The sequence below is a fragment of the Salarias fasciatus genome, chromosome 9 (assembly GCF_902148845.1).
Source record: "Salarias fasciatus chromosome 9, fSalaFa1.1, whole genome shotgun sequence".
In the NCBI taxonomy this organism is placed as follows: domain Eukaryota; kingdom Metazoa; phylum Chordata; class Actinopteri; order Blenniiformes; family Blenniidae; genus Salarias; species Salarias fasciatus.
Genome location: NC_043753.1, coordinates 6,227,628 through 6,299,716, shown reverse-complemented (window position 1 = coordinate 6,299,716; position 72,089 = coordinate 6,227,628). Strand labels below are relative to the sequence as shown.

General features: G+C 43.6%; 1 protein-coding gene across 1 annotated transcript; it reads left to right on the top strand.

Moving 5' to 3' along the window:
• Positions 1–48,995: 48,995 nt before the first annotated feature.
• Positions 48,996–68,610, top strand: inhbaa (inhibin subunit beta Aa). Its single transcript, XM_030099047.1, has 2 exons — positions 48,996–49,917; positions 67,778–68,610. Exons 1-2 carry the CDS (start codon positions 49,350–49,352, stop codon positions 68,587–68,589), a joined length of 1,380 nt encoding a protein of 459 aa, XP_029954907.1. The 5' UTR covers positions 48,996–49,349; the 3' UTR covers positions 68,590–68,610.
• The last annotated feature ends 3,479 nt before the right edge of the window (positions 68,611–72,089 follow it).

The window sequence follows — 72,089 nt, the reverse complement described above, 5'->3', positions numbered from 1 at the left end:
GGTAGACGGAGGAGGAGGTAAAGACGAGAAGAAGGAAGAGAGAGGAGGTGAAACAGCAGAAACAGATGTTCCAGAGGTGAAGGTGAGAGGGGAGAAGATGAGGGGAGCTCAGCCACTTTATTATTTACTGCCATGAATTTACAGTTTTGCTCAAGGCAACGCATGTGAAGACCGAGAAAGATGCAATTTTAGAAGAATTAATTGGTTTGGTTGCGTGAATTAAAACTTTGAATCAGTTTTTGTGTCGATTTCAGACCAGAACAGCTTCTGAACAACTGAAATTCTAAGATCGAGAGTGAACATCCACCACGTCTTAATCAGCCTGATCTGGTCGGCTGTTAAAAGTGACCTGGAAATGATTTGATCCAGCAGAAAAAGCTGAAAAACTGAGGAAACTGAACAGTGTGGATCTGAAAATGCTGTTAAATGTTCCGGGTCTTTGACTTGGAGTTTCTTTGACTTTGGTATCATGATATCGAACGTCTTCATGAAGACCTGAGACAAGTTTTCTAGAGACGACTGAGGCCCAAAACCTGGTTTCAGTGATCAGCTCATCTAATCTGAAGAATGACTCATCTGACTGGATGTTGACTAGTTTAGATCTTGAATTTAACTAGGGCTTGATTTTAACTAGTTTAGAGACAAATTTTAATGTGTTTAGGCCTTTATTTGAACTAGCTTTGGGCTTGATTTTAGCTAGTTTAGAGGTGGATTTCAGTAGTTTAGGGTTTAATTTGATCTAGCTTAGGGTTTGATTTGAACTAGTTTAGAGCTGGATGTTAACTAGTTTAAGTTTTCATTTTAACTAGTTTTGGACTTCATTTCAACTAGTTTAGAGGTGTATTTCACTAGTTTAGGACTTATTTTTGTCTAGTTTAGGGTTTGATTCGAACTAGTTTCGAGCTGGATTTTAACTAGTGTAGGACTTTAATGTTAAAGGTGCATTAAAGGAATACTCCACCCAAAAAACGATTTGGCCTCATTTTCTACTCACCCTCATGCTGAGAAACACTCTGGAGCACTTTTTTGACGTTTCAAATGCAGTTGGAGATGTTTGGGGATTTTCGTTGTCAACAAACAGGGGCCGACAGAGCCCGACAGAAAAAATGGTCCATAAAATCCACAAAACGTTCCCATTTTCCTTCATACTGCTCGTCCGCTGTAATCCAAGTGTCCTGAGCGCGTAACGTCCATAATTAATTCTTAACGAGGTCATTTAGTACATTTTAAGAGCCCAAACAGGGCACTCTCATACAGCTCCATTGCATGTCTGCGCGCGCACCCTGAACTACGGAAGCCGCGGCAGACCAAGCCAGACGCTTGAGCGCTTTCAGCGACTACTTTTCTAAATTGCAAGCGTAGAAGAAGAAGTTCCGCTGTTTATATTCTGCTGTGAGTGACCAAGCTGTGGACAATCACAAAAGTGATAGGCTACTGTTTTAAAGCTTTGAATTCGGTGTCCTGCTGAAAGGGCACAAGCGTGTTGCTTGGTCTGCCGCGGCTTCCGTAGTTCAGGGTGCGCGCGCAGACATGCAATGGAGCTGTATGAGAGTGCCCTGTTTGGGCTCTTAAAATGTACTAAATGACCTCGTTAAGAATTAATTATGGACGTTACGCGCTCAGGACACTTGGATTACAGCGGACGAGCAGTATGAAGGAAAATGGGAACGTTTTGTGGATTTTATGGACCATTTTTTCTGTCGGGCTCTGTCGGTCCCTGTTTGTTGACCACGAAAATCCCCAAACATCTCCAAATGCATTTGAATCGTCAAAAAAGTGCTCCAGAGTGTTTCTCAGCATGAGGGTGAGTAGAAAATGAGGCCAAATCGTTTTTTGGGTGGAGTATTCCTTTAAGGAGTTTGCATGTTTTATGTGAAACAATGGCCCCTGCAGGCCTTGGACGGAACTGCAGCTTAGTGAAACACTCGTGCCTGTGGATTGTGTCCGTGTACGTGCACGGAAGAGGGGAACTCCATCCTCGCTCTTTTAGTAGCGCTCAGTAAAATTTAAGTTTTTTTCACCTGGTGGGGTCTGTGCTGGAGCTGTGGCAGTGCTAGAAGCCGGTCTTTTCTTACTTTCTGGAAGGTCCATCCTCAGTACTGCTCAGTTGGAGTAATGGCAGACAAAACGAAACCTAAGGAAATCAGGTCAGCTGGAGCGCGCATTACTTCACATCATCTCAAATTCTCCCCAAAAAAAGTTCTGGTGCCGGACCGGCACTGCAATTTTCAAGTGACAATTTAGCGCTGTTAGCAGTACTTACAATGAATATATCAGGGCATATTGTACACATTATTGAATATTTGCAACATATGGTGGAAAAAAAGTATTTTTACAGTTGAAAAACTCCTTAATGCACCTTTAACTAGTTTAGAGCTTTGATGTGAACTAGCTTAGAGCTGGACTTTAACTAGTTTAAGGCCGGATAGTTAAAGTCCAGATATTGCTTTGTTCAGTGCTGCAGCTGTAATTGCAGAGTTTCAGTCATGCTTTTAACAAGTTTTGGTTTTAGACTAGAACTTATTTGCTTTTAAACTGGGAGGTTTACACTAGGTTTGGAACTGACTTCAGGCTAGTCTTGGATTCATCTTTAAAGGGGCATTAAGGAGTTTGTACGTTTCATGTGAAACAATGGCCCCTGCAGGCCTTGGGTGTAACTGCAGCTTAGTGAAACACTCGTGCCTGTGGCTTGTGTCCATGTACGTGCACGGAAAAGGGGAACCTCACTCTTTTAGTAGCGCTCGAGTAAAATTTAAGTTTCTTTTGCCTGGTGGGGCAGTGCTACAGTCGGTCTTTTCTTACTTTCTGGAAGATCCATCCTCAATACTGCTCAGTTGTTGCTCACTAAGCATCTGGCGGAGTAATGGCGGACAAAACGAAAGCCAAATAAATTAGGCCAGCGGGAGCTCGCATTACGTCACATCCTCTCAAATTCTCCCCAAGAAATACAAATTGCCGGACCGGCACTGCAACTTTCAAGTGACAATTTAACGCTGCTAGCATTAAAGCCGTTTTGGGAGCCGGCGCCATGGATGCCCCATTAGCTAACAGTATATGGAGGTCTGCAGCTGGACTATGACTCAAACTTTCTCCCGGACCACTTATCGGATCAGAAAACCCTTCTGAGTGAGTATATGGTTATACATACTTCTATAAACAACGTGAAAACTGTTTAAACCGAACTTATCCTTTAAGCTCATTTTTGAGCAATTCATTGTTGAGTTCTTTTGTTACCTGGTTGATTAGAAACGGATTGAGAGGAACTAGTTTTTACTGGTTTCAGGCTCACTGAGACCAGTTTCTTTAAACTGCACAGTTTTTAGGTAGTTCGAATGTAGCGCTGCGGTCTCAACCCACCAGAACTTGTTTAGCAGATCTAATTTTGTCCCCGCTTGTGTTAAAAACGAGTCCTCCCAGCCGCCACCTGCTGAAAGCGTTTCTCACATGTCGGCCTCCCCTTCCGCTGCATCCTACATGTTATATTGATGAGAGTAATAAGTAGAGAAGCGCGTCCTCATGCATGCCTGCAGCTGATCAAAAATTAAAGGAGAAAGTTACATGGAGACATCACATCTGCCGCAGTTTGGGTTCACATGAGCCAAAGGGAACTTGTGAAAGTTTGCGGTTACATGCGTGTCCCGACGTGACTCCCGCCTCACTTCGGCGCCGGTCCACGGGCCGTCCCAGGAGGACGGGGGTTATCCAGGGAGACGCAGGCGGAGATGTTTTCCTCCCGGCTCAGGAGACGAGCGTCGGGGGTCGGAGGAGCCGCCCAACCAATCAGATCGATGCGTTTCTGGGTTGAGTTCCTCCAGAGTTTAATGGGGTCAGGAGATGAAACATCCCGGCAGAATACAAAGAAAACACAAGGCTGAATTCACCCGAACCGGCCTCCCAACATCAAACCAGGAGGAGGAGGAGGAGGAGATAAAAGGCAGGCAGAAAGTCATTGATTCACTGGTGTCACTAGTGAAGGAGAGAAACGGGGACGTGGAGCCGGTAATGAGAGAAGAAAGCATTAAAGGTCTGGCTGCAGGGAGGAAAAACACAATGAAGCATAAAGCTCGCAGCAGGTACCTCATCAACACTCCCACCCAACAAAGATGTTTGTTCTGTGTGTGAGAAAAATCTTTTATTCACAGCAGAACTTCAGAGGACGAGGCCACGAGCAGAAAGCCCGGGCGCTGGAGGCCGGAGCTGCTGCTCAGAGGAGGGAAGAACCGAGGAAAGATGCCTGCTTATTTTCTCCATCCAGCGTCCGACAGAATGTTCAGCACCCACATGAGTCACCAATTAAGACAAACCATCGTCCTTTTTTGGATTTTTGTTAGACTAGTTTCAGATTAGTATTTCATTGGTATGAAAAATACTTTAGACCAGTTCCATTTGTGTCCTACTGGTTTTGTACTAAATGTCAGATGAGTTCAGGGCTGGATTTTAGACTAGATTAAGGCTGATTGTTGACGACATCTCAACTCACTTTAAACTGGTTTAAGGCTGGTTTCCCAAGTGGTTCAACTCAAGTTTACTATTTAGTTTTTTTTTTTTTTTGGCCTTGTTTAAGACTCAACTTCAGACGAGTTCATGGCTGATTTTAGACTACAGGTGGATTCAGGTTTGAACCAGTTTCACGCTGGTTTTCCAAGTAGTTTGAATGTAGGTTAAGGACTTAGTGTTAGATCATCTCAAGGAAGGTTTTTCAAGTAGTTCATTACAATGCTTTATTGTAGTTTAGGTCTCAATTTTAGACGAGCTTTGGAAAAGTTTTTAACTAGTGTAATCCCAAACTTTATACTAGATTATAACGCAGTTTTAGACTGAATTAGGCTCGATTTAAACGACTTTAGGAGTGGTTTTTAACCTAGTTTAATACTTACGTAGTGCTAAAGTTGGAATTTTATGCTAATTTAGGACTCAGTTGTAGGCTAGTTTAAGACTCAGTTTTGGATTGGTTTAGAGCCGTTCTTCAACTAGTTTTGGATTTAATCTTAGACGAGCTTTTGATTGTTTTTTAAACTCATTGAAGACTCAATGTTGAAACAGTTTAGGACTCAACTTTAGACGACCGTCGAGCTGTTTCGGAATTTTCTTCTCATCATTACAGATGTAAAGTGCATGAAGGTCTCACATCTAAACTCCCACAATTCAAAGTTTGTTTTATGAGTCAGACACGGACCAGCTGATCTCATGTGTGGGCCTCTTAAGATGTTTTTTTTTTTTTTTTTTTTTTTTTTTTTTAGCATCAGGGGATGAGACGAAGACCAGAGCATTGATGCTGAAGTCCAGAGGTGGAAGGTCACCAACTACAAAGACTTCATCACTGAATGTAAGTACATTTATTGGATAGCTGATCTTTATGTATTCCGTTTTCAAAACCAGGAAGTGGATGCAGCTTCAGGAAGGCCTGCAACACAGAGATGAGAAAGGGGTTGAAGTGTTGGGTCTGTGGGGTGGTTTGAGGTGTGTGACCAGTGATCAGCACTTTAATATACCTTCGTTAAGATATTAAAGCAGGAAAGGTTAACAGACACTGAAGAGATTTGGGTCTTTCAGCACTTCGGGCCCTCTTAAGGATTATCTGGAGGATTTGAACAGAATCAGGTTGAGTGGTTGCAGATAACAGAAAAACCTCTTTGGCATTAAAATGATCCAGAGGAGACCCTGGACGGCCGTGGTTTTCTTGGTGAATTGAAGGTATCGGAGTCGGATCGGACTGCACATTCAGAGCCCTGAGCATCGTGGGCGCTCCTCGGAAAAGAGTGACACGAACATCAATCAGGATCGGCGTTATCAGATTTACAAAAGCTTGTTTGCGTTATGAGTCCTTCAGAGAACTGTCACCAGTGATCTGACTGATGGATCGCCCGTGCCACGTCTCCAAATGTTTTGTTTTGATATTCTCCAGAGTGGCGCCGCCTCGGAACCCGAGCCGTTAGCTTCCACCTGATTGAAGACAGACTGAAGAATCACTTCTCTCGGGGGCTGATTGTGGGCTTCGGCGGCGGGCAGGTTTTCTCGATGACCTTGCTGAGGACACGCCGCCTGCGTTCTCACATCAGAGATCCTCCTCCCACCAGAGACTCGCCTCGCTCCCTCTCTGCAATCAGCTCAACATTTACATTCAGATGAGTGTGCCGCGGCTGCTCGGGCCGCTGGAATGTAAATTTACCCAGAGATCAGCTGGGGACTCGAGCAGATTGGAGAGGGGGCGGCGGAGGTGGGGAAGGTGATCTCGCCGCCTCACACCTGTCCTCACATGACATTTATGAGTGGCTCTGAAAGCCTAATCATCAGGATTTAATCAGAGCTGAGTTTTGCATGTTTTCCGAGCTGGAGTATTAAATATTCATGGAGCCCTCCTGCCTGAACTTGCAGAAACACACAAAAATAGATCCGAGTTTTTGACCTCCTGACCTTTTGGCTGTCGTCACCATGAGACTTCAGAAGTCTGAAGGCTGCAGAGTCGTCCTTTCAGAACTATGATGGGCATAAATCCTTTTATTACATATGAATTTCAGCAAGTATTTGCTTAAAGACCTCAAACAGCCTAAATTAACGGTGTTTAATGAGGCCTCTAGGGGGCGCTTTAACATGACTTGAAAGACAGATTCCATCTGCTTCATCTTGATTGATGCTTCGGCCAGTTTTGATGCTAAACTCTGGATTTTTCCAGTTCTTAGAACTAGTCGTATTAGTCTTATAGTGCCACCTGGTGGCTGCAGTAGGTACAACAGCAGCAAGGTAGAGAGACACAACAGCACATACAGGAAAAGTGTTTTTATGAGCTTAATGTTAAATATCCCTCAATTTGAAGAAATACACCAAACTCGATCAGAGTGGTTGACCTCCTGACCTTTCAGCTCACTGTAGAGCCAGTAACAGGTTAAATCCTCATTTGAAATGGATTTATAAAGGTTTTCTTTTCTCTCGAAATTAGTACAGAAATACATTTTAACAAAGCAAATCAAACAGCTAGTCGGAAATGTGTAAAGGAAACATTTTACTCAGACTTTCCAATAGATGGTTCTGTTTTAAGGTTTGATTTAAAAGGAGTGTTTCAGGAAGTTTCTTCCACAGGCGAGGAGGAACTAAAATCTGCTTCACCTTGTTTCTTCTGACTCTGGGAGCGCTTAGTCAACCTCTTCCTGAGCGCTGTGATTGTTTCATATATTGTACTGAATTTCGGCCCGAGACCATTCGAAGTGTCGCTAATATTATCCGAGTTTCATGCACATTGATCATCACGTGTGCGTCAAATGAAGGTCCTGGTATCCTTCCAACGACCGGATGGGAGCAGAGCGTCACGGGTTTGATGGAGAGATTTAAGAGAAACAAACGGAGGAGTCCTCATTGAGATTCAGAGGATGGAGGCTCGACTCACCCCGACGTGACTCCTCTCTGCAATCAAACCCAGCGAGCCGCCGCAGAGCCCCTTTAGCCTCCTCCCTCCCGGAGCAATGAGTCACCCGCCCGGCGGCGCTCACAAGTGGCTCTGCGGTCTGGTTCAGCCTCGGAGAAGGATCCTCAAACACCTCGCTGTCACTGCTCTCCGGAGGTGGAAGGTCAACGAGCGACCTTCTGTGGTACTGTACTCAAGTAGACTCTCGGGTACCTGTGCTCGACTGTTTTCACTGTTGATTGTAATCTGTTGTTCTTTTTTAGCGCAATACTGGATTTGGCGGAGCTACAGCTGAGTTTTAGATCGGACTGAATAACATCCATCACTGACACGTTGGTACATGATGCTTATTTGCTCTTAAATTCACCATTTGGACGAGGTGGAAGTGGACGTGTCAGTCCAGGCTGCAGTATTTCAGCTCTCACTCCGGCCGGCTGGTGGAGACGCAGCAGGTTATTATATTTCTGAACCCTCCTGAGGGTCCCGCTCTGATCCATCACTGATTCATTTCATCCTCGCAGCTGTGCAACTCTGACTGCTTCATTCCTCAATAAAAGTCGCACACAGCCACCCCTCTCAGAAATGTGAACGATGCAAATAACATCAGCTTTTTCAGTCTGCACTCCTATTTTTTTTTTTTTTATCCTTTTTTTCATTTGACTGTTTTCAAAATGAAAGATTCAAAAGGCCTCCTGCACACGATCTGCTCTGAAGGACGAGACTTTGGAGGACAAATAGAGAATTTCTGCTGTTTCTGTGAGGAGGAGGTGGTGCAGACCAAACACAGAGCTAAAAGGTTTTTCAAGCATCTTAACATTCTGAATCTTCGCATTCTTCAGAACTTAAGATGCTACAACAAACAATGTAATACAGACCAATGCTAATGCTACTCAAAGCGGGACATCTTTCATTTTACTGTCGGGAAAACTCAAGTACAGGATCAATGAGATGCTCTTTCTTCAGTAAACAGGAGATTTGTGATCTAGTGAAGGCAACAGCTTATCTGGATGCTAATGTTTAGCCAAAAACTCCTAAAATGTTCAGCTTTACGTAACTTTCATAGCATTTTTGTTGTCTGTTTACATGACATTGTTGCTCAGAGCCACTGAAAACACAGCTTTTTGAGACCAGCTCCGAGGGCAAATCTTTTCAGAAACACCCCCTCTCCATGGAATCAGGTTAAACTAGACTGTTAGACTGTATCCACCTGTGTGCTGTGGAGAAAAATAAGCAGGATCATTTTTCTTTTTAGCGGATTCAAATGTTTTCAGAGCTTTCACGTTGCTGTCGTTGGTTTGTATCAGCCTCATAGATCAGTTACTCCCATCCGTCCATGACCCCTTTCAGGGGGTGCCAGAGAACACAGGAGGGGCTTTGCCAGCTCTTGAAGTTTGTCTACATCAGAATTGCAAATTAGAAAGAAAACCTGACTAAGACCCGACCCATTGGTATTGTTTTGAACAGTCCTGACAGCGTTTGGCTTCACTCTGGTGAGTTCTGATGAAGAATCACAGCATGTTCTACAGGGTGCTCGTCTGACGGGCTGCATGGAAACAAAGAGAACCGCGATCATGATTTTTTTTTTTAATTTCAGGGTTACTGACTGTACCTCGGAGCTACAGCCAGAGTGGAAGGCCCCCTAGAGGCCGTACTTGGCATTACAGCAGCTTCGATGTTGGCTCTTCCTATCATTGTGAAACAGAATTCACCAAGGCTTGGATTGTTCACCCACTAATAGGGAACATGAGCTGGGATTAGACCGTCGTGAGACAGGTTAGTTTTACCCTACTGATGATGTGTTGTTGCAATAGTAATGCTGCTCTTCATAGCAGAATTTAATGAGGTGAATATCTATTTTTACATGAAAAAAGACCATATCGATCTCACTTTGAACTGTGAATTAAGTCTTTTGAACCAACCAACAAACCAACCAACCCAAAACCAATCAACCAACCCACCTATAGCCAATCAATCAACCAACCAACAATCAATGAAACAACTGACCTGCCAATTCAAATCTTCCCAAATCCAACCAACCAACCAACCAACCAACCAACCCACCTATAACCAATCAATCTACCAAACCAACCACCCGACTCACCTAAAACCAACCAACCAACCCAAAAATAACAAACCACCTGACACCTAAAATCAAATAACCAACACAAATCTAACCAACCAACCACCCGACTCACCTAAAACCAACCAACCAATAAAAACCAACCAACCAACCGACCAACAAATATAGTGGAGAATTAAGCCTTAAGCTTCAGTGAGTCAGACTGACTCAAGGTACACGAGTAAAGTAAACTTTAACTGTAACTCTGAGAGACAGTCACGCCCACTCATTCACACCTTCGGTCAATTTAAAAACGCAAGTCCTCTTAACATGAATGTGCTGCTTTAGACTGTGGGAAACTTCACAGGACAGACCACCAGTCTCGATTAAAAACGTAAATATTCTCATTGATTGTGTACATATAACGAATGACGTTTCTCAATCAGTATACCAAAATAATTTGAAAATGGCCCCAAACAATCTGATGGCACACCGAGGAGAAAGAAAACACAAGTGGTTTTGGTGGTAGAGTTTCACAGATTTATTATTATTTTCATCACAATAGAGACTTTTGAAATAGAGACTCTTTGCTTGGATCAGCCTTGCTTTGCCTGTTGTGGCTGATTTCAGTCGCCTTGCTGTACTGCAGTCCTCTCTCCAGTCAGCCTGTTATATTTGGACTTTAATTCACCCTGCAGCTCAGCTGAACTGATCACCTGCGGTTGTTCGGTGACACCTGTGCCGAGGTGCACCAGATGTGACCCCTCCGCCCCCCCGGCCGCCCCCGCGCTCCTCCATTAAAGCCACCGATCCACTTCAGCGAGTTCACGTGGATGCGGCGGGCGGCGGCGGCAGCCTCGGCGGGGTCGCTCCGGGACAGCGACCGGCTCTCTGTGGGGAGTGTTTGAAGTGGAGGTGTTTCGTTTCATTTCTCATTCCGGCCCTGTGTTTCCGAGGGAGGGAGCGCCTGCTCTGCTATGCATGAGGGACATTTACATTTAACACAGCGATTCGACCCACATACAAATGACTGTGGAAGGCGAGGAAGAGGATTGGATGAATGTAAAAAAGGAGGAGAAGGCGCGAGGTGCTGAAAGGAGATAAGAAGAGGGGAGCATCGGGACCAGAAGTGGCTCTGAGTGCATGGCTTTAGGCTGAATGTGGAAGCATGATGTTAATCTATACTGCAGTGTGAGGCTGCGGCATTAGCAGGGTGTCGTATAAGACCATGCTGTGAACTGGAGTGAACCTCACAGGCTCCGGTCCAGCTCAATCTCCCTTCTCGGTCTCATTTGATATGCGATATGAAGCATAAATATTTCCTCAGATTTTCTAGGATTATAGTTTTTAATTTTGCAAAGACACCTGACCTGGTTTTTTTTCTCTCTCTCTCTCCAAAAATTCAAACCTTTGCCGACTGTCATGAGGCCAGAGAGTCAGGCATGCAGAGGGAAGCCAACAAGAAGTGTTTTTGGCCAAACTTATCCTGTTATCGCATCCGTGTGTCCACACACGCGAGGAACGTTTTCAAGTGATAACCGCAAATCTTCGTTTACACGACAGAGGCATTTGGAGTCGGTGAAATAACAGCGTGTGAAAACAGCTTCCAGAGAGCAGCTTTTCTGAAATGTTCTGCTCTCCATCTCCATGTAAACAGAGAAAAAAAAACTGTTTTCCTGGAACACTGAGTGCTGTACATGCACAAAACAGTCACAAAAAGTGCTTCTTCTGCTTATGAGTGACCAGACAGACAACAGCAATGGAGGATTCAGAGTGTTTGTGAGAATTTAACAGCTCTGTTCTAACAAAGTGAACATCTACCTCCATTTACGATGCCGTCTTCTGAATGTTTACGTTGTTCTTGGTGGTTGTTTTCCAAAAAAATACAGCATCAACAAGTGGCCTGACATGCAAACTACAGCATTTCCAACTGCACAGTGTATCCTTGCAAACTGTCAGAATGAAACTCAACTCAACTCAACTCAAATCAACTTTATTTGTAAATCACTTTAAAGACGTCCACCACTGCAATAAAGCGCTCTATGTAAACAGACATTAAACACCTTCAAAACATAAGATGCAAGCAATCAAACTGTAGAAATATAATAAATCAATAAAAACAGTAGAATGTTCTCATTTATCAGGGTCCATCAACACTTTTCTTTCTTTTTTTATACTGTATTCTTCTTATAATGTTCTGTGAATGCCTGTCAGTCCTTGTCGTTGTTTGTGACCGTCTTTATTTGTCTGTGGACACGCGCTTGTCTTTTATTCTTCCTGATCTGGACACTTGGGACTTCTTAACATCTACTGTATACATGAAGTTGTCCATTTTCTTTATTGGAGTTGTGATTGTGTCTATGGACACACACATGAGCTCCTATTGTTACTGCCTTGAGTGCAATAAGTCCACTTTACTTTGCGAGACAGTTGAAAGACCTTCTCAGGAGGTCCTTCTGATCATTTGAGATCACTTTAGAGTCTTTACAGTGCCTGTAAATGAAAGAAAAATACTCTTCATGGACATCTGAGATTTAACATGTTTTGTTTTTGGACACTTGGAATCCGTTTTTGTCTTTGAATGGACGCCTGGAAGGTCTTGATCATCGCTGTGGGTTGACACCTTTAGGTGTCTCTCATCTCTTCATGGACGCTCAGAGGTTTTCATTGAATGTGGGTCGTTGTACATCTGCTTTGTTATTTCTTTAATGGTGGTTTTTCACATGGGTTTCCATTCGTGGAGCATTTATGAGCATCTTCACACAGTGTTCACGGTTTCCACTTTATTGTTTTTTTTCATTTCCTCTTTGATGTATAAGTGGACACCAGATACCCGTGAGTCCTTATGAACCGTAAAGGAGCACCTGGAGGTCTCTTTTATATCTAGATGGACACACAGGAGTTTCCATTGAGGATCTGTGTACATCTGGAGGTGTTCCTCATCTCTACATGAACATCTGGGCTGCATTCCTACCTTCATGAGACGATCCAGGTGTTGACTGTAGAGACTTTACTCCTTTATCATTATTGTTTCCGCTGTATGGTGCATTCATGAACATCTGGGATTCATTCTTGCAGTGCAGGGACACTCGGACGTCGTACCGTTCTTCCACTGTCTCCCTGGTGTTTTTATCTTTATCCTCCCCTCGTCGACTCATGACGACTTAGAAACCTTCGTGGATATCTAGACGTAGTGACGTAGTATGGGAAGTGGCGCTGTCTCTGCAAAGAGGCTCTTGGAGTTCCAGTGGAGATTGGGGTTGGTTGTCTTTGTCTTCAGAGTGTGCTTGTTCTCCATCTGCACATGTGGATTTTCTTTGTGCGCTATCATCGGGACTAGTGCTGGATCATGGAGGGAGTAGCGATAAGGAAGTGAGGAGGACGAACCCGGATGATGGAGCTCTACGTGCTGCCATACATCTGGAGCAGCGTCCTGACGAGAGGGCCTCTGGAACACCAGCTGGTGATCAGGCACCTCATTCACCACGAGGACTTCTCTGATGACGACCGGAGAATCCAGTCGAAACATGTCAAAATGGTATGTTGATAAAAGCCTCGAGAAGACAAGAGAAAATACTTCATAATGTGTTTTTGAGGTTAATCGGTGACTCCAAGGGCTCAAAGCTGTCAGTCCCTGTTTCACATTAGCTTCTTCTGTACGACCCTTGTGGGCTTATGGCTCATATTGAGATTATGAGCTGATAACAAATGATATCAGCTAAAGGATGGATATAATTCCAATCAGTCATTGGATAGCAGTGTTTTCAGCATTCGAAGTGCTCGCATCTGTTTTTGTTTAACCGTCTTGTAGTTGTGGAGGTGAGTGCATGTGATCGTCTCTCTATTTGTCCTTTGACTGATTGACTGTCGTCCATTATCAGCTGGCAGAGACGCCCTCGTCTGACAAAGCAGAGCAGAAGACGGATGAACGGAAACTTGACGGTGCAGAATCAGAGTTTGCTGAAGAAGGAGGAGGAGAAGAACTGCTCTGTAAACTCCGTCATGCTTCCAGTCACCTCAGAAGAGTTGAGCCCGAGGCGGAGCCAGACATACAGCCAGAAGAGAACATGCAAATGTATCTGCTTTTAGCCCACCCCCCCCCTTCCCCCGCCTCCCACCGCAAGCCCTCCACAGGTCGCTCTCAGTTCGACCCCGCTCCGCCTGATCGAGGTAAAAGCACATAAAAGTCACACCGCGGGAGCGCCACATCCAAAAACATTCTTCTCATCTACATAATGCATCACAGCCTTTTATGATGATAGGAAGCATGTTTAAATTAAGCTGTATGGGCCGGAGAGGCCTGGAGAGCGGCAGGCAGCTGCCTCATTTACATTATGCATCACTGTAAAAGCCACTGGACAGCTTCTGGCAAGTTTTGGGAAGATGAGGTGACTGATGAGCTGAGGACACCGAGTGAACCGGCACGCTCCGTTGCTTCTTCTTCTTCTTCTCATGTTGTGCTCGCTCACGCTGAACTCTGAGCACACGTGCAGCTGTCGGCAGTCACACTGTAAACCGACACTACAGGCCCAAAGTTATGTTACGGAAGGAAAGTTTTCTATAAAAACATAAAGCTATACAACTTTATCAGTAAATGTTTGAGTCCTAAACTTGTAAACCTCTTTAAAACACCATTAACAGCCTTGATTTTAACGTTATGCCCTTTTCACACCAGACCCGACAAAACAATATCTGCAGGTTGACAGTTTGCATGGAAACTATTACCGTATTTTCTGGACTATATATGTCACATTCGTTGAAAAGTGTCACCAAGAGGAACAAAAAAAACACACAAATCACATTAGTTACATTTATTTTTCCATGTCCAGATGAAACTGATCTTTTTAGCCGCAGAACAGCTGCGAAGACACAAATCACTAAAATCATTCATTTCAATCAGAGGTTCATGAGTTCACAGCTGTTCTCGAGGTATGAGTAGAAACATAATATGTATTGATGTGTTTGTCTGTAAATTACAGTATTTCCTGGACTATAAGTCACATCTGTTAAGAAATTCATCATGAAGAGAAAACAAAGAGATCTAGCTGTTGATAATCCTTCTCCAGCGGCTGACGTTCCAGAACCTTCTGTCAATTTGTTTGGCGTTCGTGCTTTCAGCCTCCTAAATCTATGAGAGTTTTTATGTATACTGCCTCAGAGCTTCATCATTTACTTAAGATTACACTGCAAGAGTGCTGTTGGGGGAAGTTTAAAGACTTTTAAAACTTTTCTAAGTCCCTCCATTAATGTCATTCGTATATCACCGCACTATAAAAATGCTGAAAATCACAGAGAGGTTACAATTTGTAGCTTTAGAACAACTCCAAACAGGGCATATTTCTCCTAAACGTCTGAGAGGAGTTTTACAATCCCCATCAAATTTATGACCCTCCATTATTTTTATGTGGGAATCATCAATCGGTTCATCAAGCAAAACAACAGAGCCAGAAAATGAGTGTTTCTGTGTTGTTATGAGAACTATTGTGTGTTATCGTCATTTTTTAAACTCTACGTAAGCCCGACCCTCAGAGGTCAGTCCGTCGTGAGACTGTCGTAATGTCAGCGTGGAAGAAAGTGTGGAAAGTTAGAGAAGCAGAAAGAGTAATGGAGTCCAGATAGATTCTGACAGAGTCACTGTTTTCTGACTTTTACGCAGTTTGTTAATGTAAGGACAGGATGGGTGTGTCTGAAGAATCAAAATAATGCAAAAACGAGAGAAATCAAGCTTTAAATAACTGCAAAGAGACACCTAACTTATAAAATACGCCATGAAACAAAAATAAAACAACTAAAATGACCACAGAAAAATTAAATGTCCTCATACAGGATAACATAAAACAGCCACAATGACAGAATAGAGCAAATGAGAAAGAAAACAGTTAAGAATATCATAATGAAGAAAAATCCCAGCAGCAAAATGAGTTTCAGGTCAAACTAAATGGAGCAGAAACGTTAAAAAGTGATGTCCAAAGAGTCTTGGCTGATTCCGGCTGACAGCGACTGTACACTGCCGTTTCATGTGTGAGTGCTGCTCACACCACACACACTTCCTCACAGATGTCGACAACACATACATATGAGGTCACACACACACACACACACACACACACACACACACACACACACACACACACACACCTGTACTTTCATCAGCTGCGACCACAACAAGGTGTCCACACCAGTCACTTTCTGAAACGACTCAGCAGAGATCAAACACACGCTTCCCACTACAGCATCACACACACTCACACACCGTGCTTTGATGACTCGACACACTTCAAACCTCACACACACACACACACACACACACACGTTACATGACCTCACTGCCTGTTAGATCTTCACGCAGCTCCTTTGACTCTTAACCTCTCTGGATGAGTTTTCTTTCTCTGGAAACCAGAAAGCGGGAAAGACGGTTCATGTAAGACCGAGTCTTGGGACGAACAAATCCGTCTTGATCTTGATCCTGATCCTGGTCTTGGTCCTGGTCCTGTAGAAGGCCTGCATTGTTCTGGTCTGACGAATGTCCCATTCCGGTGTAGAGGTGATCTGGACTTGGAAGGAGTGAAACTCAGCATGATGAGTCAGAAGACGTCGTCTCAGTAAAACCATGGTCTGGTTTTCCCAGAGGGACTGAGAATTCTTTGGGAGTGGACGGTCTTTCAACACAAACTCTCTGGAAGAGCTTCTTAGGCTTGTTTATCTGGAAACATGAATAGGAAAGCATATCTGGCTTGCATCGAGTAGGCCGACAGAAACTAAAGAATAAATAAACCCAGAGAGTCTGGTCCTTGTAGAGGAAGATAAATAGTTCAGTTTTAGGAGGAGAACAAAACTCTCAGGACAAGTTTTGTGAAGGCAGTGGACTGACCTCGAACTGTCACAGATCCCTGGAAGAGGACTGTCTGGTTCTGTTTTGACGAATGTCCAGTTCCGGTATGGATCTGACCTGAACCTGGTAGGAGGACAAGCTATAGCCTTATAGAAGAGTTAGACTTTGTCAGGTCCACACTGAAGGATATATGGAAGTATGATGGCCTCATTTTTCACCTGTAGACTCAGAACATTCTGGTCCTACGTTGATGGTTTCAGTACGTGGTTCTGGTCCCTGATCTGAGCCTGAGAGGAGGACAGTTTATAAGATCCCTGTAGAGGAAAGACACCGTCTTAATAACAGCACAGTGGATCTGGAGGACGGTATATCTGCTGAGTCAGATGGATTTGTCTGAATATGAAAAAGGTCTGAGTCTTCAGATGGGACGCTTCGCTTCTAGAAGCAGGTCGTCCGACGGTAACGGGCGGTGCCGGTCCTGGCTGGTTTTACCCCCTGAGCGTTCTGACCTTGTACTCAACCCTGGAAGGAGGACTCTCTGTCCAGTTCCAGCAGTGCTCCGGGTCAAGACTGCTCCCTCTCTTTTCCTATACATGCCAATAACTCCAACCCAGACAGGTTTACTTACCGCCTGCAGGTCCTGCTCTCAATCTGCAAGTCACATCTGAATCAGTCATTACTCATTTCGCAGCTTTTAGGGCGAAACAAATCAGAATAAAGACCAGGAGGATGACAATCAGCAGCGTGCAGACGCAACCAGAACAGCCAAACACACACTCAATAAAAGTAAAACAAGTATGAGAAATGTTGTGTTATTGCCCAGATTTTATCACCATAAAAAGAAGTGAGGAGGATGTTTGGACTCGATGACATGCTGGAATAAAAATGTTTCTGTTTGCCGCAGTGAAAATGAGAAACGCCGACAGGCTCAGACGGAGAGTCACCCTGACAGTCCGGACCGGGGAAGACGCAGCGGGCGTCACCGTCCGCAGGACTTTCCCCGAATAATGAGCACCAAATAAGGAGTGACACATAACCAGGAAGTGTGTGTGTGTGCTTCTTTTTCCAACACCTGTAAAACCCCGCAGCAATGATTACTCAGCACTGTGTGTGTGTGTGTGTGTTGTGTGTGTGTCTGTGTGTGTTTCAGAGGCACATATTTGACTCTTTACATAAGAAAGAATCTGAAACGAACGACCAAAATCATTAAAAAACAAAAAACAGAACACTACCCCAAAAACAAACCATAAAAAGTTTAATTAGAAGCACAACAAGGGAAGTGAAGCTACAAAAATCCTGGAAAGAACTGAAAGATACCATAAAGAACAAAGAAAAGCAAAGAAAATTAAAAAATGAGAAGTGATTAACAGTAAAATTCTTATGAAACCCTCACAGAAGAGAAACAACCAGAGAGAAAACAACAAAAACTTAATGAAAAAAGAAGAAATTGATGCAAAATGAGATGCAGAGACAGAAAATAACCACATTCTTTATTAGATTCAAAAAGGTTGAATGTAGAATTATTTCTACAACTATAAGCTAAACCTCTCTTTATGGCTTCGTCAAACTTACGAAAAAAAACCATTTCAGTTTGAAATAAAAGTCTTATTTTGAATAAACCATAACTTTATTTGAAGCTCCAAAACTAAAGATCCTCACAAAAGTGTTTCCACAGAAAATAAATGTGCCAGTAGATAAATATGATAAACAAACGTGTCAAACACTCGGCCTGTTTTCTTCTTCTTCTTCTTCTTCTGGTTTCTGGCTGCGTTTCAGCTTCTGCTTCTTTCTCCATCAGCCGACAGTCGACAACCTTTAAACAAAGCAGCCCAGTCTAAGTCCAAGAGAGACACACAGTAAACTGAACGGACAGTAAAACAAATAGGAGGAGGTAGAAAACTAGCACAATTAGCAAAAAAATTGACAAAACAAACAGAATGAAGAAGAGGACAATGAGAATGAGGCTAAAAAGGTTCACAAATAGACAAAATACAGTTTTAAAAAAGTACAAGAATTGATTAAAGAGGTATACATAGACTTATTAAAAAAACAAAGTGAAACTCCAAAAAAATCGCAAAATGCTCAAAACTAGAAGGAACGTAGCCACAAACTGGTCATATTGACAAGATAAATAAGTAAACTCAGACCCGACATCACTTTTATCAGAATCTAAATGATGTTGAGCAAACAAAACTAGGCTGAAAGTCAATACACAGTTCATGAATGGTGTATGAAACCGACCACAAAGAGACACAAAACTTTAAAAATGAGGCACAAAACAACCAGTTGAGCATTGGTACAAACATTGGAAGTGGCCATAGTGGAAATAAAAACAAAACAAAAAAAACTTTAATTAGAGATAAATGAGATACAAAACACTGCCCCTAGAACTGCCAGGGGCAGTGTTTTGTACCTCATTTATCTCTAATTAAAGTAAAAAACTTTAATTAGAGATAAATGAGGTACAAAACACTGCCCCTAGAACTGCCACCTTATCGTGGTGGGGGAGTTTGAGAGCCCGCATGATCCCAGGAGCTATGTTGCCGGGGGGCTTTATGCCCCCTAGTAGGGTCTCCCATGGCAAACAGGTCCTGGGTGACGGGCCAGACTGAGAGCAGTTCAAAACCCCCTATGATTAGAAAAAGAACAAAGGTCGTTACTTCGCCCGGTATGGCGCAGCCGGGGCCCCACCCTGGAGCCAGGCCTGGGGTTGGGGCTCGTAAGCGAGCGCCTGGTGGCCGGGTCTTTGCCCACGGGGCCCGGCCGGGCTCAGCCCGAAGGGACGACGTGGGCCTGACCTCCGGTGGGCTCACCACCCACCGAGGGAACCGTAGGGGCCGGGTGCAGTGTGGATTGGGTGGCAGCCGACGGCAGGGTGCCCGGCGACCCGATCCCCGGACGCAGAGACTGGCTCTAGGGACATGGAATGTCACCTCGTTGGCGGGGAAGGAGCCTGAGCTTGTGAGGGAGGTTGAGAGGTACCGGCTAGATATAGTCGGGCTCACCTCCACACATAGCCTGGGCTCTGGAACCCAACCTCTCGAGAAGGGCTGGACTCTCCACTTTTCTGGCGTTGCCCACGGTGAGAGGCGGCGGGCTGGTGTGGGTTTGCTTATAGCCCCACAGCTCAGCCGCCATGTGTTGGAGTTCACCCCAGTGAACAAGAGGATTGCATCCCTGCGCCTTCGGGTCGGGGATAGGTGCCTCACTGTTGTCTCGGCTTACGGGCCGAACAGCAGTGTAGAGTACCCGGCCTTCTTGGAGTCCCTGGGAGGGGTGCTGGACAGTGCTCCAACTGGGGACTCCATTGTTCTACTGGGGGACTTCAACGCCCACGTGGGCAGCGACAGTGAGACCTGGAAGGGGGTGATTGGATCACACGGCCTCCCCGATCTGAACCCGAGTGGTGTTCTGTTATTGGACTTCTGTGCTAGTCACAGTTTGTCCATAACGAACACCATGTTCGAGCACAGGGGTGTCCATAAGTGCACTTGGCACCAGGACACCCTAGGTCGGAGGTCGATGATCGACTTTGTTGTCGTGTCATCTGACTTCCGGCCGCGTGTTTTGGACACTCGGGTGAAGAGAGGGGCAGAGCTGTCGACCGATCACCACCTGGTGGTGAGTTGGATTCGCTGGCGGAGGAGGAAACCGGACAGACTTGGCAGACCCAAACGCGTTGTGAGGGTCTGCTGGGAACGTCTGGCGGAACCCTCTGTCAGCATGGCTTTCAACTCCCACCTCCGGGAGAGCTTCTCTCATGTCCCGAGGGAGGCTGGGGACATTGAGTCCGAGTGGACCATGTTCTCCACCTCCATTGTCGAAGCAGCTGCTCGGAGCTGTGGTCGTAAGGTCTCCGGTGCCTGTCGTGGCGGCAACCCCCGAACCCGGTGGTGGACACCGGAAGTAAGGGCTGCCGTCAAGCTGAAGAAGAAGTCCTATTGAGCCTTGCTGGCTCATGGGACTCCCGAAGCAGCTGACGGGTACCGGCAGGCCAAGCGAACTGCAGCCCGAGCAGTTGTGGAGGCAAAAACTCGGGTCTGGGAGGAGTTCGGGGAGGCCATGGAGGAGGACTATCGGTCGGCCTCAAAGAAATTCTGGCAAACCGTCCGGCGCCTCAGGAGGGGAAAGCAGGTCTCTGCCAACACTGTTTACAGTGGAGGTGGGGAGCTGCTGACCTCAACTGGGGATATTGTTGGACGGTGGAAGGAATACTTTGAGGACCTCCTCAATCCTGTCGCCACGTCTTCCGTGGAGGAAGCAGAGGCTGAGGTCTCAGAGGTGGACTCGTCCATCACCCAAGCTGAAGTCACTGAGGTGGTTGGCAAGCTCCTCGGTGGCAAGGCACCGGGGGTGGACGAGATTCGGCCTGAGTACCTTAAGTCTCTGGATGTGCAGGGACTGTCTTGGTTGACACGTCTCTGCAACATCGCGTGGCGGTCGGGGACGGTGCCTCTGGATTGGCAGACCGGGGTGGTGGTCCCCCTGTTTAAAAAGGGAGACCGGAGGGTATGCTCCAACTATAGGGGGATTACACTCCTCAGCCTCCCCGGGAAAGTCTATTCCAGGGTACTGGAGAGGAGGATCCGACTGATAGTCGAACCTCGGATCCAGGAGGAACAATGCGGTTTTCGTCCTGGTCGTGGAACAGTGGACCAGCTCTATACCCTCCATAGGGTGCTCGAGGGTTCGTGGGAGTTTGCCCAACCAGTCCACATGTGTTTTGTGGATTTGGAGAAGGCATTCGACCGTGTCCCTCGTGGTGTCTTGTGGGGGGTGCTCCGGGAATACGGAGTCCGGGGCCCCTTGTTAAGGGCCGTCCGGTCTTTGTATGACCGGAGTAGGAGTCTGGTCCGCATTGCCGGCAGTAAGTCGGACCTGTTCCCGGTGCATGTTGGACTCCGGCAGGGCTGCCCTTTGTCACCGGTTCTGTTCATAATCTTCATGGACAGAATTTCTAGGTGCAGCCAGGGGCCGGAGGGGGTCCGGTTCGGGAACCACAGGATTTCATCTCTGCTTTTTGCAGATGATGTTGTCCTGTTGGCTTCATCGAACCCGGACCTACAGCATGCACTGGGGCGGTTCGCAGCCGAGTGTGAAGCGGCAGGGATGAGAATCAGCACCTCCAAATCCGAGGCCATGGTCCTCGACCGGAGGAAGGTGGCTTGCCCCCTCCAGGTTGGTGGAGAGACCCTAGCCCAAGTGGAGGAGTTCAAGTATCTTGGGGTCTTGTTCACGAGTGGGGGACGGATGGAGCGTGAGATTGACAGGCGGATCGGTGCAGCGGCTGCAGTGATGCAGTCGTTGTATCGGTCCGTCGTGGTGAAGAAGGAGCTGAGCCGAAAGGCGAAGCTCTCGATTTACCGGTCAATCTACGTTCCCACCCTCACCTATGGTCATGAGTTTTGGGTCATGACCGAAAGGACAAGATCCCGGATACAAGCGGCCAAAATGAGCTTCCTCCGTAGGGTGGCTGGGCGCTCCCTTAGAGATAGGGTGAGGAGCTCAGTCACCAGGGAGGAGCTCGGAGTAGAGCCGCTACTCCTCCACATCGAGAGGAACCAGCTGAGGTGGCTCGGACATCTGTTTAGGATGCCTCCTGGACGCCTCCCTAGGGAGGTGTTCCGGGCATGTCCCACTGGGAGGAGACCCCGGGGAAGACCCAGGACACGCTGGAGAGACTATGTCTCTCGGCTGGCCTGGGAACGCCTTGGGATCCTCCCAGAGGAGCTGGAGGAAGTGTCTGGGGACAGGGAAGTCTGGGCATCCCTGCTGAGACTGCTGCCCCCGCGACCCGGCCCCGGATAAGCGGTAGAAAATGGATGGATGGATGGATGGATGAGGTACAAAACAATAAGAATGGTCAGTGTAGCTCATAGAAGAAGAAAAGTGAAGCACGAAGCAGCTAAAACGGATCAGAAACCGACACTACTGAGAGTTCAATGAACACAAAACGATGCAGCATGAAGAGAGAAAACACACAGCAGAGGCAACGAAGGGTCTTCTAGAGAAACTTCCACATGTGGCTGTTCAGGCTCAGATTGACACATAATATCTCCCTGTGTGTGTGTGTGTATGTGCGTGTGTGTGTGCAGGAGATGATTCAGCAGATCCTCCTGTGAGAGGTGGGCTGCTTCACCACAACACACAGTAACATACTCAAATAAACATATAACAGCTCCACACAAACACACTTCTACACACACACACACACACACACACACACACACACACACACACACACACACACACACACCTTTATGAGATGTCTTTAAAGCACAAACCCTGCTGCAGCGATGGCATCTGGCTGCTGAGCACACACAGCTGGCAGAGCACACACACACACACACACACACACACACACACACACACACAGACAGCAGCAGCTGCGTCCTGCTCAGACTGGCTGGAAGCTGCTTTTATGTATGTATATAATATAATCAACCGATGTAACACGAGCTCCAGTCTCAGGATGAAGGTTTTTTATTGTTGTTTTTTTTTTCTTTTTTCTTGGACTCCCAGACATCGTCTCCTCCTTCAGCTCATGAAGCTCCCGACCAGCAGAGACCTAGAACTCCCTGATTCACCGTGGAAGCCAGATGAAAACCTGAATGACCCCAACAGCTTATCTGTGGATGGTTAAAACACAAGTACTCGCTCTGCAAGTGTGGACTTTCCAGAGCCAGGCGGGGAGAGTTCAACCAACAGTCCAGAGTTCAGGGAGCAGAAACATGATGGCTTCTCAGCCTCCAGCTCCTCCAGACTCACTTCATCACCACAATTCATCCACATTTTAATGGTTATTTATTCAGAACATGTGGAACCTGGAGATGCTTTGATGATACTCTCAGTTTGAACAAAGATGATTTCTAGTGGTAACATATTGAGAAGCTCCCGATTCTTAAAAATTCATATGAAATAAAGTAAAATGCAGAAAAATCAGAACTTAAAATGTTTACATAGGATGTTAGCTTTCGTCCTCATGGGAGGGAAAAAAATTAACTCGAGAAAATATCGTGGAGAGAAAATGAGTCACCACCCAGTCCCTAACCTGAGGGGGGGGGGGGGGGGGGGGGGGGGGGGGGGGGTCGGTCTGCTCTGTTCTCCACCCTCAGACCTGTTCAGCCATGGCTCTTTAATGATCCCATCAGGACGGCTTTTCTTCTGATGCTTCATTACTTCTCCAAATGTTCATTTCATGAAAATGTTGAACGTAAAAGTCATTTCGATCTGGACGTTTCAACACATAAAGTAAAAAGTTCCCATCTTTTTTTTTTTTTTTTTGATCATTAGAAAGACTTTTGTCCTTTTACAAAACAAACAAAAGAAACATTTGATGAAACGCTCCAGACTGGAGGCCACCCTGTGTGATCAGAACTCTTGCCTCACAATGAGAAACTCCCCGGTTTGATTCCAGTTTGGGCTCAAGTCTTACTTTGTTTGCATATACTGATCTAGAAGACTTGTGCTAGCCTCGGTTCTTCTCTCCTGCGATTGGTCAGACTTCAGTTGTGCGTGAGTTTTAAGTACTTTTGTCTCTAATGGTTGGTCGGACATGCATAGGAGTAGAGTTGCTTTCTTCTCCAGCTCCAACAAAGATTGTAAATAACCTGTTCACATCAGTCAGAATCGGAACATAGAACTCTTCTTTGAAGAGTTTTTTCATCACTGCTGTTGGACGTTGGATCTCTACATGTGTAAAATCCTGCTTTCCACATCTTTACATTCACACCAGCAAAGGAGGCTTTGGAAATAGAAGAGACATCCACCTTATTTGGTTTTGGCCTGAAACCCTCTCTTTCTGGACTCTTTCTGTGGTGTTGTTCCGTTCCGTTCTCGCTCGGCGGAGGCTGAAGCTTACGGGAGCCGCACAGCAGGGATTTCCATGGATATGAGCACATTTTCTGCTCCGTGACCGCCGAGCGCCGCGGCGGCGGAAGCGGCTCCAATCGGATTCCAGACCTCAAACATTTTACGAGTCCAAGTTGCTCTCCATTTCACGGCTGCTGGAGGAGCTCAAAGGCTCGTCGTCCTCGTGACGTCAGGAGTTCAGAGGTCTGATCAGCAGGAAGCACACGGCCGTGAGCTCCTCCTGCACCTCAGGCCTCGCTTCAAGGTTTCCGTGTCGGCAAACTCGCCTTTTCTTCTAGTCCGAGGGTCTAATAAAACACTTCAGCTCAAGGTTAGATGAGCAGATTTCTGCAGCTGGGAGACGTCTGAGTCTCCGAAAAAGCAGCTGACCGTCCAGGAGCATCAAACAGAGCTTGATAAGGTCTGCACTCAACAAAGAGCTGAAGCTTCACTAAAAAACAGAGAAATTTCACTTATTGCTGCAAAAACATGTCCGAACTTCAAACTAAAGATTAAACCGATTTTTTATTTCTTTTGTATTCTTCAATCACAGAAAAGTCTCTGTGCTGCGCTAAGCTAACGTCCTCATACTTTAACTCCGCAGGCTCAGAACGTCTCTGCAGTGTTTGTTTTAATCTTCCTGTTACATGTGACGAAACTGGACGACTTCATTCATATGTAAACTAGAAGGAAAAAAAACAAACACATTTTCTTTGTGTCGGTGGTCCTCAAACCAGTCCAGAATGAGCCGCTGTGGCTGCTGGTTTTTATTCCAGCCAAGCAAGAACACACGAGACTCCACCTATTTCACCAAGTCTACAGGTGGACTCACTTGAGGAAATGGGTGGAGTCTGATGTGCTCCTGTTTGGTTGGAATCTAACCAATTCCTTTTCTTTTTTTAATTTTCAGTCACAGATGGTCTTGCCTCCTTAATAAAGTAGAAATTATAAATTTTTTGTTATCAATTTTCACTCTCCGATGGTCTTACTATAGCCTTTCCTCCTTAATAAGGTGGAAATTAAAATTTTTATTTTTTTTCATTTTCACTCGCTGATGGTCTTATCACTGTAATAAAGTAGAATTTATTAAAATATATATATTTTTAATTTTCACTCACCCACTTACCTCCATGATAAAGTGGAAATTCTGAAAAAAAGTTTTTTTTTCAATTTTAACTTACGAAAGGTCTTACTATAGCCTTATCGCCATATTAAAGTGGAATTTATTTAATTTTTTTTAAATTGTCACTCCTGATGGTCTTACTATAGCCTTACCACCGTAATAGAGTGGAATTTATGAAAAATAAAAACATTTTTCGCTCACCGATGGTCTTAGTTTTGTTTGACCTCCGTAACAAAGTAGAAATTCTGAAAAATGTTTGTTTTTCAATTTTCACACACCCAAGGTCTTACTATAGCCTTACTGCCCTACTAAAATGGATATTCTGAAAAAAAAATCCAATTCTCAACTCACCGTAATAAAGTGGAATTTATGAAAAATTTAATTTTTTTTTTTAGATTTTTACCCACAAATGGTCTTACTATAATAAAGTGGAAACGAGGGGGTTCCGGAAAGAAACCGGACTGTGTTTATACAATTAAAACAAGAATGATTTCAGATTTTTGGTTGTTCAGTCTCGCTACAGCATGTTCTTTTTTTTTTCTTTTTTTCTTTTTTTCTTTTTTTTTTTTTTTTTTTTCGCTACAGCATGTTCTTGTGCAGATCTCTGCAAATTATCGTCTCACAAAGTTACACAGGGATAGCACAAACAGCGCCGACGACAACACAGCGGGACCCGCTTCTTCGGAAAAGCACAAAATGGCGGAACACATCACTAAACGCGATCAGTGCGCAAGCATCAGATTTTGTTTTCTGCTGGGAAAAACAGCTGGTAAAAGCCACGCTGATCTGCTTTTTCAATGTGAAAGAGGTAGTCCACAGCGAGTTTGTGCCGCCTGGGCAGTCTGTTAACCAGGACCGCTACATCCAGGTCCTGAGGGGCTCCGAGAAGCAGTGAGGCAGCAGCGTCCGGAGCTTTGGCGGGATGGCGAGTGGTGGCTGCACCACGATAACGCGCCGGCGCCCCGGCCCTGCGCGTGATGCAGTTCCTGGCGAAAAACGGGATGATCCTTCTGCTTCATCCACCCTATTCACCGGACTTAGCCGCCTGTGACTTTTTTCTTTTCCCAAGACTGAAAAAAGAGCTGAAGGGGCGGAGATTTGAGGACGTCGAGGAGGTTAAAAAAAAAATCGAAAAAGGCACTGCACGGCATCCTTGCGCACGAGTTTTCAAACGCCTTTGAAAGCTGGAAAACACGGATGCAACGGTGTATTCAAACCAGTGGGGATTACTGTGAAGGCGACAGCTTTGAATAATTGTTAAAATAAAACAAATGAAAAGTTATAACCAGTGTCCGTTTTTTTCCCGGTTCTCCCTCATATGTAGCCTTATCACCGTGATAACGTGGAATTCATTAAAATATGTTTCTTAAATTTTCACTCCCGATGGCCTTACCACTGAAATACAGTGGAAATTCTGGAAAAAAATGGTTTTTTTCAATTTTCACCCACAGATGGTCTTTCTATAGCCATATACCGTAAAAGGGTAATTTTTTCAAATTTCTACTTTTTTTTGTTTTCACACACTGACAGTCTTACTATAGCCTTACCTTCCAAATAAAGTGAAAATAATTTACAAAAACTTTTATTAACTTTTGACTCACGATGGTCTTGCTACAGCCTTACCTCCTTCATAAAGTGAGAATTATCAAAAATGTTTCTTTTTTGTTTTTCACTCACTGATGTTCTTACTATAGCCTTATTTGCTTAATAAAGTAAAACTTATTTTTTTTTTTTCACTGAAAATGGTTTACTATAGCCTTATTACTTTTTTAAAGTCAAAATGGGTTAGTTGGTAGAGCAGTGGCTTCTGATATGTGAGCTCACTGGTTCAACTCCCATCTCTTTCCTTCAATTTACTCTCACAGACGATCCCCAAGCACAGTTTTGGAGTTGAAATTAAGAAAAAGAAATTTTGCCAATTTTCATTAAAAATGGCCTTACCTCGTTTTTAAAGTCAAAATGAAAACATTTTTTTTTTTCTTTTTGCTTTTTTCACTAAAAATGGTAATTATATAACCTTTTCATTAGTTTTTAAAGTCAAAATTAAGGTGCGGCGCTTTCATGTCTGGTGGAAATTGGGGGTAAAAAACTCCAAATGTGCGGACTGCTTTACGGCATGGTCTCCGAGGGGGGAAAAGCGGTACAAAAACAAAGTTACGTTTACCAAAGTTAAACGTTTATTTTCAGCATCATGATATAGCATTGATTAGCTACCATTAGATTCATTACCTCGTCATTATCCATGGTTATCCATGATCCACAGCCACTGGAAACAAATGTAGGCGAGTTCAGTCCGACAGCACGCCACCGGGAGCAGTATTTTACGACGCCACGCGCTAGTCCTCATGGCAAAACACTACCGCTTTTGTCCACTGGTGCCGCCAAAATCAACGAAAACTGAAAATTCCTTAGTGTCGCTTTAAAGTCAAAATGAAAAAAAAAATTACTTTTGCTTTTTTCACTAAAAATGTTCTCGCCTTACCAGACAGATTGCCAGTCTGTCGCAGGGCTAACATTCACACCTAGAGGCAATTTAGGGAGACCAATTAACCTGACACGCATGTTTTTGGACCGTGGGAGGAAGCTGGAGTACCCGGAGGGAACCCTCACAAACACACACACACAGGGAGAACATGCAAACTCCAGACAGAAAGGCCCTGAGCCCCGGCCGGTATTTGAACCCAGGACTTTCTTACTGTGAGGCAAGAGCGCTAACCACTGCTCCACCGTGCCTTGCCACTTTTTAAAGTCAAAATTAAGATAAATTTTGTTTTTGTTTTTTTCACTAAAAATGGCCTTACCACTTTTTTAAAGTGAACATTAAGGAAAAAAATGTCGCCAATTTCCATGAAAAATGATCTCACCATTTTTTTTAAAGTCAAAACTAAGAAATAGTTGTTGTTGTTTTTTTTTGCCAAATTTCATTAAGAAAATTGTCATAGCCTTCCCACTTTTTTGGAGTCAAAATTTTGTATTTGTATTTTTGTATTTATTCGTTCGTTTCAGGCAATTGCTATACAATAATGCACAAAGAAAAGGAAACATATTCACAGGAGCAATAAACCATGTAACAAGTAACCAAGTAACAGGATTTAATTATGCCTGAAAGGGAGTGGGAGGAAGAAAACTTATTTAATCCCACCCCTGATTGTCCTTAAAAAAAAATGTTTCTTTTGCTTTTTTCACTAAAAATGGCCTTATCTCATTTTTAAATTCAAAATTAAGACACTTTTTTTTCATTAAAAAAGGTCTTACCACTTTTTCAAAGTCAAACTGAAAAACAAGTTTTTCTTGTTTTTTTCACTTCAAGTCAAAATTAAGAAAGAATTGTTTCTTATAACGCTGCTGCAGTAGAATGTCGTCTGTGGGTTAGTTGGTGGAGCAGTGGTCTTCGATATGTTAGATCACTGTTTTGACTCCCATCTCCTTCCTTCAATTTACACTCACGGAAGGTCCCCAAACACACTTTTGGAGTTGAAATTAAGAAAAAGAAATTTTGCCAATTTTCATGAAAAATGGTCTTACTATGGCTGTACCACTTTTTTAATGTCCAAATGAAAAAAAAATTTTTTTTTGATTTTTCCCCTAAAAATGGTCTTGCCACTTTCTAAAGTAAAAATTAAAAAAAAAAAAAATTTTTTTTTGGTTTTTATCACTAAATGTGGTCTTACAAATATACAAATATAGCCTTAAAGCCTTAAAATCCAAATTAAGACAAGTTTTGTGTTTTTATTTTTTTCACTAAAACTGGCCTTACCACTTTTTAAAAATCAAAATTAAGACAAGTTTTTTTAAATGTTTCTTTTCACTAAAAATTGTCTTACTAAAGCCTTACTACTTTTTAAATTCAAAATTAAGAAAAAACTTTTTTTTTTTGCTTTTTTTACTAAAAATGGTCTTACTATAGCCTTTCCACTTTTTAAAGTCAAAATGGTCTTACTATAGCCGTACCACGTTTTAAAGTGGAAATTAAGAAGTTTTTTTTGGCCAATTTACATTTTAAAAAATGGTCTTACCACTTTTTAAAGTAAAAATTACAAAAAAAAAAAATGTTGTTTTTATTTTTTTTAATTTTTGCCAAAGCATATTTATCAAAGATTTTCCGTTTTTATGAAAAAAAAACACAAAGGTACAAGTACACACACAAAAAAACCCCACACACACAAACAAAAAGAAAAAAAAAAACACTTGCAAAAATTTTGCACTGCCACTGTGCAGATTGACAAAGAGGACTTACATTATAGTGGTGGTTTTGTAATTAGCTGGGATTACCAAAAGCCTTTTGAATTATGATAGGTGGTCTATAAATGGTTGCCAAATAACCGTACATTTTTCTAGCTTGTCTTCCACTGTATACCGGATCTTCTCCATGTGTAAAATGTTACAAATTTCTCTCAGCCAATTTTTAAAGAGAGGAACCGTGTCGGTTTTCCAGAGTGTTAAAATATTTTTTTTTGCAACCACCATTCCATAAGCAACTGTATGTTGTTGAGAGGAACTGAGGCGCAGGAGGGAAGGAGAGGTCCCAAACAAAGCAATCCACAGGATCGGGAAGAAACTGGCATTCATAAATATTCCCAAAGAATTGAAATATTTCTTTCCAGAAGCTGTGCAACTTTGTGCAGGACCAACATAAGTGGGTCAAAGAGCCTTCTGGGCATTCACATCGGTCACACAAAGGCGAGGTATAAGGAAAGATTCTATGCAATTTAGTTTAACAACAATGAAGTCTATGCAGAACTTTAAATTGAATTAATTGATGTCTGGCATTTATAGAGCAGGATTGAGTCTTGCTTAGGCACTCCTCCCAGGTCTCATTCTCAATTTTCAAACCCAGCTCCTCTTCCCATACATTTTTCACAAGTAAAGTGTTACAGTTCAATTGGTCAGAAAAAAGGTTGACAAATCCAGACACAAGTTTCTTTGAGGTGGGTGAGCTCAAAAGAAGCTTATAAATAGGTATTTCTTCTGGCAAAGACTCAAATTTAGGAATATTTTGTCTGACAGAATTTCTAATCTGTAAATACCAGAAAAATGCAAGGATGGAAGGGAAAATTTGTTTCTTAATTGAGAAAATGAGGCAAGCTGCCTGTTAACATACATGTCTTTCAGAGTAATTATTCCCTTCCATCTCCAAATGTCAAAAGATGCATCGAGCAAGGATGGAGGAAAGGGATGATTGCGGAATATTGGAGTATGAATTGAGGTGTTTGGTAGAATGCAATCTTTTTTGATTTGATTAAAAATCTTCAAACAATTTCAAACAACAAAATGATTTTCTTTGACAATTGAGCAAAAGGGTGAAAAAAGGAGAGCAGGAAGTGAACTATTTTTAACCTTTTAACAAAAAAGTTTTTGTTTTTTTCACCAAAATTGGTCTTACTATAGTCTTACCACTTTTTTCTAGTCAAAATTAAGAAAAAAACATTTTTTTTGCCAAGCTTCTTAAAAAAAATGGTCTTAAAAAAGCCTTACCACTTTTTAAAGTCAAAATGAAGAAAACACATTTTTTTGTGACAAGCTTGATAAAAAATGATCTTACTTGCCTTGCCACTTTTTTAAAGGTGCATTAAGGAGTTTTTCAACTTTAAAATACTTATTTTCCACCATAAATATGTTAGAAACATTCAATGATCTGTACAATGTGCCCTGACATATTCATTGTAAGTGCAGCTAATCACACTAAATTGTCACTTGAAAGTCGCAGTGCCGGTCCAGCACCAGAATTTTTTGGGGGAGAATTTGAGAGGCTGTGAAGTTATGCGCAGTCCGACTGGCCTAATTTGCTTAGGTTTCATTTTGTCCGCCATTACTCCGCCAGATGCGTAGCGATCAACAACTGAGCAGTATTGAAGCACCACTTTTTTAAAGTCAAAATTGAAAATTTTTTTTGTTTTTTTTTTCTACTAAAAATGGTCTTAAAAAAATGGCCTTATCTTGTTGTAAGGGTATATAGTAAGACAATTTTTTAAATTCAAAAACAACAACAAAAAAAAAATGTGGGCAATTTTCATGAAAAAATGGTCTTACTATTTCCTTACCACTGTCTAAAGTAAAAAAAAAAAAAAAATTGAGGGGGGGGGGGGGGGGGGGGTCCCACTAAAAATGGCATTAGATAGCCTTACCTTGTTTTTAAAGTCAAAATTAAGAAAAAACATTTTTTTGCCAGTTTTCATTAACAATGGTCTTACTATTGCTTTACCACTTTCTTAAAGTCAAAATTGACAAAAAAAAATGTTTTTTTTTTTGCTTTTTTGCTAAAAATGGCCTTACTATAGCCTCACTACTTTTTAAAAGTCAAAATTAAGACAAGTTTTAAGACAAGTTTTTTGTTGTTTTTTTCACTAATAATTGTCTTACTATAGCATTACCACTTTTTAAAAGTCAAAATTAAGAATTTCTTTTTTGCTTTTTTCACTAAAAATGGTCTTACTATAGCCTTACCGCATTTTTAAAGTCAAAATTAAGAAAACATTTTTTTTCACCAAAAATGGTCTTACCTTGTTTTTAAAGTCTGAATTAAAAAAAAAAATATTTTTTTTTTTCCTTTTTCGCTAAAAATGGCCTTACTATAGCCTCACCACTTTTTAAATTCAAAATTAGGACAAGTTTTTAGTTGTTTTTCTTTTTTTCATTAAAAATGGCCTGCCTATAGCCTTACCAGTTTTTCAAAGTCAAAATTGTTTTTACAAAAATTGGTCTTTATAAAACCTTAACACTTTTTTAAATTCAAATTAAATTTTTTTTTTTTGCCAATTTTCATTAAAAATAGTCTTACTATGGCCTTAACAATTTTTTAAAGACAAAATGAAAAAAAAATTTGTTTTTGCTTGTTTCACTAAAAATGGTTTTACTATAGCCTCGCCACTTTTATAAAGTCAAAATTAAGACAATTTTTTTTTTTTTTTACTAATTTTAGCCTTACCACTATGTTAAAGGTGTAATACAACATTTTGATTTCCGGGTGGATCACCTAAATAATTGGTGGGTCTGTTTGTCAATCATTCTGACGAGCTGCTTTCGTAAGGCGGTTTTCCGTGCTTGCGCCCAATCAGCTTCTCCCTTTTGCGCATGCGCATTCAGAGTGTTTATGTAGCCGGTGAGCTTCTGAGCTAGTACTTACCGATGGCGAGTCTGACATTATGAAACTGTAACTGTTTCGGAAAAAAAGCTTTATTTATGAGCGAGGCGGATCGCAGAAACTGTAAACAGAGCCGTGCACGCCGGAGAAGAGGAGATCGCGCTTGTACACTTCCGCGTTTCCTGGGAGAAGCAGGAGAGCCGGGCGGATGGTCTGGCGCATGCGCGTTGTTCAAAAAGTGAGTAACAGACGTGGGGCTTCGTCTTTTCGAGAAAATCGTGTATTTCACCTTTAAAGTCAAAATGAAAAAAAAAAATTTTTTTTTTTGCTTTTTTCACCAAAAATGGTCTTACTATAGCCCCATCTCGTTTTGAAAAATGGTTTTTTCTTGTTTCAAAAGCCAAATTTAGGAAGGTTTTTTTTTTGGGGGGGGGGGGGGATTCACCCAAAATGGTCTTACTATAGCTTGACCACTTTTTTAAGTCAAAATTAAGAATTTTTGTTTGCCAGTTTTGAATTTTTTTTTTGACATTTTTAAATTTTTGAAAAAAAATTTTTTTTTTCATTTTTCACTGACCTTACTATAACCTTTTCACTGTCTTACTATAGCCTTACATCCTTAATAAAGTGAAATTTATGAAATGATTTGGTTTTTTTTCCATTTTTCACTCATCAATGGTCTTCCATCCTTAATAAAGTGAAAATTATTTGTTTTTTATTTTCCACTTATCGATGGTCTAACCTTACATCCTTAAACCGACACTAAAGAACTTTTCAACCTTAATAAAGCACTTTAATATCTTTTGTGATGATACATCGACTTACAACTAGTTGAATGACTCCTCCGTCATGGGCTGAGGGCGTCAGTATTGCTTTCACTTGGACTAAGCAGCTGTGAGGAGGGTGGTAGGAACCCTGCACACTAAAAAACTCCAATTGTGCGGACTGCTTTACGGCATGCGTCACATCATGATATAACATTGTTTAGAAACCATTAGATTCATTACCTCGTCGTTATCCATCCTTCACACAGCCACTGGAAACAAATGTAGGCGAGTTCAGTCGGACAGCACGCCACCGGGAGAAGCATTTTACGATACCACGTGCTAGTCCTCATGGGAACTATAGTATTCGGTCAGGCAAAACACTACCGCTTTTGTCCACCGGCGCCACCAAAATCAACGAAAACTGAAAGTTAGTGTTAGTGTTGCTTTAATAGAATGAAAATTATTATTTTTTTCATTTTTCTCTCACCGATGGTCTTATTATAGCCTTGCCTCCTTAATGAATTGAAAATAATGAAAAAAAATTATTATGAATTATTGATGATCTTACCCTAATGTCCTTAATAAAGAGATTTTTTTTTCATTTTAAACCCCTTGTTGGTTTTACTATAGCCTTACCTCCTTAATAAAGTGAAAATTAAGTAAAATTCTTTTTTTTCATTTTTCACTCCTTGTTGGCCTTACCTTCTTAAAGCTCGTGTCCAGAGTTTTGAAAGAGAGAGGTTTTTTTTTTTTAATCCAACGTCTCAGGTTCCGCCCTCCCTCTGCTTTCATAAGCGACCAAGCCACGCCCCTTTAATTGTGCACGCTATTATCCGTCAGGTGAAAATGTGAGCCTCCGAGTCCTACAGCATCCTCCATGTTTAGCTGTTTACGGTGGATGTTCAGCAGACAGTGGATATATCCGAGGTAAGCGGGGCGGCTGCTGCGTAGCTAACTCACCTCTGCCTGGGCGAGTGCGCCTGCTCTCTGGCTGTGCGCACACTTTGACAGCACGAGAATGCGGAAGCTCGAAATCTATTGGCTGACGCTGACCGGCGCTTTTTCGGATAACATGGGGGTCTATGAGACGAAGGCGGGGCTCATAAATAAATTTTTATATTGCTTTATGCTAATATTATATTGTAGTATCGAACCAGACTGACACATTTAAAGGTGCTGTAGGCAGGATTTTGCTAGTCAATGCTAATTTTTCTGTGTTTTCTTTGGATTAAATGTTAGAGTATCCATTGATAATCCTTTAGGAGTGTAGCATAATAGCACTACCGTGAGGGCGCAGCGTTTCCATCTGTCTCTGTTCTGAGCTGAAAAGGAATCTTGACAGATCCAGGTATCTTTGACCAATCAGAAGAGCCCGAGGCTCTAACCGTGATTGGTCGAGGGGCTTTTGTCATACGTTCTTGTGGGAGGGACTTAACTTGCGTAAGGGCGTGATGTCAGAGAAAACAGGACAGGATTGGCTGTGCTAGGTTTCAAATCGCCATCTTAGATGGCAGAGATGCTGAATCCTGCCTACAGCACCTTTAAGCTCTGTTGAAAACTGATACATACGTTGGAAACGAAAGGAAACTCCGGACACGAGCTTTAATAAAGTGAAAATTATGAAAAAATCTTTTTTTTTCACTTGTGACCAATCAAGTCTACAGGTGGATTCACTTGAGGAAATGGGTGGAGTCTGATGTGCTCCTGTTTGGTTTCAACAAAAACCAGCAACCACAGCGGCTCATTCTGGACTGGTTTGACGACCAATGTGTTACATAAAAGTCGTCATGAAAGCCTCAGTGTGAAATCATCAAAAATGCAGAATATTACGTAAACACATCTCAGATTACATCTCAGGATGAATAATTCAGAGCATGCACAGGAGGAAATCTGGAGAGAATCATGTGGAAAAGCAGAAGTTCGCTTCTCTTTCTTTTTCTTTCAGAGTGTAAACAAAACGGCGGAGGAAGCAAACATGGCTCCCGACGTGGTGAGTGTTTGAGCAGAGCGGCAATTAGAGGCGAGGACACGGCGTCGGGTTCCTCCGACACACACAAACACTTTTATACAAGCTGTCTGCCTTCATCAGCTCCCACACAGTGGATCCACAGCGTGTGCAGAGGTGGACGGAGCGAACGGCAGCTTCCCGTCGGGCCGTCCACCATCTCAGAAGAAAATGGAAAACTTTCTGTTTACACTGAATCTACTGAAAACACAGCTTTCAGAGAAATGTTGACATAGGTGAAACTTGGAAACGAAACCGTACTAAAATGTTCCGATATAAAATGTTTACTTTACAAAAAAAATTATCTCAGAAAACTTTTTCCAAAAAAATCTTTTTTTTTCATTAAAAAAATGAATTCCTCAAAATTTTCTCCAATAATTCATAAAATTTCTGATGTTGATTTCCTTTAATGCTGAAAGTGTCTTTATTTATATGTATTCTTCAAAACTTATTGTCCTCAAGTTTCATGAGTTCCCCAGCTTGACTTGGTGAAATTTCATTTTCATTCTTGGAATGTTTTTTAATACTAAAAATATTGAATAAAATTTACCTTAATTTTAAAGAGACTTAATATAAATTATTAATCTGGACAAATCATTTCACATTTTCACACAATATTGCATAAAAGCATATTTTTCCAATAATCTTCCTCAATAAATTCCCAGAAATGTACTTATCAACAATTCTTATTGTCAGGCAGGTAGTTCACTTCATGCTGGCAGAATTAGCTTAGCATAAGATCCATCGCTTTGGGCTCTGTCATGCAGGGTAAAAAGCGCTATACAAGTGTAGTCCAAGTGTAGTAAGTGACTAAAGTCTAGAAACGAAGTCATTTCAGCTCATTCAGTTAAAAAAAAAATAACATTACGATAAATTAATGAAACTACTTTGAAAAAAATGTCAAACCTTTGGAATAACTTCAAGGTTTTTTAACTTAATATACTCAACAAATTCAGCTACAGCCATCTCATGTCCCCTTCACAATTCGTCTTGAAAGTGTCTTAAAAGTTGGACGTGTCCTGATGTTGCCACCTTGTCCTCGCTTCCCAGAAGCCCTCTCCCGTTGGCCGGAGTCCCGCCCCCGCAGCCGCTGAGATAAAGCAGACATTGTGTTGAGGGAACCACTGAGGTGGACGTTCAGAAAAACAGAAACTGGGGCCTTTGTGAGTGTTTAAACAAACCCGGGTCGCCTCCGTCCTCCTGCGGTCGAAAGCAGTTTAAATAAAGTTTGAGTGAAAGCCTGGAGAGTAGCGGGTGGGGTGGGGGTTGGGGGTGTCGGGGGGTGAAGGCTTCCATGGAAAGCGTCCCACGCGGCCGCCTCGCGAGTCTGAAGAAGGTATGCAGAGGCCGAGCTCAGAAGATTAGCGGGATTAGGAGCTTAAAGCAGATGTTTGGACACACACCTGCAGTCAGCTCAGGTCACCTCGGTTTCGGACGCCCCCCCCCCCCCCCGCTCTAAATCATCTCACTGTTTCCTCCAGTTTCTTTCAACATGTTCAGCAGGCTGTAATAACAAACTGGCGAAGAAAGTTCAAGTTCAGCCAAACAGAAAAACATGACCCACCTTCAATTTCTAAGAAAAATAACACACCTTGATTTCACTCATATCTCATTTGTTCCCATAAATCCAACGTTTTGCCTCAGGCGCTGCTCAAACAATGTTTTCAAGTGAAGACAGAAAACTTTATTGGTATTTTGAGAGGCCGTTTACATGACAACGGTGCTGGGGGTCACTGACAACGCAGCTTTTTGAATCCAATTCGTCATCCGTCATATCTACTCCCACTGTTGGTTTCCTTATAAAAACAGCCTACAGCACCCACTAGTGGCCCAACATGCTGACTACATGTGTGAACTTTATGTGTGAACTGACATCATTTTTAAAATGTTACCGTGTACATGCAAAACTTTTCTGTAACTAAAACGCAAAACTGAGTGTTGTGCAAGCTGCAGTAAATTAATCATTCCTGACAGTTTCCAGGTCTCTAAAATGTGTCAGAGTTGCTCCACTTGTTCTTCTGAAGAACCAGTCAAGACGGTTTCAGGGTCGTCAGACCCGCACGGTCCTCACAGAGGTAGACAAACCGCAGGGTGCGTGTGTGACGGTATCAGATCATCGCCTGTGTGCATCAGTGTGTGTCGGGGTTACGTAAAGCACTCCAAACTCTTCACAGAGATAAAAAGTCAAACGTTAACACACACAAACACTGGCGTCAGTCCTCAGGAGAGAGGATGATGCACGAGGCGAGTTGAAGGCAGGAAAAAAAAATAAAAAGAAAACACATGACGACAGAAAAGAGCTTCAAAACTCTGAGAGATCAGAAGAAATGCCAACCGCTTCAGCTCCCTCCATCAACAGCTCAGAGGTGAGAGAACGGCCCGAAGACAGCGAGAAACAAAGACGAAGGATCTGATGAAGATGAAAGGATTGGAAGACACTTCAGAAGAAAGATTTAAAAACAAAAATCTGAAAAATATGCAGAAAGTAATATAGAAGGATTGAAGAGAAGATCATGAGCGACGAGATAAGATGGGAAGAGAGAAAACAGACAAATATTGAAAGATTAAGAAAGATGAAAGACTGAAAATCAAATGTAGGATTGTAAAAAAAAGGAGAGCAGCGAAGATTTGAAAGAAGATCAAAAGATGGCAATAAAACTGGAAGGAAGATTAAAAAAGATTTAAAAAATCAGAAAAATAGAGTGAAAGATTGGAAGGAAAACCAAAAGACTGATGAAAGGTTTTGAAGAAAAATGAGAAGAAATATTAAAAGATGAACTAAAGCTGGAAATATTGAAGAAACTTTAAAGGACAATCGAAAGAACAATACTGAACAGTCTTAAAGAGGCTGTATCATGCAAAATTAAGTTTTTTTATGTTTTAACCTTGTTATATAGTTATGTACTCACCAAAAACACCCCCAAAGTGTTTTTTTTTCCTTCGTGCCTGTGTTTTTTCCTTCGTTTTCGCGTGTCTTTGCGTGTGGAGAAGCTAGAGCTAAAGAGCTAAAGCTAGCTAGCGTATTTGTTTTGAAGCGCTGATTGGCTGAAGTACGCTGTCAGTCAAAGTCCACAGGGGGAGAGGCGGGATTTCAGTGAAACGGAGCGCTTTCTCTTCTGGGTTTCAGAATTAGCCCCAGAAAATCTTTTATTTCACACAAAATTACTTTTCTTTAGCACCAAAAATAAACTATTACCATGTTAATGCCATTTCTAGGGTTTGGACTAGCTAAAAAAGCATGATACAGCCCCTTTAAATAATGAATCACAGCTGCTTATTTTTAGTTTCAGATAATTGCGTCTTTATGTTGTTAGATTTTTGTTTCTCATCTTTAGGTTTGTGTGTCTCTTTGTTGTTCTTTGTGTCTCCTAGTCATCATTTTGTGTTTATTCTTATTTATTTATTTTTTAAACATATTTATTTGTGGCCCTCTGGAGTTGTTTTCCGCCCAGTTGTAGATCTTTTGTGCTTCTTTGTAGGTTTTGTGTGTGTCTTTGTTTTGCTTGAGTGTATTTTTGTCTTCTGTTTGGTGTGTCCATTTGAAGTTGTCTTTTGTCTCGTAGTTTTTGTGTCTCTGAAGTGATTTTGTGTTTCTTTATTTTCTGTGTCTTTGTAGTTATTTTGCGTCCCTCTGAAGTGTTTTCTTCTTTGTGTCTGCACCTGGTCGTCTCCGACTTGTTCCAAATCTTCATTGTCATTTTTTTTTTTTTTTATCATATTTTAAAATGACCATTTATTTTTCCTCTGAGGTGTATTTTATATTTTTGCTTTCCGCCTTATTTTCCATCCATTTGCACAGAATAAATGTTTTCTCTCCACAGTTCTGACAGCTCTGCCTCATTAAACTGTGATTTATCACTTCCTCGCGTTCAGGAGTTGACAGTTGTTGGTACAGCGTGCCGCTGATGCGTTTTAACAGGATCCTGAGTGACCTGCTCTCTGCGGCCGAGCTTTCACAGCTTCGCTTTCAGGAGCTGAAAGAAGTCGCTTGTGTCTCTTCGCACCGTGTGAACGTCCAGCTGCGAAGCCACATCGTCCTCCTCCTCCTCCTGGTTTCCTTGCGGTAGTTTGTCTTTCCCTTCTCCGCCCTCGCTGCTGCTCACTTCACTTCTCCTGCTCTTTGTCATGTTTGGACAGATTGCATGTGGCGGTTTGGCCCGAATCGGCGCTGCGGTCAACTGCTTTCCCAACCTCTGCGTTGTTTCTGAGAACTGCTTGAGCTGTGAGTGGACGGGCACGCTCACGTAGGCCACGGCGACGATGGCGATGACGACGACCATGATGACGATGCAGTGCCGCGAAATGACAGAGACTCACTGCGGATGTGAGTTCTGCAGAGTCACGGTGGTTGTGAAGCTGAGAGTCCGGGTGTGAAGGCCTCAGTGAGGAAAGTCCGGGATTTAACTGACTGCTGAGCAGCTGATGGAGCCCGGAGCTGCTCGTCAAACCTCAGTCGAACTTTCCGTTGTGTTTCCGTTGTGTGCGGTCGGCCTACCGTGGGGAGAACTTCAGGAAAAAAGAAAATTTAGGGGTCAGGTTCAGCCTGTTCCAGTGTTTATGAGAAGAAAGCTGATAAATTATAAACAAAGGGGTAAAACTGCTGCTAACTGAAATGTAATTGCATTTACTATAATAGAAAATAAAATAAGAAAACCTTTATTCCCTCGGTGAGGAAATTGGTTTGTTGCAACAGAAAAGCACACAAGAAGCATTAAATAAGTTGTTTAAACTAAAACAGAACTATGATCAATAAAGACTTAGAATAATAGAATCATGAATATGTGCAGTATGTGGTTTGACAAAGTGAGTATATGCAGTATGGATAAACAGCGAAAATTATTAAAATTTGTTAGTATTGTACAGGTATTGAAGAAGTGATGAGTTACTGGAATATTGCATAAGTGTAATGGAAGAAGTGTACAAATGTCCCGTGTAATGTCTGACAACAGCAGGAAGAAAGGACCTGTGGTATACAGTGAGGATGTTAATAGGGTACAAATATAGTAAGATTTCTACTAAAATCTCTAAAATGGAATGAGATATAACAAAACAAAAACAAACAAACAAACAACCAGATAAAACAAACCCAAAAACGGCAGTCTCTTTTAATGGGGTAAAAATTAATTAAACTTACTGACAAAATTACACAAAAAAGAGAAAAATATGATGTGAATGTTGTTGGCTTGAATAGAAAATGAAATTAAACCATACTGCAGTAAAATGAAATTTACACTGCACTGTAAATAGAACATTCTTAGTTTTAAACTTGTTAGAAAACATGATTAAATTCTTATATTTTCATCTCTAATGTTTTGAGTTTACTGTCGGGGCTACTGAACGTCTGTGTGAAGAGCTGAGTGGAGTCAGCAGGGGGGAAACCGCACTGTTCTTCACAGACAATAAGGGAGGTGTCATCGGCGAAGAAGCTGATCCGTGCTGAAGCTTGTTTACATGCGGCCATGTTTACATTGTTATTAGTGTCAGAGACGCATTAAAACTTACAGCAAACGGCTTCTCACCCCCGGGCGTTTGGACCCGCTGACTCTGCTGTGAAGTGAATAAATGATGGCGGCATAAAGCCACCGCCGTCTCCTTAACATGTAGAACAACATGTATACATTTATTTATTCATACTAAGTTCATACTCCCATTTATATTTCAGCCCGCTGTGTTTTTACACGTGACGTTGTATTGAGATCGAATGCTTCTTAAAAGGACAGATGAAAGTAAACTGAACTGAAGGAAGGAGTCCAGCAGTCTGTGAAGTCCGGAGGAGGTGAACTGATTCACTGTGTCGGCTGTTTTTTTTTTTTTTTTTTCTTCTTCCCCAGTATTTTACACTCAGCTTTGACGTTCATTTAGTCACCGGCTCTCAGCAGGACTCTTCCCACAAGTTACAAATCCTAACTGAATGAGATATTCCTCAGATAAACACCGATACTCAGACTCAGGGAGGAAAAATCTCAGTGGATTTGTGTCATTTCAACATTTTTTGCCCTTAAAAAGCCACAAAGTGAAGCTGTGGAGGATGTTGCTTCGCATAATGGAAGCACTGATAGATTTATGCGGACATAACCGGCCCTCCTATCAGCATTAATCACACTTTCAATGTGTGTGGCGTCCTTGATCCTCTAGACCAGACTGGAGGTTCTCATGAAAATGCAAATTCATGAAGGTATGTCTCAGCAACAGTCACCTGGTTGAATCCTCAGTTCTGTGGCAATATGTAGAAAGTCTTTTCTTTCGCCGATCTCCAGAGTTTGGGTGTCAACAGGCCCCCATCAGAAGATGCACCAACTGTCTCATGTAGTCGGCAAGTTTATCCAGAAAAGATATAATTAAACATAGTGAATAAACTAAAATTCCAGCTCAAATCCATCAAGAAGTCAAAAGAAAAGTGATGTAAACGCTGCGGTTAGTAAACGTCTCGTAGCTTTGGTCGGTCTCGTGTGAAAGTGGACCGAGCCAATGTGTCAGTGTGTCAATGTGTCAAATTCACATTTTGCTCCAAGGGAGAAGCCCATTTATGTTCAACGCTAAACATGCAGACAGATACAGACGTCTGCACATTTTCTGCATTCGTTCTTGTCTAATCTGACTTATTTCCAGGGAGCTCACAGATGTTTATCAAACACAGTAATACCAGTGATACCAGTAATAGCTGATGACCTGTGCTGCTGCTTTTCATTAGGAAAAAAAAAAAATCAGTTTTCTCAAACGAAGAATTCCTTTGAAATCCCTGATCCTGAAACTTCTGCAGTTACTTTATGTCCCAGATTTTGTGTTGTGAACCTCGAGAAGCGTTTGTTTAGACATTAATAAAACGTTCACCGACTCTCTTCTACTGTGCTCTGGTTTTCTTTCCATCTGCAGAGAAGAACCACGTGAAGGGATCAAACGCTCTGCGAGACGTGACGAACGATTCGGAAAAAGGAGCCCTGGATTTGTGAAAAAACTACCCCAACAAACGCCTGCCAGTGCTCCCAGATGCTGGTGCCGGGCCAAATATTTGGAGTCTGAGACGGACAATGCTGCCAGGAATCGCGGAGGAGCCGACGGCGAGAGACACGGGGAAAGACTGAGCGGGGGAAGACGGCACTGAGTCAAGCAGGGCCGGCGTTGGGGGTCCTGATTCACGGCCCGTCGTACACGTCGTCGCTCGTCTTTGATCGCCGCGTGTGGAAGCCACACTGAATCACCTCGGATGCTTCCAGGTGTCAGAGGTCGGAGTCTGGAGAGTGTCGGCGCTCTGCGAGCCTTGAAGACGAGGCGGAGGGAGAAGAGGAAAGTGAGACCTGAGCTGAGTTTAGCACCTTCTGGAAACTTTTGGTTCTTTATTTAAAACTCTGTGAAAGTTAAAATCAGATTTTAAGTGGTTGCGATAATTATGACAGCAGCCATGCAATGTTGTAATTTCCCAACTACTCTGAACGCAACATAGTCCTCAAGCCAGTTGAAGAAAAATAAAGAAACCCATATATGTAAACTAACCAACCTAATTAGCAATGATATATTAGCATCACGAGGCTAACTGGAAGCCAGTCACGCAGTATTTGTCATTGTTTGCTCTTAGGAGCAAAGACTGGATTAAACAGCATCAACAAGCACTGACCTGCATACCAGGTGGTAAAGAGGCAGACACAGAACCAGCAAGAACAAGATCAAATTCGCTATAACCGCCGAGCAAGGCTGGCACCACTTCTCCCAGGTGAGCGGGTGCTCATCCGAAATTTCTGCAGGAGGGCAAGAAGAGTAGTTAATGGAATGACTGGTGGAGAGTTTGGTGAGCCATTCTGGGATTATGTGTTTGTTAGTTGGTCAGAGAAAATGGACGGATGTATTAGCATAGCAATAGCATTTACTGTCGCCATGCTAAAAATCTCGTATCTGTTGAAATTAGACGGGTCAAGTGATCCATTGAGCAGGCTCTACTGGCTGCAGATTTGTAAGGAAATCAGACTATAGTCCTGCTTGATGTGCAAAATCACGACCCAAATTGTTAAGAATCTACCTTGAATGTGTCTGCGACCTGAAGGTCAAACAGCAGATTTAGGTTTGGACTCCAGAGGCTGAGGAAATCAGACAATCGTTCATGATTTGACCAGTTTAAAAAGGTAAATCCGTCCTTTTAGTGAAACTCACGTTTCATGACTGAAAGCTGCTCGATTTGCAGGCGGACAACTTCAATGACATGAAGCTCTAACAGTGTAAAGTCTGACAGTCACAGCTTTGGGTTCTTGGACTTTGTGGAGCTTTTAGCTTTGAATCCAAAACGGGTCTGAAGTTTCTCTGTTCCTGCTGCAGGTGAGGAACGAGGAATCTGCACCGCAGACAGCTGCTCCGCCGACACCAGCACCAACCGGCGAGTCCACGTCACACCAGCTGACGGAGAAACCACATCAGTGAATACACACACACACACACACACACACACACACACACACACACACACACACATACACACACATCTGTACATGTGCGTGCCACACATCAGTGAAGAAATGTTCAGGAGAAATAAGACATTCAGAAATCCTGTGTGTGTGTGTGTGTGAGAGAGAGAGAGAGAGAGAGAGAGAGAGAGAGAGAGAGAGAGGGAATTGGAATGCAGCCTGTAAATAAACTGAAAGCCTCACAGATGTCTTCACATCTCTGCGCTGTCTGCTTTCTGACGCTAAACTATTAGCTAGCATTAGCTTCACACACACACACACACACACACACACACACACACACACACACACACACACACACACACACACACACACACACACACACACACACACACACACACAAAAGAGCAAACCAAAAGAAACTAAAGAAAGTATTTTAAAAGGAAAGGGAAAGGATACATGAAATTGAAAGAATGCTGAAGAGAAAGAACAACAGAGGGAATAAAGATAAAGGAAGTGAAAGTGAAGAAAGTATGTCACTTCTTCATATCTTTTCTTCTGTGACAGATTGATAGTTTTAGGCAAACAAAATTATAAAACTAATTAATAATAAATATCCACAGGACAGAATGGAGGATCAACGTTAGAGGAGAACAAAGAGGGAAAAAAGGAACTAAAGACAGAAAGAAGAAGGTGGAAATCAAAGAAAGAGATGAAAGATGGAGGAAGAGGATGAGAAGAAGACAGAAGACAATGAAGGGGGAGACAGAACGAGAAGAAAGTAAGAAAATGAGGAAGAGGGAGAAGGAAGAAGTGGAAGAAGGAGGAACAGCATGATGAAAGGGAAGAGGATGAAGGAGGAAGGTGGAGAAGGAAGAAGAGGAAGAATGAGATGGAAGAAGAAAAATGAGGAGGGAGATGAAGGAGAATCAAGTGAGGAAAGACAAGAGGAAGAGGAGTTAGCCTGAGAAGGAAACAGGGAGGAGGAAGAAGTAAAAGGGGAAGGATGGAGGAGGAAGAATGAGAGTCGAAAGAATGTTGGAAAGATGGAACCCGACGAAGAAAGGGAAGGAAGAAGCAGATAAAGGAGGAGGAAAAACAAGTGAGTGAGTGAATGGTGAAGACATGAAGATGGGTGGAGGTGAGGAGAAGATGAAGGGAGAGTCGGAGGATGACGTGGAGGTCTGTAGAGATGACGGGAGGAGAAATGAAGGTGGAGGTGAGGAGGTGGAGGAGTGAAGGTCGGAGGAGGCGATGAAGGTGCCCCGAGGTCACAGAGGATGAGGAGGAGGTTACAGCCGCCGGCCACCAGAGGGAGCAGTTCAATCTGCATTCAGCTGACGGTGCTGCTCTTCACCTGTTTACCACAACACACACAAAACAAACACACCCACCCACACACACACACAGTCTGCACACACGAGGAGGCAGGGTGCGTTTGAATTCACTCCCAGAGCACGCCAACCCTCCACGACCTAATTTCTAATGGAATTTCGTTTGAATTCGAAGCATAAATAACAAGCAAAGACTCCTCAACTTTCTTTAGATGTGAATTCCTGTCAGTTTGTATCAACGCCAGATGGAAATCCTGCTTCGCTCGGATCCACGCGGGAATCCGAAGACGTGACGCTGTGTGGTTTCTGAACAATGAGAGGGCATAATGAGGGGGCTGGCAGGGTTGAGGGGGTTCACTCAAACCAAGCGCTCCCTCGTACTTTTCCAGCTGTTGAGCATGTATCCTGGATGTGGTTTTTCAGGCCCGGAGGCGACTCTAAAAACAAAGTGCATCAGCGTGCTGCCGGCGGTCCGACAGGTTCATGACTCACAGGTGGGGAGTTATTTAAAGAAGGCTCCGGTGCAGACATGTTAATGCACATAATACACACTGCAGTGTGTGAGCTCACCGCGTTTTCACACGGAACGGCCAGGCCATCGACGACTCACACACACACACACACACACACACACACGCACGGCGGTGATGTCAGAGCAGCGGAGGGAGAATCCCAGACGTGTGATTAAAGCAGCGTAAGTCTGCGTCTTCGCTGCTTCCTCTACACTCACATCTGACTCTGTTCTGATCGGGTTCTCCGCCTCGGTCCGCCACATGTCGGAGGCGGGGGTGGAGGGGTGATCTAATAACTGACTGAGAGGCAGCACGATGCTCAGAGACAACCAGAAAAGAAAAACTATGCCTAAATAAGGACGAGAATGTCAGATTTTCTGGCTTTAACAGCTACTAAAGCCATTTAAAATTTCATGTGTTTCATGTTTCGACTCAAAAACCATAAAGATTCCTTTAGATCTTAACTGAAGAGCCGTAAAACGACCTAAAGTTCCTTCAGTCAAATCAGGTTCGGCTGTGGCTCGCTTGTCTCAGTCAGAATGTTGCAGGTTCGAATCCCCATCTCACCTTGCCCACATGCCAAAGTGTCCTTGAGCAAAACATTGAACCCCATCCTGCTGATTATGGATGGACTGAGCACCTTGCGTGGCTCCACTGGTGTGTGAATGTGGTGTAAAGAGACAAACATTAACAAATTGAACCTCGACAACATGTATTTCTCTCTGAAATCGCCCTGAGAACTTATGTATGTAACGGATATATTCAAGAGAAAACCTACATTTAAATTACCAAAAACATCCTCGTCTGGTGCCATATGCAAGTCCCTAGAGCCTTCCTGAAAGGCAGAAAACCATCTAGATCCCATTTAAAGCTCCCAAGCAACCAGAAGGAATCCAAAGTTTTTGAATACTTTGTAGAGTCAGAAAGCAACACATGGCCTAAAGAAAGCTTTAAAAAACTTTCTCAGATCTGTCTGAAATCCCCCGAGAAGCCAAAAGATGATCTCCTGTTGAAATCAGTTCTAGAACCTGTTTAGAAACTACTGATCTGCTCAAACTCCTTGGGAATATTCCAAAACATCAGGAACCTAAATTCAAAACCCTACCATTACCTTAAAAACCCTGTGCTGAAGGCCTTATGTATGAATAACACATGTTAATGAAAACCTTCCAGAAACGAATCAGATCCTGTAGTTTGACTGAAAACGTACTTTCATTAAAACATCAGGAACCGTTAACAAACAACCTTTGAGTTGATTTTTTGTTTTTATCTATTTGGAGCCATTTTGAAATTCATGACGCTTCCCTGATTTGTAAACCAACAACTTTTTTTTATCCTCCAAGTATCAACGGAAAGTCTGTGAAGTCAAAGCCTTTCTTTCTTCTCTGGAAACCGTTAGTGGTGAGATTATGACTATCAGCTCTGCTGATGAGTTCAGTGGAAGCTCACAAGAATCATTTCACAACACACTCGAACCTTCTGCTTTTAATTATAATTCATCGCCGCGTTTGTGGTGCTTCCAGTGTGAAATCTGCGGTCTGATGGAAATAAAGCACAGGGAGTCGGCGTTGGTATTATTTGGGTTTCTGCAAGTTCCTGCTTGATGCTGGTGTGGTTTGATGTGTTTACAATCCACCTCTGATTAAAGCGTTCTGTTGGCACCATTCATGCTAACAAAGGCATCACTTCTTTCAGTAGGTTTTAATTGGTTCTTCACTGGATGCTGCCAGTTTGGGACATATTGAACATTAGTTTGGGTCAAAACCGGTTCAACTGTGGATTTGAAGCGATTCTGGACAGAAACGTTTTGGACCTATTTGAATAGTCTGTGTATAAACAGCATTGGACCTACTGAGCAAACTGGACTTCACTCTTGATTCTATCGAGTGCTGAACTGGAGGAAAATGTTTTCCCATTAGTTGTTAGTTACCACAGTTTTAATTGGATTTGAACAATGTGCACACAGTTGAACCAGTTTTTTGATCTGGTTCCAGACTGCTACTGGATTTACTTCTTTTTAACGTTGCAATAAATCTACACTGATCCTGGACTGCTTTCAGACCACTTTCAGACTTCTTACCTGGTTTTGTGGATTTTGAGAACCTCGTGCTTGGCCGGTTTTAACTTTGATGGTATTTAGAATTCCAGAACCATCTGTTAGGTTTGAGAACGAGAACTGGATGATTTTTGACCTGATTTGTTCGGTTGGGTTGGTTCTGTTCTGGATTTGGGACTGGCACAGCCTGGATTTAGTCTATATCTGTACAGATCTGTCTGATTTTCATCTGCTTTTGACTGATCAGACTTCGGATGGAAAGACGTTTCAGTCCACTTGAGTTTGAAAGAAGCTTCTGAAGAAAACACTCAGATGAAGCATCACAGCAGTTGTTGACCTTTTATCTTTGGATTCCATCTGATGGATTCTTAGAAAACCCTGTGGATCCCTTCTCTGAATCCAAATACTGTTAGACAGACCAGCACACCGTTTCCTCGGGGTGGGTCAGTGTTTTGATGGCGGTGTTTGATTAGTTGTACATTGAAGTGGTCGTGAACGTCTTGTCTCTGTCCCAGTTGATTTGTCTCCTGTTTTCATGGCGTCCGAAGACTCAGATGGCAGCGTTCACACCTCAACTGAACCGTTCAAAGTCCTAATCCATCCCGACCCGACGGGTGTGAGCGCAGCACCGAAAGGCCTTTTGGACGCCCACCGCCGCCCCCCCCAGGTCCGGGCACGCCGAGCGAGACGGCAGCGTCACCGCTGTGACTGTGCGGGTTTTATTTGCCCCGGACGCCCCGGGCCGCCGCCGCCGCCGCCACGCGTGGAGAAACAAGGCGAGACGGCACAGTCATGAACCGCGATGAGCGAGCAGACTCAACAGGAGCAGAGTGTCAGACGGACAGACTGACTGATAGACGGCCGGGCAGATGGACGGCGGAGTCACCACAGGCGAAAAACACAGTTCATCCAAGAAATTTCCCCCCTCGACACGTAACTCATTCACAGCCGACCGTGGGAGGAGGGAGGAGGGAGGGATAAAGGAGTTTTGCTCCATTAACAGCCAGAAGGGAGGGAAATGAAAGGAAGAAAGAGAGGGAGGGAGAAGGTAAAAGTTGCTATGAGTCACGGAGCAAGATGGGAGGGGACTGGAGATTGGAGGAGAGAGAGAGATGAAGGGAGGGAGGGAGGGAGGGAGGTATAATTATGGTAGAAGGCTACCAGGGCGAGGAGAGGAGAGAGGAGCAGAGGGAGGGAAAGAAAGAGCGAAGAGAGAGAGAGAGAGAGAGAGTCCAGCCCACTCCGCTAAAAACCATTCAACTGGTGAGCGCATTCAACACAGACAGAGAGAGAGAGAGAGAGGGAAAGAGGTAAAGAAAAGAGAAAGAGAGGGAAAGAGGAACTCCCTTGGTCTGAGATAACTTAGTCAAACTGACACACTCTCTCTCTGAGCGCTGCAGCGACTTCACCCCGGGAACCAGGATCCTGCTGCACCATCCATTCATCACATCTGAGACTTTCTCCTCTCTTATTTCTCCTTCTTTTCTTTCTTGTGACGCCTCCACATTTTCCAGCCATCTGTCCCTGACAAAAAAGATAAGGATTACTCATTTTTCTCTCCCGGCGTTTTTTTTTTTTTTCTCTTCTTCTTCTTTTTTGTTGTTGTTAGTGTGTGTCCTCCTCTCTCTTTACAGCTTTTTTTCGCTGCGTTTCACAGGTGGACTGTGAGCTGCACTGAACTTTGCAGCTTCCAAACTTCTGAGGAGAGAAAGAAAGAAAAATAGAGAGAGAGGGAGTGAAAGAGAGAGAGAGAGAGAGAGAGAAAGGGAAGACAAAGACAATAAGAAAGGCAGAAGAAGAAGAAGGACTCTTTTCTTTCTTTAACCCGGGACTGAATTTTTTCCTGCTCTGAAAAGTCGACTTTTTCCTCGTTTGAGCATCCGCGTCTGACAGCATCACCAGAATCCATCGCGGCAGCCAATCAGGTGTCTCGTGCCGTCATGTCGGTGCTGCCCCTGCTCAGCTGGACCCTCCTGCTCCTGGTCCAGGTGCGGAGCGGCGGCGGCTCGTCCTCGGACCCGCAGTCCCGGCCGCTGTCCCTCACCGTGCACCCTCACCACCAGGACGCCGCCGCCGCCCACTGCCCGTCCTGCGCGCTGGCCAGGATGCGGAGGAACGACGGCGGGGTCACGGGCGACACGGCGGGTCACGGCGAGGAGGAGGAGGAGGGGGAGGAGACGGCGGCGGCCGTGGCGGCGGCCCAGCAGGACGTGGTGGAGGCGGTGAAGAGGCACATCCTCAACATGCTGCATCTGCAGGAGCGGCCCAACATCACCCGGCCCGTGCCGCGCGCCGCCCTCCTCAACGCCCTGCGCAAGCTCCACGTGGGGCGAGTGGCGGAGGATGGCAGCGTGCAGATCGAGGGGGAGGAGGAGGCGCGAGGGAGGGGAGGCCGGGGAGGAGCGGCAGCAGCAGGAGGAGGAGCAGCGGCGGCGGCGGCGGCAGCCGGGGCGGGAGACGGCGGCGAGGTGCAGGAGACGACGGAGATCATCACCTTCGCCGAGGCTGGTGAGTACCAATCAGCGTCCGTCTGTCCAGTGGGGCTCAGTGGACATGGACAGTGTGCGTGCATGTGTATGTGTGTGTGTGTGTGCGTGTGTGTGTGTGTGTGTGTGGACAAAACACAAGTGTATGAGTTCATCAACATGAACAAGTGTGAGACAAAGATTCATAATCACTGCTAATCAGTGACATTTCCAGCTCTTTGTGTGTGTGCATGCATGCATGTGCACATGTTGTGTACGTGCACGTGTGTGTATGTGTGTGTGTGAGAGTGTGTCTGTGCGTGTGTGTGTTTGTGAAAGTGAGATCTGGATGTGGACAATAGAATAGTATGTAGCCTGATGCACACATGATGTGGCGTCTCAGTGAGTGTGTGTGTGTGTGTGTGTGTGTGTGTGTGTGTGTGTGTGTGTGTGTGTGGAATGCATTAATATGAGCAAATGTGTTGCACAGACTGGTCATCAGTAAGATTTAGTCACACTGGTGGGTGTGTGTGTCTCTGTGTGTGTGTCTAAGAAAGAATCAGGTGTAAACAGACCGAGCATCTGCACCGGGGTGTGTAGTCAAGACGTGCACGTGTCTGCATGATTTCATTCTGTAACAGTGTGTTCGTGTGTATGTGTGTGTGTGTGTGTGTGTGTGTGTGTGTGTGTGTGTATGTGTGTGTGTGTGTGTGTGTATGTGTTTGTTTGTGTGATGAGCCGCCAAGGCAAATCACATATTTGCATGTGTCACAGTTTTCTGTTTGAGTTGGAAATCAGCTTGTTGAAAAATGTGTGTGTGCGTGAGTCCACCTGCTTGATTCCACCTGCATAGTCACTCAGCCGACCCACGCACGCACGCACGCACGCACGCACGCACGCACGCACGCACGCACGCACACACACAAACACACACACACACACACACACACACACACACAGCTGTAATCGCCTCCTGCTGTTTTCAAAGAATACCTCATTATCTACTTAAAGTCTGAGGAGATTTGTGTGTCGCTGCCTGCCATCGTGTGTGTGTGTGTGTGTGTGTGTGTTGAAGCTGTAAGACTGCTGGAACACTTTTCTGACAGACGGTAGCGACAAAGAGCGACTGAGTGAGTGAGAGCGGAGGGAGTAGTGTGTGTGTGTGTGTGTGTGTGCGTGTGTGTGTGTGCGTGCGTCAGGCGCTAACCGGGCTCTTCCTGCGTCTGCTCACCTCTGACCTGCGGAGCGGCTGCAGGTCCCCGGCGGCCCGTCTGAAACACTTTAAGAGGCGGGTCGCAGACGGGTCGGGCCGTTCCGCCGGTGGAGGTGAGGAGGCTGATCCAGGATCAGCGCCCTGGGACTGCCGCTCTGCTTTACACATCAGGGACAGATCGTCTGCTCCGGCCGTCCACTGGGCTTCCTGCAGACGCTCTGACCAAACGTCACGCCGCAGAGCTGCTTTCCTTCACTCACGTTCTCGTTGTGACGCGTTCTACAGCTTTCCACTTTGATTCTCAACGTTTCTCGTTCTTGGACTTTGTTCTCTAAATATCCTCAACTATTGTTCTGAACTATCTTCACTCTCAACTTTTGGATTTCATTCTGAATATTTCATCTCGTTTTTTCAATTTCTTTTCAAATTTTTACCTTTTCCATCTCTCATTGACTTTTTTTATTCATCCTCAACTCTTCTCTCAAACTTTTCACTAGTCTGAACTTTCAAGTCTGCATTCTCAACATTGGCTTTATTCTAAACTTTTTATTATTACTTTGAGCTTTATTACCAAAATGTTTGAATTTGTTTATTACACTTTGACTTAATGTTGTTGAAATTTCCCAACCTCATCTTTATTCTCATCTTTTTGACTTTACCTTTATATTTTCAACATTTCTCAACCTTATTCTCAACTTTTTTGACATTTTTTAAATCACTTTCATTTTAAATTTTCAATGTTTGTCATTATTCTCAACATTTCCTCTTCTTTCTCAACTTTATTGTCGACAGTCCCAGTGTTTCTTACTTTCATTCTGACATTTTAGACTCGATTCTCAGGATTCCCGTGATCTTATTTTCATCTTTCATCTTGACTTGACTTTATTTCAAAGTTTTTGACTGTATTTTGGAATTTATGATTTGCCTTTGAAAATGTCTACTACATAGAACTCCTTTATTCTGAAAGTTCTCCAGTTTATTCTCCAGTTTCAGTTTCTTTCTTAAGATTGGCATTTTGTGTGTGTGTGTGTGTGTGTGTGTGTGTGTGTGTGTGTGTGTGTGTGTGTGTGTGTGTGTGTGTGTGTGTGTGTGTGTGTGTGTGTGTGTGTGCATCCTGACCTGTCAGTCGAGCCGTGTGGGTGGGACCTGACGTCTTCTTCCTCTTCTGGATCCTCTGTCGCTGCAGTTTGAGTTTCTCTGGGCGTGAGAGTCTGGAGCAGCAGATGGAAAAGATTTTTATGAACTGGATCTGTACAAACAGGTCGAGAGGAGCAGCGTTCGCTGAAAGGAAAACACAGAATTTAACACTGGTTCCTTCGAAATGTGGTGTCAGAAACTGTCCCGGCTGAGTGGCTTTGTGTCAGATCTGGGCTTCGCTGTATTTCTGCTTCTTGTTGATGTGAGGTAGTTTAAAACAGGGCCAGCAGAGGGTGGAGTGACCGGTCTGCTTCCCCCTAAACTCCTCATTCGTATCTCCAGGACAAATGAAAACAAGCTCATGTTGTGTAAAACTCAGAGCCCCATTAGTTCCCATTTCATGCCTGAGAACTCTTTTAGAAGAATGACTTTCAGGAGTCATTAACATCTGGGGCAAATCTCATGAGATCCTCCTCAACAAGCAGCTGTTGGCAGAGATTTATTGTTCTTCTCCGAGGGTCTTCACTCAGCGACGCTGCTTTTGATCCAGAGCGTTGTTTACTTCAGTCAACACGCTTGTTGACGTTTGTCTTCAGAAAACTTTCTCGGGAATTATCAGTTTTTGAGAAAGTGCCAATGCGATGAGATAAACAGAAAATATCCTGATCCCAGTCTCTGCGAAAGTTCTCCAGACAAAAGCAATCTTCCACCTTCCATCCAGCTCCTGTCCAGGTCTCAGTAAGAGGTACTGCTGTCAAGACCATCTGGATCCAATGAGCAGAATTCACCTGATTGTAAAGAAAATAGTGGATTTTTGCTGCATAATGATCATATATAAAAACATTTATGATGGAAACAGTCTCATACCAATCTGTTCACCACCAAGGTATGTTTGTTCATTCAAAAGCAGTGAATAGATTAATTTTTTTTTGCTGTGTAATCATGTCTCATGTGCAAATACTCTAAACATCCATCCAGTGTTGGTCAAAGGACCGGTAGGCTGTCGTAGCTAAGATCGAGGAAAAGCTAGCATACACTGTTTACAGGCCAACAACTGACCAAACCCAAGCAGTCAGCTACTCAGATGAAACCTGCACAAGTTTGCATGTTCTCCCTGCATTTGCATTGGTTGCTGTTGGAAGAAGTATTTGCAGAAAACCAATGCAAATACAGAGAGAACATGCAAATACCCCACAGAAAGGCCACAGCCCACAGAGAAAGCTTCTTGGTTTGGCGTGACAGTGGTTAGCATTGTCACATCAGACTCAGAAGGTTCAGACAAAAAAAAGGGAAAAAAAAAAAAAATCTGCAAATTCAAGAAAAATGATGAATCTTGTCAGGAAAATCTGTTTCTCCTCTTGTCCTGGATTTTCAGACCCGTTCTCAGGTTCAATGCTGGCGTATGCTAGCTCTGGACCTGCAGGAGCCGATAACATCCTGTTGTTTGTCTAAGATGCAAAATGACCCGCCGTGAGAATACTTTGCACCCAGCCGGTCCTGCGCTTTGTTAGGAATAAGCGATGCGTTCAGGGACCTCGGTAATTATTTTGGGCGACAGAGATGGCGAGCAGCGGCGAGGGAGCGGGGATGATGAGATTCTTGGCGAAGACGGAGTGTCAACCTGCGTTTGGCAGCTCCGACACAATACGTATCTGTCCGCCGGCCTCTCGTCTTTAAAGTCCTCCTTCTCCTGTTTATCTTCCCCTCCTCCCCCTCCCCCCGTCCCCCCCACACACAGAGGACAATTAGGCTAATTGAACTTAATTGAACACATCATTAGCGACATTCCACATTCTACTTTCATCCCCTCCTCCCTCCTCTCTCCGCTGCTTCCTCTGCTCTCGACCCCTTCCCACCTCGCCCGACAGAATAAGCCGCCCATTGTTGGGTCTATTCTGGTGGCCCGGCCCGTCTGGGGATTCAAACTGGCAACCCCGCAATGAGCTCGTGCGCTGAGCTTCGCTGACCTCTGACAAGTGAGAGAGGAGAGCAAACAAAAGCGGCCGACGGGAAGACAAAAACACGTGTCCGATGTGAAAATAAACCACAATTAGCGAGTTTCCTTCCTCGCGTTTTTCCTCCCCTCACACGGCGCTTGCTTTTTTTTTTTTTTCCATAGTTTTTCTTCACCCTCGCCACACTTTCCTCTCTGTTCCCACCTCACCTGTCCCGTCACTGCTTCACGTCCACGTTAGCGTGTGTAGCTAGCTAGCTGCTGGTTTGAATCCCGCCGCGTTTTTTTTTTCCTGGGTTCTCCTTTGATGTGCGAGCAGGCCGTCCGAGATGAATCACAGGATAGTAAACAGCTACAGATTGTGTCCAGACCTGCTGCGCACAAACACTCGGAGCGCCTGAGAAGGATCAGAAAACACTGTCAGTCCGGAGGGTGCAGATATCATCTGTCACACGCTTCTCCACCACATCCGAAGTAATCAGCAGAGCTCCACTAAAAATAGGCCCCGGCACATGCACGGCTCCCTCCTGTTTCTGGAACATTTCGGGAAGTTTTTAAATTGAACAGAACCGTGTATTTTCGAGAGCATGCATTTATTTTGTACATCTGGTGAAGCTCCCGTCTCGTTAGCTTTGGCGTTAGCTAAATCTTTGTCCTGCGCTGTGATTAGCATTAGCAGCCTTGATAGAAACTACGTGAGTAGCTGAGTAGCCAGTAACTTCACACCTATCTTCATTACCTTTCTCAGTGAGCCCTAAATGTCCAAGAAAGTGATCTCCAGAGAGAAGTTTGATAGCCTTTAAGTCACGACAACGCCAGTGGAGGACTCAGGAAATGACCGATCTTCATTTTCATCCTGGTCCTTTGGTTCGTTCCCCGCTAACTCGCTCATCCCTATTTATAGTATCAATAAAACCGGTCCTTCTACATTTTCAAGAGATACTTTTGCTTCCTGGTCTTCTACCTCGTCTTGGTCGTATCATCATAGACGTTGGGACTCATCAAATACCAAAGATTTTTTTGGACGTTACACTTTCATTTCAGAGTGTCGTAAAGAGGTCTGTTTCTAGGTCTCATTGGAATTTAATGTTTTGAGTGGGGAACATTTGATTGTCAGGTTGGCCCGTTGATCTGGAGCTCTTTATAAATAACCCGGCCTGGGAACCGCACGAGGACGAGGCTGGGCTACAAGACACCACTTCGGCTTTAATTTAGCTCAATTTTTTTATTGTCCCAAGAGGGAAACTCTGGATTACAGACGGGTCTGAAAATGAAAAACATTCCTAAAATCACGTTGTTAAAACGAGGAGGGGAAAACATAACCGAGGACCGCGCAAGAAAAACAGCCGCTGAAGTCGGTTTGATGTTGGGACACCTCTCCCTCTCTCGTCCCTGTTATTGTCTTCGTGTCTGAGTCGGGTTTCACTGCTGGAACCGTTTTACGGCGCACTTTTATATGGTACTAACAGCCAACGCACACGACAGAACAATTTTAGCGAGTTAACAACACGATGTGTCGCTGCGTTGCAGTTCAGAAACGCCGGCTGGTCGTGTCTTGTTTTCTTCAAGTTTCACTTCATTTCATTTCACTTTATTGTCCATGTAAGTGAGAAAGCGCCTGGCATCAGCAGTAAACATACCACAGGCTCTACGCAGCGCACCAACACATGGCTACAGTACGGAAAATATATTAAATAGAAGGCAATTAACACCAACGTTTGGCACGTTTGTTTATGCATTCATTCATTTCTATCCGTGAGTCCTAACCTGAAACATACCTGAGCTGCTGTGTGTGGATATGAGACATGAGTAACCCTGTTCTTACCCCGGCCTCAGTCCTGGATTTGATCACGTTGGGGATTTAATGTTTACGCAGAGCAGAGAGATGCGGTCGCGCATAGCTTTGTGTGCTGTTTCCAGTGTGGAGACGAACTGAACGGCCGTCTAGCCACGTTTAACCGGCTTCGGTATTTCCAAACTTTCTCCATCAAAGCTTTGCGGAATCGAATGTTTGCGTGCGACGGGATTCTTGTTCGTCTCATGTGTTTCTTATGTTAGGTACAAACAGGCATGGCACCGATCAAAACCTCCACGAGGTCCTCAGATCCGCTGAAACTTTTCAGCCTCTCAGCTCTCAAACCTTTTTGCACTTCCTTTGTGTTTGGGATGAATCCGTCACAGGTGAAAGTCTGCTGTTTCTCCGACTCCTGAGCCCACTCTTAGCGTTAGCATTATAGCTCTTGTTACTATTTCATTAAACTTCTATGTACTTATTCATCCTGAACTCGTTCTTTTTGAGGGTAACATGAAAGATATTAGTCTGTATCCACAGTGATTAAATAGTCAATAGCTTTCTTTTCCGCATGCATATTGGTAGTTTATATTGGTTGTTTTCATTATCTCATCAGCTCATTAAAAAGCTAATGCGACACTTCAATAAAACGATGGGGCCATTCTGAACGCAGGGTGACTCACTGAGGGAAACTATCAAACTCAACACATAAACTAATCTCATTAGCTACTTCAGAAAATGGCTATTTTAACTTGTAGAGTATTTCCGGTATAAATTAAGTCAAGAGGAATTCTTTCGTTAATTGTAGCAACTTTCAGTTCCTCAAACCTTTTGTTACACATCCGTTCAGAATAAAGAAAGTTTGTGAAAATGTTTGAATGTTCTGCATCGGAGACATTTTTAAAGATGAGGAAAACACGAGTTTTCAATATTGTTAATGTTTAAAGCGTATAGTTCTCTGTGAGCGCCAACTCGCTCCCCAACACGCTAACTGCATCGTTTTCAATGTTTGTCGTTGCTGTGTTAACGGGCATCGTCTTCAAAACGTTGCCATGTGACGCTGAAACTTTTTGTAAGTATATTTGGTTTTCAATATAAAAGAAAAACGAACTCCTCATCTTTTCAAGTTAGCAGAATAGTAATTAGACTCCATGACTCAGTGTCTGCGTGGCTGCTTGGTTTTGCAGAGGTAAGTGATTACGGCTTTCACCGTGGACTCAACCCGTTTAAACCAGATGCGACTGGGCTTTACGTGGACTCACAGCAAAGGTCGAAACCAGAAGAGATCAGTCTCTTGTTTTACTGACTTCTCTTTAGTATCACAACAGATTTTTGTTGCCTCAACCTCAGGTTGCATTCAGGCACCTGTGCGGACGGCTCGGCTGGTGTCAGCAGTGGGACTGACCGTCTGACTGATGCGTCTCGGCGTTCGAGTCGGTGTATCCTCACATGACGTCTCACTCTCTACGAGGTTTTTCGTGTCTGTGTTCGTGCTTTGATCCACCCAGACATAAAAGTCTTTATTAAAGCTGCGTGTTTCTGCTCGGTCTCGACTCCAGTTTGGCATTCGAGACGCTCCTCTCATCAGATGGTCAAAGCCTCGCCGCCTGACAGCAGGTTCGGTTTCTCCGTTTGGCCCTGCTCGCCACGCGTTTACAACCGCACATGTGGCACCAATAAGGCCGAGCGGAGCGTCCCGCCTCCTCGCAGCGGCCTGGCAGTCCGCACCAAGGGTTTCGTAAGCCCACGTACACTTACACCTCAACTCCATCAACGCCGTGTCTATTTATATGAACCGTTTCATCCGAGGCCTTTATGGGAAGAGAAATCATGTGATTCTAACTTTCACCACAATCCCAAACACTTCGGATGTCATTTAGATATTTCAAAGCAGATTTACAATTTTTCACATCTGAAAACTTTCTTTAAAGTTCTCCACACGACTCCATCCTGTGTGATTTTCATATTCTGACACATGTTCTTGTTTGCGAAGCTTTTAAACTGTTTTCACTCAAAGCTTTCTTTAAGTAGCTTCAAAACTGCAAGAAAAAAAAACCCCATGCGGGTTGATGTAGCTGCAGCTCTTTAAACAGTTTATTTGAACCCAAAGTGCTGGCTCCTCCAGTGCTTTCTCTCACATAGTTTCAGTCTGAGCGTATTTAAAGTGCTTCAGGTAAACACGAGGGCCGACTGTGGCCGACCCAGCCCGCCGAGCCTTCTGTATGTAAACTGACAAGACAGAAGAAAGGGCGGACGCCCATTCGTTTAAAGGTCAACAAGAACGAGGGAGAAAATCTTTTATCAAAACAGCGTCGGGCCGACGTCGCAGCCTCGACCTCGTTTAGGGAAGGAGACCGTGTCAGGCCAACAGAGTCGGCTTGATTACAGTTTTACGAGCCGTGGAGCTACTGGAAATACATACTTTATAGCATGGATGTTAGTGGATGCTCTATCATCTGGACGTTAAGTCTTTCTAAGGAAACATATTTATGAACTAAAGCGAAGATGCTGCATCTCAACAGCTGGGTGATGTTTAGCTGAAGCTTCCAGCAGACTCTCCCTCCTGCGTGATGAAGACGCTGCGACTCCTTTGAATGTAAACCTGAAGGAGATCGAGCTTCTGATTATCGTGCCATTAGGCCGACACGCTGTCTCCGCACGCTGATCTTTCACATCTGTGGAACCCCCCCACCACCTCCACCTCCACCACCCACTCCACCACTTCAGGGAGGACAGTGCAGCTCGCCCGGGGAGGTGGAGGGAGCACAGGGCAGCTGTGCAAACTGTGAATCCCAACAGAAGCTTTGAACTGAAGACAGTTGAAGTCCGAGCAGATAAAGTGGGAGGGGAGGGAGGGGTAGATAATAACATGAAAAAACACACACACAAAGAAACGCAATCAAACACAAAAAAGACGCACGGCGCACTGCAGAGGGCGTTACGGAGACTTTCTGCAGACTCATTATGACTTCAAACCCTGCAGAGAGACTGTGTCAACAGATTTATGTGCCCACAAAAGACACACACACACACACACACGCTCGCACACACACACACGCACACACGATCTTCACAGGGCTCAAACCCACTGCAAGAGGAGCCCTGTCGTCACATGTATCGATACGAATCTCAGACCCCGATCAGCCAACTGCACTACAAGTGTTTTAGCTCACAATGCAAGAAAAACTACAAGACACACACACACACACACACACACACACACACACACACACACACACACACACTCATCTTATTGAACACGGCTCGTTAATTGAAGAAGGGATTATGGCAGACAATGCACACACAAGACACAATGTACAGTGTGTGTTTGCACAGATGGGTAATTGTGTGTGTGTGTGTGTGTGTGTGTGTGTGTGTGTGTGTGTGTGTGTGTGTGTGTGAACATGACAAACAGAGCTGGATGGAGGGTGTGTTCATTCACAAAAGTTTAATTCTGAATCAGCAGAGTTGTGACTTAGGCCCCGCCCACTTTAGCCCCATCTGCCGATCAATTCTGTTTTTTTGGAATTAATCTTTTTTTTGTTTTGTTTTGTTTTTTTTTTTGTTTTCTTTCATTGATTCGATTGGTCTGAATATCTAAATTATTGAAGCAGGATGTTTTCCAGTCGTCTTAGAAGGTTTTCATGGTTTCCACCGATTGATGGATGTTTCAAACTTTTTTTTCGACGATCTATAAAGAGCCATTGATTGTTGATTGAAGAGTTTTGACTCTATATATTGGGTTTCCCTGTTGTTTTGCATTATTTTCATGGTCTGAGCTGGTGTGTGGGTCATGTCAAACACCTCTGTGATGGTCTTTCAGTGTGGTGTCGATTGCCTGTGTGTGTTGTGTTTTTGTTCATTGTTGATCTTTACTGAAGTTTTACATTTATTAGTATAAATACTGTAAGAAGTCTAACAAATATGAACCTACCTCACATCTCTTTGTGTGGATTGTTCACCTGGAGATGCAGGAAGGAAGGCAGGAAGATCATGCAAACTCGACCGAGGTCATTCAATTTCATTGAGTAATGTTCTAGCAGGGTTTTTCTTTTTAATTTCATTTTATTTCAAATGATATTCTGCTGACAGATTATCTCACATGCTGACGATCGTGTCATTTATTTTCACATGATCTGGTTTCGCCCTTCCAGAGGTTCATGTTGAAAGTAGCTTGTTTCAGCTGTTGAAGGAGTCTGATAACCTAATCTGTTGAAGGTCTGCTCCACAGATGACTCTTTCCACCGAGTGTGTGTGTGTGTGTGTGTATGTGTGTGCGTGCGTGTGTGTGAGGGGGATTACTGAGGATTTAATAAGATTGATCATAAACCAGCAGTCCTTTTAACAACATCGCGGGCGGTGTTTGTGTCACATTGCTGGCAGCTCCTCTTGTTTAGCTTTGTTCGCTGCTTCATCTGATAAATCAAATCCAAGTCATAATACGGGCGCGGGGGCCCGGCGGACCAGCCAGGGGATTGGATGGAGGCCGCGGACGATGACGATCACCATGTTTGACTCAAGTGTCGGTTTAGTATTTCCAGATTTCTGCATCAGAGCGGCGGGCTGAGGCAACGGACGAAAGATCTGTTCAATATTCTCCCGGAGAAACACTGGAAGCACGAAAACCTGGCCCCCAAGGCGCCGCGACACACTGAAGGAGTCTAATCTGCTCTGATCAGGTCCAATAAGCAACGTCAACCTCTGATTTTTCACTCGCGCGGTCGTTTGAAGTTGTTTTCTGAAGGCCTCCGCTGGACGTTTGATGCTTTTCCGAACGTGTCATAATATTCTACACAACTCAAACTGGATTCAACCGCTCAAACTCAGTATTTGTTTTGGAAAATTGACCTTTCAGTTGTCGAAATTTGTTTTCTTTAAAGGTTTAAAGTGTGTTTCTGATGGTGTAAATAGGCGTTTTTCAGTGTTTACTCTTGACTTTTTGGAGTCTAAATGGATTCTAAAGGTCCAAACTGTGATTTGATTGTGTAAACATGGCTTTTGATGCCTGCAGTGTCCTATTTAAACATGGGTTTTTTTTTTGGATATGTTGCATTGTTTTGACGCGCTCAGCTGTGTTTTGGATCGCACCACTTGAGGTTTTAGGGGATTAAATTGGGTTTTTGATCGTCTTAATGAGGAATTTTGGGTGTCGCATGCAATTTCCATGTTCTCCAGTTTTTGATGGTTCTAATTGGATTCCTGGGAGTTTATTGGGGGTTTTGGGTGTCTTACAAAATAATCATGGTCTCAACTGTGATTCTCATTGTTGACAGAGTTGCCGTTTGGTATTTTGTTGTTTGAATTTGAGTGTTTACCATGTGAACTGTGTTTTGTTTGGAAGATTCAGCACTGTTTTGACGGACTTAACTGTGTTTTGGTGGCTTAAACTGGGATTTCGATCATCCTAATAGGGTACGTCGGGTGCCTCACGTTATTTTTCATTGTTTCAAACACTTTTTTGATGGATTAAACTGGATTTCTGATCGTCTTAATGGGGTATGTTGGGTATCTAACATCATGTATTCATTGTTTCTAGCATGTTTTTGATGGTTTAAACTGGATTATGGGGGTTCCGATTGTTTAAACATGGTTTTTAATGGCCTAAACAAGGTACATTGCTGTTTTGGCTTGACTTTCGATAAGACAGTTTACAGTTGTTTGACTGTCTCAAATGAATAATCGACTTTTCATAGACTGAGAGGGGGTTTTAGGATTTCTAAGGCTGTTTTTGATCATGCACAGAGGATTTTTTGGACATCCCATATTGTTTTGAAGGAACTGCATCTATAATTTATAGTTTAAAGTTGAATCTAAATGTCTTTTTCATATGTTGGCTTTGGTTTTTCTGCTCTGATTGTGAAAACAGGGCTTTTGAAGGTCTCTGCAGTGTATTTGGCTGTTTAACCTTGGAGTCTTCTGGACGTCTTTTGTCAGACATTCATGGTGTGAACTGTGTTATTGCTTGTTTAAAACCAAGTTTTCATGGTTTAGAGTTTAAATGGATTCTTGAGAGTCGAAGCAGGGCTTTTATGCAGATTACGACATTGTCTTGGTCTGGCTTGTGTTTTACTTTGTTTAAACATTGGTTTCGATGGTCATCGCAGGATATTTGATTATTTAAACAAAGGTTTTGATTGCTTAAACAGGGTTTTGTGGGTATCTGGCATCATTTTTGTGGTCTGAGCTGTGTCTTTGCCTTTTCAACCCCAGTTTTTGACAGTTTTTTGATGGTATTGATTATCCACATTGTGTTTCTGAAGGCGTTGTGGCGTCTTGATGGTTTGATTTTAGAACCTGTTGATCAGAACTGTTATTCAGTTGGCTTAAACCCAACATTTGATCATGTTTTGATGGGGTTTTTTCCAGTCTGAAGTCGGTTTTATACATTTTAAGTCAAAAGTTGGTATTTGTTGGCATGAACTAAGTTTTTACTTCCAGATTTTAAAGATCCAAATACAATTTTAATTGCTTTTTCAAAGTACACATACATTGGTTGTTGATTCAAACTTGCTTTGTATGACAGTTTTATGGCCTTATGTACTTTTTTCATTCAGTTTTTAACAACATTGAGGTCTGTCCATTGCTCTGAGCCTTTAAATGAGGCATTTTTGATGGAATAATGGGGAAAAAAAAGTATCTGTCAGACTCAGTTTCTGAGATGCAACTGCATTCTGGCTTCACCTCGCCGCTTTAATCAGGTTGGGAAAACACTGAGCTGCAGTTTTCTTCAGGACAAACCTGCGTGTGTGTGTGTTTCTATTTCAGTGCAGGACACACACTCTCATCCCTCCCCTCTCTGCGCTGGCCCAGAAATCAGCTTTTATGAGTTGTTGAGACATCGGTCTGTAAAGATCAGTCTTCTGTAAATGGAGGGGGATTACAGAGGGGGGCGGGAGAGAGATGAGCTGTGAGCTGAAGACTTGCAGAGGTCCAAGAAACTCCAGGAAGCTCAAACTTGTCGTATCTGAGCGTAAATGAGCTGCCGGAGTTTCTTTTTTCCTCACCTGCTGCGCTCCTTTGCCTCCTCGTCACTTCTTATCTTCGCGCCGGGAGTGATTTTCCTGGTAAAGAACAGAGCGGCGCTGCACCTGGACCGACCTGAAACCCGATAAGCAGCGTTCTGCTTCGTTCCCCGGCCTCCTCCCTCTGATTCCACCGAACGAGACATTTTACGCTGCACCTGATCACGATATCGCCAAGGTTTTTTCCAACTTTACGCCGCCACTCACTGGGGACAGCGTCCTCCAGAAGCCGCACATGACTCACATTCCTCTGAATGAACAGTAACAACACTCACAATCTGATCCTGGAGCTGCTTCAAAATCCCTCCCTGTGATGGACAATCGGGTGACGCACGTTGCAGACTGTTTTCCCTCCAGTAAGAGCAGTAGTTCATGAGAAAACACAGCAAAAATGTTCCAGGACACTCCTCTGTCACACCGCATTAGCCGTCCTTTCATTTCTGAGGCGATCTGAGCGAGCCACACGAACAGGGTTCAGATAAAGTTGTTCCGTCGTCCATCAGGAGCAGATCTTTATAGAAATGTCAGCGGTGACTTTGTTCGATTCCCATGTCACTGAGCCCCGCTGGCAGCATGTCACTCTGCAGCTGTTTGCATTTACAGAGCGGCTCTCGGATTAAATACTTCAACTTGTTTTCACACACACACACACACACACACACACACACACACACACACACACACACACACACACACACACACACACACACACACACACACACACACACACACACACCATCCTTCCAGCTTCTCAGATGGACTTCAGGCTCAAAGCACCTTGTAAAGCAGAGGTTCCTTCCACTGTTTTCAACACAGAGTTGTAAAGTAACTAGTTACTGTAGGGACACCACTTCCCCGTGAAGGAATAACAACAGTACAAGGGAAATAAAGGATCCTGTTTCAATTTATTTATGAGCTAACAGATTATAGAGCATCTTCATCCGCTAATATTCAGATTACAGATTAACGACTCCACTTAATCATAGATTGTTTCAATTGAGTATAGTAGTCCAGATCATATTTAGAAGTTTTTAACAAACTAAATTGGATTCATTGTGGCCTGAAGGCAGATTTTGAATGTTTGAAATTGACCTTTGTTAATTTATAGTGAGAATCACGATTTAAAGTTGTTTCTGTTTGTATAAATTGTTGGTATCTCATATTGGAAACTGGTTGAGTTATGTGTAATCTGATTTACTTTCAACTTTGTGAAGTCCCAACTGGGTGCTTATTGGTTTAAATTGCAGCTCAGTTACAGTCATCTGCTCATCCCAACTGAGCAGCTCTGACAGTGTCAACTTCTGTCATTGATGCAGCAGCAGTAGAACAAAAATGAAATATTCCGTTAACCTGCTGGATGAGACTCTAAATGTGCTGACGTTTCTCTGATAACAGAAGTCTTCGCCTTCTGGTAGATGTTATTGTTTTTATTCTGTAATATTGGTAGATAGATGAAGTCGTAGTGAACTGTTGATCTTTCGATGGTCATGACATGAACACATATTTTGTTGGTCTTAAATTTGTTTTCTGCACTACAAATTGTGGTCTTGATGTAGTTTTCTATAGGCTAAAATTGGTGTATTATGGTCTGTAATGAGTATTTGGTCGTTTCTACTAGTACTACTTGACAGTCTAATTCCTTCTTTGACGATATAAATTCGGTATCTGATGACTGTAACTGTATAGGAAGGCAGATACATTTAAATTCTGATGGTCTATGTTTGGTTTTGATGTGGCGAAATTGATATTAAGTTATCAAAATTGGATGTTTAAGACCTAAACTGCGACCTGTGAACTGTGTGAACTGAACATTTGAAGCCTTACCTGCATTGGCAGGAGCTGAAACTTACCTGAATTTGATGGACTTTGACTTTTTGATGGTTTGAAAAGAACAATTCATCAAAATTTGAGGGTCTGAATGTACAGTATTTTTTGTGAGCTTCAACTGGATGTCTACACTGAGCCTCTGGTTTGGTATAAAAGGGCTTGAAGGTCTTATTTCAATTGTCACAAATGAATATTTGGAGGCTTGATTTTCATGTCAATGACTTCAAACTAACCTGATGGAATACACATCTCATGTTCTCTTGTCCTGATGAGGTATTTAAAGAGCCAAGCTCGACATAACACCAGGAAACAGAGTTTAACAGTGTTACGTACGTATTTTCTGCAGTAATTTTTTTGTGGATGGAAATGGATAATTTAATACTAAGTAAGATTCTTGGCTTTTGAAACAGAGCACATTAGTCTAAATTCCATTTTTTTATGGTCTAAAGTTGCTTTTTCTTGTTCAAAGTAGATGAATAACAATGGAAACTTAGTGTTTTTTTCTTTTTCTTTTTTTTTTTTAATTATTATTATCTAAGCATAATTTTTGATGAAGTACGATGGCTTGGAGAAACTGGGAAAAAGTGCTTTATTCATGATTTTTAATGGTCTAAATTTAAAATGTGCTCTTGTTGGTTAGATAATCAACGTCTTCGACTGGATGCTTTAAGCCAGACGTTACTTAGTGCTTAATGATCGACTGGATGTTTGAAGTTCTACGCTGGATATTTTGAATTCCTGATTGGGTATTTAACGACCTAAAGTGGGATTCTGATGGATTTCGTTGTGAAGCAGAGCGGCTTGGGTTTCTCTCATGCAGATCTGAACTGGAAACATTTGATGGCTTTGATATCTTTTTGTTGTGCATGAAATGGCTCTTTTGACATTTGACAACAGTGGAATTAATTGCTTAAGAAAACAAGTTTTTCCTGTTTTTCTTGCGACCAAAAGTAATTAAAGGCTTAGCAGTTTCCTGAAACAGCTGTCTGCTGGAGTTCGCAGTCACGCAAACAGGAGAAAACAGTGCATGTGTTGTTGTGGGGCCTGTTTTCCACTCGGCGCAGCAGGATGTTGTCACCGAAGCTCTGCTAATGGCGTCGGTCGGTCTCTGTGAGGAGCGTTTTGAGCGTCAACCTGAACGGTTCGTCCTTTCAAGTGACCGCAGAGTTAAAACAAAGGTTCCTTTTCGTCTTGCAGCGATATGTCGATAGGATGAATGGACGGGGCTTTTTGTATTTTTTTGTCCGTGCTCCTGAGGGGATGGTGATGGAAGTGAGATAATCGCCTCCGAATTGTCGCTTAAACTGCACTAATGGACTCGCTAAAGAGCCGCCCGCCTCCACATACGCACACAGTCCGGCCGTTCACACCGCTCAGCGGAGCGCCGCCGCTGACATTCATAAACCCAAAAATCGTGACTTTGATTTTCTGTGACGCCCACCGGTGAGAGACATCGCCGAGCGAGGAGAGACGGCGAGAGAAAAGGTGATGCAGGCATCTTATGTAACAGCGGTCGGCGGTATAATTGGGTCTCTGCACTGGTGATTAGCTGGCCGCCTGGCCCGGAGGTTTCCAGGCGGTTCATGTGAGGCTGGACATACATAATGTGTGCGTCACGGGGCAAATTAAACCAGCTCCTGCAGTAATTGGAAGAGCTTCAAACTTTCGCTCTAATCCTAAATGTGAAGCCGATCAAATTAAGCAGAAGAAATGAAACGCAAATTAGCGGATAGTTCTGCTTCATTTTGCCCTGAATTGAGGATGATGGGTCACATTACTGAGCGGGCAAGAATATCCCAGGTTCAGGACCGGGGCAGGCCCGGGGTCCTTTCGGCATTTCCAACCTTTAAATATTGAATTCATGGTGCTGAGAAGCTTGAATCAGAGCCACGATGAACAAACAGCAACCAAGTTCCAAAAGTCAACCCTCGACTTCCAAACGCCTTCACTCACTCCGGCTTTTTCGGCGTTCCCAACGTTCTGCGAGAATCAACGGACGAGGGCGGTTCGGCGTTCGCTCAGCGTTCAGACGAGCTGCGGCAGTAAATTCAGGCGTCCGGGGCTGCAGTAATGACAACACAGCTCCTGGTGGGAACCATTAGCTGCGTTAAAAGCTGCCCGACTCCAAAACCTCCAACCGCTACTGCCGAGTCAGCAGGAAGAGTCCAATCAGCAGCGCGCGCGCGTGTGTGTGTGTGTGTGATGGTAACATAATGATGAGTGTGTGCAGATGAGCTCAGATGGGGCACACGAACACACACACACACACACACACACACACACACACAGGATGAGCGTGGGTTTGTGTGTCAGACTGAATTCACTCCCATGTGCTGGTGAGGCGTTCAAGGTCCTCCGGTCACTACGCATGACACACTTCTGTCATCGCCGTCGCCTGCTCCGTTAACGGGAGCATCGCTACTGTTTCTATGGTAACCTGTAGTTCAAGAACGAAGAAGAATGAGCTGTAAAATTATTACCAATCCGAGACATGTAACTAAGAAACAGGCTACTAGTTACTCCTGTAGCAAGTAGTGAAGTTACCAGTTATTGAAAATGGACGGATGGATGGATGGATGGATGGATGGATGGATGGATGGTTACTTGGAAAGACATCTACTCAGACTCTCACTGATTGAGAAGCACCCAGAGTGCTTTGCTCATTTACCCATGCGAGGTGCTCAATCCACCCATTGGGAGCAGTTTGGGGTTCAGTGTCTTGCTCAAGGACACTTCCAAATGTGGACCGGTGGGGAATCATACACAGAGTGCTCTGTGATTGATCCATGGGTTGATCTGTAGATCAGCAGACGGATGAATGGATAAACACGTTCTCGATGCAGGTGGTTTCTGCGTGATAAAAGCTGAGTGTTTGTGTCTCTGTATCTGAGTCTTGCAGTCAGCAGGATGTGTGGTTTTATCAGTCTGTCTGACCCCCCTGCCTCTCTGTCTCTCCAGGTGAGTCTCCTGGCATGGTGAACTTCGTCCTCTCTAAAGAAGGAGGCGACCTGTCTCTGGTGGAGCAGGCCAACGTTTGGCTCTTCCTCCGTTTGGCCAAGGCCAACCGCAGCCGCGCTAAAGTCACCATCCGCCTCTTCCAGCAGCGCCGGCAAGGCAACGGACGCCCGTCGCCGCCGCAGGACGAGCTGCTGCTGGCGGAGAAGACGGTGGACACCCGCCGCAGCGGCTGGCACACCTTCCCGGTGTCGGCGGCGGTGCAGGAGGTGCTGGAGAGCGGCGAGAGCACGACGCTGAGCCTCAGGGCGTCCTGCCCGCTCTGCGCCGACAGCGGCGCCACGCTCGTCCTGGTCTCCGGCAACTCGGAGCGCAGCAACCAGCGGGAGCAGTCCCACCGGCCCTTCCTCATGGCCGTGGTCCGGCAGGGCGACGGCGGCGACTCGCGGCGGCGCCGGAAGCGCGGGCTGGAGTGCGACGGGAAGGTGCGCGTCTGCTGCAAGCGGCAGTTCTACGTCAACTTCAAAGACATCGGCTGGAGCGACTGGATTATCGCGCCCACCGGGTACCACGCCAACTACTGCGAGGGCGACTGCCCGTCCCACGTGGCGAGCATCACCGGCTCCATGCTGTCCTTCCACTCCTCCATCCTCAGCCACTACCGCATGCGGGGCTACAGCCCCTTCCAGAACCTGCGCTCGTGCTGCGTGCCCACCAGGCTACGGGCCATGTCCATGCTCTACCACGGCGAGGAGCAGAAGATCATCAAGAAGGACATCCAGAACATGATCGTGGAGGAGTGCGGCTGCTCGTAAAGGACGGGACCGCCTGTCGAAGTAGAGGAGGAGGAGGAGGAAGAGGAGGAGGAGGAGGAGGTGGAGGAGGTGGACCTCTAAGGCCAGAGAGGAGGAGAGAGGCGGGGGGAGGCAGTCGAGGAAGACCAACGCCCTCCGTCACTCCGGGTCGCTCTCTGAAAATTGCAAAAGAAAAAAAAAACAACAAAAAAAAACAAAACAAAACAAAACTCGTCTCCGGAGTCTCCACGGCACTTTCAGAAAAAACACAAAAGAGAAAAAAAAAACATAGAAAAAAAAGAATATCTAATATATTTTTGTTACAAATGGAGGGAGCGAGGCTTATTTATGTGGCTGAGACGTTCACGGACTGTTCGCTCGACCTGTTGGACCTCGGAGAGAAAATCTACGAACAAAAACAATGAGAAGAAAAAAAAAACAAATCTCAAAACTATGCAACTTGTTTCTCGTATTACGATCTTATTGTATTTTACTTGTTTTTGTTTGTTTTCAACTGTGTTTACTTTTTCGAAACGTTTGAGGAAGAAAGACGAGGATATTTTTTTGTATTATGTTTTATTTTGGAAGTATACATTTGTGTGTTTGTTAGTGTGTGTGTGTGTGTGTGTGTGTGTGTGTGAGCGTGTGTGTATGTGTGTGTGTGTGTCGAGAGATACTTGAAAGAAACAAGTTGGCCCGGCTGCTGGAACCAAACACTTCTTTATGTTACCATGTTGATGTTATAATTATTATTGTCAGTAAGTATATTAATAATTATTGTTGTTAATAATATTTTTTTGTGTTATTATGTCAACTTTTTTTTTTTTTTTATTAAACAAAACGTTGTAAACGTTTTTATGTTTTGCACTATAGCGACACTCGTGTTCATATTAGCCACAAAAGCGGGCCGTTGCAGGTCTGAAAGGTCACAGGTTTGAGTCCCACGTTGAGCCGCGTGTCGGCCGATGCGGACAGGAAAAAAAAAAATAAATAAAAAATTGAAACGACCCTAAAAATGCCACCAAATGTGTCACTTCTGGGTTTCTGAAGCCTGAAGTCGGTGTTTAACGCCCGGTCCTTGGCACGGCCGTCTGTGATTGGTGGAGTCACCCGTCTGTCAAGCTGCATATCAGGGTCACAAAACGAGGACGGCGTCTTTGTTTCTGGGGGTCAGTGAAGTGTCTGGTTCCTTTGTTCATGTTTTCAGCATGTTGGTCTTAAAGCTGCTCCAAACTGCCATGGATACAATTCTGCATCCCGTTTCTGTCTGTTTGTCCCGTTATGAATGTAAATCAGTCAATCAAGGCAGTTGAACTTCGTCCACATCCTGTAGCGCCGGATTCAAAATTTAACATGAGCAAATATTTTCTAAAATCCCTACAAGTCTGAGTCTGGAAGCAGTACAACCAGTGCTGATGGAAATCTGTCGTAAATACCGAACATTTTCCGTCCACATTACCAGAGATGCAGTGTTCTGTCCTCTAGTGGCTGTTTGGGGAACTGCAGTTTCGTAGATGGAGCTGGTTAGGAAATCAGAACATTTAGTGAAATAAATGTAAAAACAAGTGTTGTTTCAGTGAGTTTTTAATCGGGCTGGAGAAGTTATTCGGACATTTATGGCGGAAAATAAGTCCTGAGCTAAAGATGAGTTGTTAGCTTAGCGAACAGAAAACCTTGGCGTCAACAGCTAGCTCATCCTGCTCATGTCTAGAAAGAACAGACCTTGAATAGCCGAAATTTCAAGCTCTAAAAAGTGCTAAATGTAATTTAAAACACTTACAAAAAGGACACGTGAACTGAAAATGCTCGACTTCGGAAAACTGAGCACTAGTAGAGTTACTAAACGCCTTTATATTTTCATGACATTCAACAACAATGGAGAATCTGAATGGAGCCAACCTTTTTTGAAGCACTTTGACAAATAAATTACCTGCAAATTTATCCCTTCAAACATCGTATCTGAACTCCAGAGATGTAAAAGTAAGATAATTTTTCTTGTTTAAATCAAGAAAAATGTCATTCATTTCTGATTCAAACACTCCCCTCCAGTTTTAGTTTGCTTTAGGACCAAAGACTCCAGTTTCTAGACTTTTTTTTATTATTTTATTTGTTTTTTGTTTTTTTTTTGTAGCTATGCTGAGAAGGAAATTAACAGTCTGGATCTATTTAGTGACAGAAAAACTACAAAATTTAGCTGGCAGAAGTAAAACAGATGCTTATTTGATGTTTTATAGTCTTTATTTTTAGTTTTTTGTTACTTTATAGTGTTGTTCTGTCTCATAAACAAATCCATTTCCCACAATGCTTTACTCTTTTCATTACGTCCCCTGTTGCAGAGAAACAGACAATCCACAGTCACTTTTTTTTTTTTTTTTGAGTTAATTTTTTTAGGAGAAAACAATTGTCGTCCAATCAGATTGTGTCATTTTCTGGAAGTGTTACTGTGCCGTGCCTGTTTATAAATCAGTATTGTCGATTTGTTCACCAAAAGTCTCGGCGTATCGGTTGCTATTTTGATGAAGTCACGTTTTCCTTTGGATTTCGGTTCAGTAATTTTTGGGGGTTTGGGAGGAGGGCGGAGCCTCTTCTTCTGGACTCTGCGGGACGAGCTGAGGAGTCTTTCCTGTCAGTGCAAATGTCAGTGCAGAATTTACATAAAGAAAAAAAAAAAACAACAACTAAAAACTGATGTGGTTGTATTTGTTGAGATTTCTGTTCTTTTTATCAAGACGAAAGGAAGAAAAAAAACTTACTGACACTGAACGAAGTGGACAAAGAATAAAAAGTTTATTTTTTATTCTGTATATATGGAAATCCAGACTCCAGTATGTTGCATTGCTTTGTTGTACAAATCAAATGTGCTTGTGGCATTTTTCTAATCTAATTTATTTTACAGTATTTTTTTTTTGTTTGTTTTTTGTTTTCTGCTTCACCATTAAAGATTAAAGGATGTACACGAAGAGACTGTGTCCCCTGTCTTCTTCTCGAGACCGGTAATGATTATGATAATAACAATAAGATGGTTGTTTTACATCAACATACATTAAAAAGAATCAGTGAGGTTAAAGGTTTGGCTTAGATTGACCAGTTCTGGACCTTATTGTAGACCTTACCTACATTTTTCAATGATGCACATCTTTTTCAAATGATTCCTTTTTCATCTATTTGGAGGTCTAACCGTAGCTTTACATACATTTTTATTTTTATATTAACGGGCGTGACGATCGGAAGGTTTTACTGTAGATTTATCTTCTTTTCTCTTTTGATATACATCATTTTGTGAATTTCGCTCTTCGGAGGTCTCATGCCTGGTCTGGTCTGGTTTTTGTTCTCATCCTTGACATGAGTTCAGAGTAAGAGACTACTTTTGGACCTGGTTGTGGATTAGTTTTGTACTTGGTTGGAGATGAACTTTAAGCTTGCTGAGAAGATGAATTTGGTTTCACTCTGTCTTTGGAATAATTTGGGATTAGGGTTAGGGTCAGGGGTGGGGATTAGGGTTAGGGGATTCAGGTTAAGAC

Excerpts from the sequence above, each read along its gene's own strand:
- inhbaa (XM_030099047.1), top strand. The coding sequence starts at position 49,350 with ATGTCGGTGCTGCCCCTGCTCAGCTGGACCCTCCTGCTCCTGGTCCAG. Across the intron at positions 49,918-67,777 it reads CATCACCTTCGCCGAGGCTG|GTGAGTCTCCTGGCATGGTG; the intron begins GTGAGTACCAAT and ends CTGTCTCTCCAG.